Source organism: Leiobunum rupestre, chromosome 6, assembly GCF_980474605.1.
Source record: "Leiobunum rupestre chromosome 6, qqLeiRupe1.1.hap1, whole genome shotgun sequence".
Taxonomy (NCBI): domain Eukaryota; kingdom Metazoa; phylum Arthropoda; class Arachnida; order Opiliones; family Sclerosomatidae; genus Leiobunum; species Leiobunum rupestre.
In genome coordinates, this window is record NC_143389.1 from 20871269 (window position 1) to 20943357 (window position 72089).

Consider the following 72089-nt stretch of genomic DNA (forward strand, 5'->3'; position numbering starts at 1 on the left):
TTTTGTTCGTCCTTAGGGAGTATCATTCCATTATTTTAATTCATTCATTTTATAAAAAAACATTGTGAATTTATGATACATAACTTATTTAAATGGAGTTACCTTGGTCAATAGGCTTTCGAGGATTAGACAAAAACGCGAACTCGCATTTTTGTATAATCCTTAAAAGTTATTAAAAAATAAGAATTGGTATCACACAATACAAATATGATAAAAAATTAATTTCGGAACTTATATCAACCTTTTTTAAATGTTTTGTTTTTGAAGGACGATTTACCTGGTTTTGGAAATAAGGTAGCTATTTCTTATATCTTATATCGCGATATGAAAACCTAAAACTCCTAAAATTTACATTTTATAAGAATAGCATTGTGTAGGAAAAGACGAATTTTCAAAACGATCTAGCTACTTGACCGATAACTTGACGAAACACTTAATTCGTCTTGACCAAATAAAATATTATTTGTACAAATGTTATTACTATGATACAACACGAAATCAATGAATATTGTATATTATTCTTATAAAGATCTCATAAGAATAACATGTAAAGATTAATAATAGTTGTATTATATATTATACCATTTATATTTATTTCGCCTTGATTCAATAACAGAAATTAAAAAAAAGGTCGTGTATAAGTTGTAATTTGTTTATTTACAACTTAAACACCACTTTGAATTTTTTTTTAATTTTTGTGTTAAGAATAACTAAATTAAACCAATTACAACTTAAACACCACTTTGAATTTTTTTAATTTTTGTATTAAGAATAACTAAATTAAACCAATTACAACTTAAACACCACTTTGAATTTTTTTACATTTTTGTGTTAAGAATAACTAAATTAAACAAATTACAACTTAAACACCATTTTGAATTTTTTTAATTTTTGTGTTAAGAATAACTAAATTAAACAAATTACAACTTAAACACCACTCCTTCTGCGTTGAGTTTGCAAAGTTCTCTCCCCACTGGTTTAAGGGGTTTTCCCCCGAGTTCTTCGGTTTCCCCTTCCATAAAAACTTGTCGAGGTTAACGGTAATAGTTAGTGTAGGGAGCTGTTGGCTCGATCGCCTGGCATGCAGGGCTTGCCACCACCCTCCTACGCATTGTAACCCGGCCACCTTAATTAATGGCTTCAAAATTCGCTTGATGACTTAGGCCTAGGGGGGTACCTTGGGTATTAGCTTTAAAAACAAAAACAAAAAAAAAACCCCAATTTGAATTTTTTTTTAATTTTTGTATTAAGAATAACTAAATTAAACAAATTTCAACTTAGACACCACCTTTAATTTTTTTAAATTCCTGATATAATAGCCTAACGTCTTATGGACTTTCCTAAATGAAGAGTAACGAAATTAAACAAATTACAACCTAAACACAACACTAAATTTTTCTTAATTTCTGTTATACTAGCCAAACGACTTAAGTACTTTCCTATAAAATTGAAAAAAATAGTTATTTTCTTTATTAAGAAAAATAGGCAGGAATGGAATTAAGAATAACTAAATTAAACACATTACAACTTAAACACCACCTTTATTTTTTTTAAATTCCTGATATAATAGCCTAACGTCTTATGGACTTTCCTAAATGAAGAGTAACGAAATTAAACAAATTACAACCTAAACACAACACTAAATTTTTCTTAATTTCTGTTATAATAGCCAAACGACTTAAGGACTTACCTATAAAATTGAAAAAAATAGTTATTTTCTTTATTAAGAAAAATAGGCAGGAATGGAATTATTACCCCCCCCCCCCCCCGGAGAGGAGTGGTCTAAGTATAAGGAATAAGGGACATTAAAAATAATTCTAAAGTATCGCGAAGCCCATCATCTACCGCGAAGTGTTGCGGAATCGTTAACGACTGATATATTATTAGTTTGCCAACATATAATAGGAAATGTGTTAAGTGTTCTTCGATTGAAAACCAAAAATATTGACGTATAATTATTTTCACTACCGAAGTTGGAAGTGCTTTTGAAATATAAAATTAACAGATTATCGATTCCAGAAAACTATTATCGTACGCTTAAAAATTAGTGCTAAATTAGATTTTTGCCGTTATATTGAACAATCGATAACAATTATTATATTACTTATGTTAATTAGATTTCTGAGAAAACGAAACTTTTAACGCTGAAATCGAAATCTGATTGGGTCTGTTAAAACGTTTTTGACTAAAATATAAAATAAGTATCTGATTGTAAGTTAGACCTATCTGCGGGAAACTCAATATACAGCGAATTTCCGAGACGCGTTAGGCCCGAATTTTTCTGGATCATTTCTCCGGTTTTTGTTATTTTTAAAATTGAAATTTAATAATACCAACGAAAGAAAATCGGAATTATACTTCATTTTGGAAGCGGAATAGACTGAAAGTAGGTTATTTTTCCATTTCAGTATCCCTTTAAGTAATTGTAATAACGTACTGAAAAAGAGTTTTCAGTTTATACCATGAGATTAATTTCCCAGTCCAATTAGTTAAATTAATAAAGTTATAACAAAAACCTATATATGTATAAGAACGTTGAACAAGAGGCATCGCATGGGCCATGTTTTAATCGGTTTCGGAATAACTCCGCCCTAAAATTCGCTTGCAGCGCGCGCTTGAGCTAGAAACGGTTTTAACCTCTAGCGCGCTCCGCAAGTGGTTTTTTGGGCAAAGTTATTCTGTAACCGATTAAATCATGGCACTAGGCGCCAATTTGATCGTTCAACGTTCTTATACATATATACGTTCTTGGTTATACAATGGTAATAAATGGATTTAATGTTTAAATTTTTTTATTTGATTGAATGTAAAGACCAATTAAGCAAGCGCAAAATATTGAAAAAGGCATCCATTTAGTTTGAGTTGATGCAAAACTCTCTTAGCAGGCAAGTTCCTAAAATCCTATCGATTACATAGATGCTCCTTGTGATATTACTTCATAATAAATTTCAGATGTTGCACTAGCCCTAAAAAACACTCCGCGACGAAATAATATTATCTCCTTCTGGGTGAACTTGTTCTACTCGCCACAATATTATGTCTGCGATTAAATTCGTCCTGTCTCGATCGCATTGAAAACACTGTCTTAAAATTGGCTACTCATGTTCACGGGCACTAAATTGTAACCCATAAGGGCGGTGGCGCACAGGGATATGTTAGCTCTGATCAAATGGTCCTATCTCCACCTCCGACCTCCGTCAGGTTTGGGCTGGAAACTGAGCTTCTGCTCAGGCTAACGGAGAGGGTCAGTGCAAACTGACTGCCTCGGCGGATTGGGTAGCCTGCTGTCGGGTGGCGGCCTCCCTATGAGGACATGGTGGTCCTGTTTCCCGGCCTTTTGGGGCACACCGTTATATCCGGTGCCAGCTGTGCCGGGTTATGTGGACCGCTGTGTGCCCGTCGTTCCCCTTTAGGAGCTCTTTCCAAAGGGTATGAATCTTTACCTACGTAGGTAGGGTGTCGGCTGGAGTTGCTATAGCATCCACTCTTAATCCCACTTCTGTGTGCAAAGTGGAGATTGGTCCACCCATTGCTGCACCTTCTGCTAGGTTGAGTGGCTTGCGTCTAAGGTGCGACCATCGATAGTAGGTTACTACTACCTGTCCGGGCTTGGGGACTACTCATGTTCACGTGAGCATTTAGGAATACTCTGGTTTTCACTGTTAGTAAGCGAAGTAAAATATATTTTTCCCTGCTTACTTTTTGAGTAAACGTGATAAGGCTAAGATTTGTTATCTTAACCTTTAAGTGTGATTATTTATGAACCTTCAGATATTTTGCCCACCTCTGCTACGTAATCGAAATGGTTCCAGAAGCGGATTGTGAAGGAGAGCTCACTCGACTCCAGAAAAACGTTCTAAACCGAGTCAATCGTTTCCAAGCCTATATGTGAGTGCATTCTTCTTTAAGAAAAGATGTTTATCTCAAGCAACTAAAAATGATAAGAATTGTAGTTAGAGAAAGCCGTATTTTAATAAGAAGTAAAAACATTTTAGCATATAGTTGAACGAGTCAGTCATAAGAGGAAAATTATTCAGATATTTAAAAACTCTTAGCATAAAATCTCTTATTTTATTCCTTATAATAAGAAGTTGCAAAAGACTCGCTGGTTATTATAATACGAGTAATGACTATGTTTAGATGAATTTTCACGTGACTCTCCATCTCTTTAAAGCCCAAAAAGGCAACTCTTCCCTATTAAATAAATCCGGCTGGTATCTCATTGGTTCCGTAAAACATTGAAGCACCCCCAGGTCACAATTTTTCTACCCAGTGGCGGCTTACAGAAGGCTAGGTCTCCGGGGCGGCGGCAGTGTTTTGTGACACCCCCCGGGACCATGCAGAAGTTTTCACGGGTCCGTCTTCTTCAAGTTTAATCGTTCTGATTTGCACCCCCCCGCTAGGCCGCCACTGTTTCTACCCACTCTCGTCCGGGTAAAAATTAGACCATGACACCAGTGGATACTCTCAATAAAGCCGTTCATTCTAATTATTAATAAATAGCCATTATTCATCAATATAAATAATTTCATTTTTGCTATAAGTATGGTTTGAAACGTGAGTGTAATTAGATACGTCGAAGTAAACGGATACGCAGCACGCGATGCTGTTTACTTTATCTAAAGTTATTTTAATCAGGAAAAACCCTCACTGCGGGGAGTTATTTTCGGTTTGTTTTCCATTATTTATTGCAATAACCGTATAGTTGGCAAAATTAAAAGAAAAGTTGGCAGACAGTGGAAAAATATGTGATACCAAAAATGCCACTAGATTCTTATCCGATTTTTCTAAAGAACAATTTGATTCAGAATTAAAACTGAGACAACGGAAAAAAGGAGATAATCAACAATATTAAAGAAATGGGCTCTTTCTCGTTTTTACCACAGCCCACAAGCTTTCAACAAAAAGAACACTAGAGAAATGGTTGGCTCATATGAAAATTTATCCAGGTTTTGACCATAAAACTCTAGAAGCTCTGAAAATTAAGTTTCAGAATAAGAAGTAAAGCGAAAGAGTTGTTCTAGTTTTTTTTTGATGAAATGAGCCTAAGAGAAAAGCTGACTTACAATAATGAAAACGATAACATTGAAGGTTTCGTAGACTTCGGTCCAAATGGAAGGTCAAAACCGTACTCAAATCAGGCCCTAGTGTTCATGGTGACAGGGCCGTGCAGAGGTATCCTGCGGCCCGGGGACCAACTTACTCGCGGGCCCCTTCGATTTGCACCCCCCCCCCCTTTGAGCCCTGAAACTTTTTCCAAAGTTATCTTGATTTGCACCCCTGCCCCCCTTGAGCTTCTTCGATGGGCCCTACAGCTACGGGCTTCCTAGTGGGCCCTTTTCGCCCGGGCCCTGGGAATTTTGCACCCCCCTGCCCCCCCCCCCTCTGCACGGCCCTGCATGGTGAAAGGCATAAAACTGAAATTCAAACAACCAATTGGTTACTTCCTCACAAAAGATGCTTGTCCCAGACAGACTTTGACGATATTGCTTCATGATTGCGTAACTCACCTTAAAAGTATCGGCCTTATTGTCAGAGCTGTGGTCTGTGACCAGGGAACAGGCAATCAAAATTTGTTCAAAAGTATGTTGATATCAGTGGAAAAGCCATTCATTGAAATTGAAGAAGAAAATATTTTTTTTCCTTCGATCCTCCACATCTCTTGAAAAGTGTGAGGAACAATATCAAACGGTATCCCATAATAGTGGAAGGCAATCTATTTTTTTTGGGCAGTCCTAGAACATTTTTTCGAAATAGACCAAGAAATTGGTAAGTTTCGAAGCTCACATAAGCTGAAACGTAAGCATATCGAGTTACCAGCATTTTCTAACATGAAAGTCAGTTTAGCTGCCCAAATTTTCAGTCGAAGTGTTTCTAATTGCATTGAAATGGCCTGTTCACTCGGATTAGGAGAGTTAACAATTGAAAGCACATACACAGCAGAGTTCCTCTTGCACATGAACGACCTTTTTGATTGCTTCAATAGCAGGACATTAAACAATGAAACACGCTGTAAGAGAGCAATGACTGATCAATCCATCCACATACCAATGCTGAAAGAAAAATTGGAATGGTTTAATACATGGAAGCCTCAGAACTGTAGGTATTAAACCTTACCTTGTATTGAAGGGTGGAAACTTTCAATTCAGTCTTTGCTACTCCTATGGAATGATCTAAGGGATAACTTTGGTTTTAATTTCTTACTAACTGGAAGAATAAGTCAAGATTTTTTAGAAAACTACTTTGGTTCCATTCGCCAAAAAGGAGGCAATCGAGATCATCCAAATCCTCAACAATTCCGGGCAGCGTACAGAGCTGCATCAGTCAATTATCTCCTAAAACCATCAGATTCAAATTGCATGGACGATTTAGATGACTTTATTTCAAACATAAACTCGTTTAAAGTACAAGCTCCAGGACCCGATGAAGATTTGTCCAATTATGATAACCATTGGTTTTGCAAGATAAAGGACAATTCACTGACGAAGATTTAGAACTTTGCAAAGCCATTGAAAGTCCAAACCTTCTAAAAGAAAATGTTCTTAGTTATATTTCAGTATATTTAATTAACCGCTGCTATTCGAAACACCAATGTTCTACTTGCATTAGTCCGCTTAAAAAGGACAGTCCAATTCTTGATCCAACAAATATACTGGCATACTATAAGGCATACAAATCGGCAGACAACTCGTTTTTTGGTTATATTATCGTACCAACTGACAATTATTTGAAATTTGTAACTGAGGCGAATGAAGTATTTGACACCAGTTTTAAATTACAAATGACAAATATTAAAGGGCGTTTGGAAAGATTCATCACACGTAGACTTCAAAAGGAATGGTTTCAGATTCCTAAAGACTCTACATGTTCGACTATGTTTCAAAGTATGATATCTTTTTTCATAGAGTTTTGCATCCACAGCGCCCTTAAAAAGCAAGATCTTGATCATCAATATATTAAAACACAGAAATGATTAGACCGAAAACTGTTAAAAATTCAGCACTAGTTCACTGATACTGTGATACAGGACAATGATTAAATATTTATTTCCCTATCTGTCGGAAATATTCTACCTTAAATACCATACCATAAATATATGTTCCCATTGTTTAAGATGTCAAATTGTATTTATATTATTCAAAATATATCAATTTTTATTTATATTATTATTTAAATTATTACTTTTTGTAATTAACTTTGTTTTGGTATATTTTATTAAATTTTTTGTAAAATTAGTAAATTACCTTGTTAAAATTGAAGACTTGGTCAGCCAATAAAATATTCCACGAATTTCTTTTTATATAATTAAAAGTATAGTTGTTAATATTGAAATGAAACAAGTCGGCCCAGGCCGTAATATTAGTTCCACATCAGTGTATTCGAATGGGCAAAGCCATACACCCTTAGTAGACACAGGTAGGCAAACTAATGCAAAGCTTTTGAGGCTTTGTGATTTCTTATCGTTGGATATATAAATTGCCACCCTAAGTGAAAGGGTGGATGCCGCCCACCATCAGGAGACCCGGGTGGGCAAACTAATATAAAAACTGTTGAGCCCATGTGATTTCCTATAGTTAGATATACTATTTACCATCCTATGTTAAAAAGAGGCCACCGCCCACCCTCAGGATACATGGGTGGGCAAACCAATTCATAAGCTGTTGAGGTCATTTATTGACTTAACTTGCAAGGTAATTTGACAAAAAGCTATATTTTAAATTTCGATCTATTTGTGGTAGAGCTATAAACGGGTAGTCTTTACGTGAACTTGTAAGTTAATATACCTAAGTTTTGCGAATGGTATACGGCAAAGATTATCGTAATAAAAATTTACCTTCATAGATATAAAACTACATATGCCCGAATGCCCCTAGTTTTTGGATGAGTATGGGAGTCCAATAATTAATAATGGCGGTACGTAAGTGTGTGAAGGGAAATAGAGTCTTCAATGCTTTAACTTTTTAAGCGTACGCGTGTTCTTAATAATATAATACCTTCTCCCGATAGTGACTTCAATTTATAATTGTTTCTCTATGGTTCTATTGCTTTTATTACCCAAAAGGAAGTTCGTCAGTGTGGATTGAACTCGTAGTTTGTCTTGAACCTTTTGTTTGGTGTAACAAGTGATGAAGTTTTTTAATGTCTCTTGTTGATTTATTTAAATAAGAAAATAAGTATCTCATTGTGGGGCTTTTAGAGCATTTATAAGTACATATGGGGAAGAGGGCATTTAAAATTTTTGAGCTCGTTTATTCGAGTACTCACTTTCGAGCGAGGCATCTTAAGCGAGTGTGCCCACCTACCACTGATCACCACCCGAACATTTAAAATTTTCGAGCTCGTTTATTCGAGTACTCACTTTCGAGCGAGGCATCTTAAGCGAGTGTGCCCACCACCCACCACCCACCACCCGACGCGAAGTTTGAGGTTCACTTGACCTTAAATTCCGAAAACATAAGTAAAATAAGGCGTAAAAACGGACCATAATTTCGACAACTTAACTAGCCAACTCCTCCCGCGCCGCTAAAACTGACGAGAATACAGTAGAAGTTCCGAACAAATTTTGGGAAGCTTCCAGTGGCCGAGTTTCGCCAAATCTGCAAATTATTTTCGCAGCGCCATCTGCCGTGTCGTTGCTTTCCACACCAAACAAACAAACAAACACACAACACTTAACGACAATCCGTCCATAGCAATAGTCCCACTTCGATATATATATATATCTCGATGTGGAACTAAAAGGAGTGATTTTTCTTGAACTTACTTTTAATATTTCTTACGAAATCAACTGTTTTACTTAAGAATTAAAATAATTCAACATCACAGCTGAATTCAACTTTATCTACTAAGAGCAAAATTTATTGTTCTTTGATAAGCAATTTTACAGTGCCGTCGTGTGTCCGGGAATTGCAAACACCGTCGTCTGCTTCTTCAACGCCCTCATTGGGAAAAACATACCACGAAATTTTTACATTAAGGGGATAGGAAGAGGCAACGGGGTCTCGATCGAAAAACGGTTTGAAAGAATTTTTGGATTTCCTCCAAAATTCGTCTGTTGCTGACGTCACCCAGATGATATCACATTGATTTTCAATAGGACCTCATCTCATTGACATCACGATGTTCGTTAGCAAGAAGTTACCAACCTTAGCCCTTAGCAACCACAGCGCATCGAGGCAACCTTTTATAGCCTAAAATTTACTAACCTTGAGGAAGAGGCGCCTCTCTGTAGCGAAGTGACTTTACACTCTAATAATAGTGGCTCGAAATAGGTCTAGAAATAACGACTTTTTTCCCGCGCCAAGTGTCGTTTACTGCGTTTGCAAGTAGGAAGGAATGAGGTATAAAGAATCCTTTAAGTTTTTATTACATAAGCAGAATGCGCGCGCCTAATGGGAAAATTGCCTGTTTAACTAAGCCAGATTAAAAGAACCGTGCGGTGACGCTGATGTTCCGACGCTCAACACTAGTCACGACTCTACTCGGGTTACGTCTATCACATATCCGCGACAGTCTGCCCGTCACATGATAACCTAAAGAATCAGACATTTTGGTTTTACAAACTGGTGAATGGTGACTACTCTTTCTTTGTGATTCCGAAGCTAATGAAATAATTCTTGTTACTGAATTGTATTAAACAATTTCAAACAAGAAAAGTACCTATGATATGAATGGAAACAATTTTCGGGGGGGGGGGCATTTGCATGGGTTACCCCCAGTTAAAATTAAGGGCGGGACAATGACCCCCTGCCCCCCTGGTTCCTATGCCGCTGGTCCTGAGAATGATTTAAGTTTTATAGAACTGGGTTTGAGTTGTTCCATTAACTGAGGCTTTCTTGATGAATATCAGATATCAGGGTATAAGCTGAACTGGTATCTACTTCAAAATTTAATTCAGTACTATTTATCGTACACGGAAGTTTTATCAGAGGTGTGGAGTTGCCGGACTCGTTGATGTGAAATAAGTCATATTCGTATAATTTACTTCATGTATTTGTTGATGATTAGCTTGATCAATATGGTTTGTGTTTCTTCCTCTTCCACTAGTGTGGTGTTGGCGCCCTCTATGGTAATGTTGGCCTTGATTACTGGAAAAACCTCGGTTGTGATTATTTCTTTTTTCGACAAGCTTTAGCTATGCGCCCTTTAGTATTGCAAAAGTAGCAAGTGTCATTCTTGAAATGGCACTCCCATTCTGGATATTGATAGGAATTTTGCAACGAATACGAGGTAAAATTTCTCACGTTCGACTACTTCATGTGGTTCTGGTTCAAAATGTTTATTTAGCGTATCCGATAATTTTGTGTATGATGTATTTTCTGGTTGGGGAGTCTGGCGACTACAACGCCCCCGGGCGGAGAGAAAAAGAAACGACCATTACACTCCAAGGAGCGACACAACTCCCTTCCGCCCACGGCCGCTTCGTCTCCAGAGTCACCGTTCGTCACACGTTTAGTTTTAGTTTTATTTTCATGCTAAGCCTTGTACATTGTCAACGTGTTCTTCCGTTTTCGGTGGACTACCTCCTTTTGTTGATTTTTGTTTTTTAGTAATGAAATTACCGTACGATCTACGTCGCCATTTGTTAGGGTTGAGGTTCGTTTATGTTAAGATCACTTGATTAATACATAATATACTTTTAATAAGGCGACAAATTATACAGTTGTTGACTTCAGCAAGCCCAGAGAGGTAGTGGTCTCTTGCCACTCCTTAGCTACCTTTTTTCCCTGTTTCCTGTATATATCATGTGAATAATATATATTTAACATTTCTATATACATTAGGAACCTAACAAGCTTCAAGTGGAAGTTACCTTACCTACAACTGCATGGAGACGAACAAGCTTCCAGAAACTGATTTGAAGAAAGCGACCTCAAATCAGTCTTGTAGTGGCTGTCTTTAATGTCTCAGATTATAGGTATTGGCATACAGTACATTTCGTATAATTATATTTGGAAATTAAAAAACTTAACTACTAGATTGTCCAGCTGGCGCTACAGACTGGTGGATTGCAACCGATGATCCAGCTTCAAATACAAGGCTTGGATCCTCCGCTGAATCTACACTCTGAAAACTGGTCTATGATTCTTCGCTGACGCCTTTACAGTATATTAAGTAATAGTACGGGTAAAAGAGGGTTGCTCACCGGCAAAATTCGTCCCAACTTGCAATGTGGCCTAAAAATTCTATTCTGGTGTCTACTTTGAGGATCCGATGAGTCCGCAGCGATGCGGGATGGACAACACAGTTTTTGGGGGGGTAAGGGGGGCAGGAGGGGGCAGTTGCCCCCTACATTTGCTTTCACCGAATTGAGCCGTGTTTGGTATTGTTCCCGATGGTACATTTCACCCTGAGTCGAATGCGACCAACCACATGCCCGTAGGATGAACCATTTCCGAGTTATGGCCGATTGTATACTGAATCGCGTGGTTTTTTTCTCTAATACGAAAAAAAATCCCCAAATGTTAAATTTAGCAATCCGGTCAAGTTGGGTTTCGTTTACGTAGTATGTTTTAACGTTGAGTCGAATGAGATACGCCGCGGATCGCTGGGACTAATAGTTTCGGAGGTATGACCAAAGGTACATTAAACAAAGGTTTTTTTCCGGAACTTCACTAAATGTTGAAAAGGTATATCAACCATTTGGCCAGGACCAACCATACTTTCGGATCTCACGTATTATTTTGTGTCGAATCGAATGAGACCAATTCCGTAGGATGAATCGTTTCCGAGCTATAACAAAATATGTGCGAACCATAAATGGTGTTTTTTTCAAAAAGTTCGAAAATATCATTTCAGATATATTATTTATTATTATTATTATTCATTCATTCTACTGAAGTTGTATTGTCTAATGTAAATTTTCACTAAGTAAAAATGTGTTCGATTGTTCCTGTTTTTAAACATCTCTTCATCAGTTCTTGTAGGAAACACACAACAATGATGTTAAAAATTAATTTAAAAAAAAGAAAAAAACATTTTCAGAACCTGTTTGAGGATTAAATGTCAATTATCTAATGTAAATTCCGTCATCACTCGTTATCTATTCATTCCACGGCGCTGCGGTTGGTCTCATTCGATTCAGCACTTAGTAGTATGTAAGATGAATACATTGTGGTCGTCCGGGGAGAAATTTGTAGACACGGGTGGTAATTTAAATGAATATTTTCGAACTTTTGGAAAAAAACACCATTTATGGTTCGCACATATTTCGTTATAGCTCGGAAACGATCCATCCTACGGAATTGCGGTTGGTCTCATTCGATTCGACACAAAATAATACGTAAGATCCGAAAGTATGGTTGGTCCTGGCCAAATGGTTGATATACCTTTTCAACATTTAGTGAAATTCCGGAAAAAAACCTTTGTTTAGTCATACCTCCGAAACTATTAGTCCCAGCGATCCGCGGCGTATCTCATTCGACTCAACGTTAAAACATACTACAGAAACAAAACCCAACTTGACCGGATTGCTAAATTTAACATTTGGGGATTTTTTTTTCATATTAGAGAAAAAACCACGCGATTCAGTATAAAATCGGCCATAACTACGGGCATGTGGTTGGTCGCATTCGACTCAGGGTGAAATGTACCATCGGGAACAATACCAAACACGGCTAAATTCGGTGAAAGCAAATTTGGGGGCAACTGCCCCCTCCTGCCCCCCAAAAACTGTGTTGTCCACCCCGCATCGCTGCGGACTCATCGGATCCTCAAAGTACACATCAAAATAGAATTTTTAGGCCACATTGCAAGTTGGGACGAATTTTGCCGCTGGAGAGCTCTTTTTGGGCCTCTTTTACCCGTACTATAACATAGATTAATTAAAGTGACGAACTCGGAACTATCATGCTGGAAACTTACCATTGATTTCATGCTATACAAAATCACTTTATCTGCGATATTCAGGGTGCTCGTTGCTCCAAATAGATACTTGTCCCTTAAAAAGTAATGCAGAGTTAAGTTAAAATTGATTATTTAATAAATAGTGACTTATTTAAAGGGAAAGCTCTTCGTGATCATCAAAATAACTTAATCTAGTTTTCTCCCTTGAAACAAAATTTTTTAATATTTTAATTGTATGTCACCTAAGTATTTCTCGGGCTGTACAGAGGGAGGGAAGCGGCGAGAAAAAGATTCCACCTCATACTTCGGGCACAGAAACATCTCTGCACAGCCTTGACATATGATTCGCATTACGTGTTTTAATCACTAATTGAAATTAGTGAACTCCAAGGTGCTTTAAGGTAATATCAGTTATTCATCAAAGCTTCACCAATTTCAAAATTTCGCTCACCTGAAGATGTTGGATTGTCAATGTTTGAGCTGTAAAGGGTGGATTTTAAATGAACTACCAATTGTTGATGGTGGGCTCATACTTACATATTTACAGATGGTTATAATCTGGCCCCTAATGAGGTGCCAACGCCACCTGGAACTCCTGCATAGGAAACTTCCGAAATAATCCCCACAATCCTTTGTTCTAAAGGGGTCAGTATTGTGACAGCCGACGATGATACACCGCCTGTTCTCAATAAGGTACTTGTTACTGCCACAGCTTTATTCCTGGCAACAGTCTTGAGATTGTTCAATTTTCGGCTGTCGAACGGTTATGATGTCCAAACATATTAACGGCGACTGTAATTTTAGTACATTGATTATGTTGCTCGGTGTGAATCCGAAGCCTTTCATATTTTGGTTGCTCCAGCTGTGAAATAAAAGCTTCCATCTCCTCCACAGAATATGGAGGACCTACCTGACCTTTAAGTTTAAGCCGAATAACAAAAAGGCTTAATTAAATATTTAATAAACCGTTATGATAAATGTTTACAAAATTTGTTTTTGTTTTAACTACAAGAATCAAAACCAAAATGAATCCAAATTTATTTCACCAAAATGTCTTGTACAATATTGAAAGTTGACTGTACTTTTATGCAAATTTATAAAAACTGCTATTGACCGAATTTATATTTGTGGACTATTTTAATTTCAATATTTTTCATGATTATTAATTTTTAAATACTGAAAAGATTAATGATCGAAACTCAACCTTATATCAGGGCTATTAATTTATTCCGGGAGGGGGGGGGGCAGAATAACATGTAAAAGGCTGGTGTATATGACTGGAAGCTTTCAGGATATGGCACTACTTTAGGGCTATTACTCTTCTTTTTGTAAATAGATGGCGTTAAACAATTTATTTCAAAAATACACAGTAGATGGCATTGTCACATCCTGACGTCATACCAGGCCTTCAATTGGCCAAGCAAGAGGGGAAAGAAAAGGGAAATCGGTGAGCTATCGTCGAAAGGTTATGCGGGGTCATGCAGAATACGGTCGCCTATCGCTACGGTGTCATTATTTACTCTGACCGATGAAAATTTTGAGGAAAGGCGCTGTGGTTCAGAAAAATCTACAACATTAATTTGGTACCTACTTATTCATTTTATATATACTCTGCATGACGAATTTCGAGATCTCTGATAACGCAACTGATTATTCTGAAACTTCTCGCATGATCGTGTATTTCAATTTGTAATCGTGAATTATTTAACCTTCCGTTCGCATCTGAAGCTGTTGAGTTAGTTTTTAATCCTGCTTTGTTGGAATTATGGCAATGATGAACAGGAATATTCTAGGACTGAGAATCCAAACAACTGGTAAGGCTTATTTATAAAACTCGTAACATTAGCCTTAATTGTGTAGTGGCATCGGGAGCTTCCATAATAAGTGAAATGTCATTCGTTGTGGAAAGTGAAACCATAGAATGCCTAAGACACAGTCAACCAAATAGGATTTACTTTAAATTAAGTAGCAATCTAGCAAAGCTACGAAAAGAACTGGATTTTTAAGGGCCAGTGATTAACTGTCTAAAAACTAATAAAATACGTGAATTTTTTTAAATAAGACTTAAAGAAATTTGAAATTATACGAAGTTCCAATTACGCTGGTTTTTCTGCCTTTAATAATTTATGTCGCATGTTTTCGTCTCACGTTATAAATGTATTCCTAGTCACGGGCTTTTGCTCCTTTTTAGTTCCACATCCATATATATATATATAGAGTGGGACTATTGTTTTCGTTAGAATGTTGTTAAGTGTCGTCGTCGTCGTCCACATTTGCAACCTCTTTCATATCGTTTGTTTCTATTAATAGCCTATATTTAAATTTCACTCGTAAGAAATATAAAATGAACATCTGCTAGAACTAAAAGTATACAAATTCTCGGGAGTGTATCGTTTTCCCCGAAACAGATAGAAGTTTCTTTTAAAGTTCAATGCAATTGTTCAATTGTATACTAGGACCAGTATTGGGTTAATTTTAAAAAACAATTATCTTAAAAGGACGCAAAAATACCCACTTCAAATTAGCTAGTTTTTGTAGTTCTGTTATAATTTTTGTGGGTTCTGCTTCTTTAGGGGTTTTTTTTATAGATATCGCGCGAAGTCTTCCCAACTAGGTTTTTGATACCCACGTTCAACATTTAGGGAAATTAGTCGAAAATGGCTGCGAACCTAGAACAAATTTGTATCAAGCGAATACAAAAGGTTTCGGATACAGGAGCACATATGGAAAGTTTGGGTATTCGATTCACTCTCATACGGTAGGTCACACGCGTCCCAAATAAGATCTTCTATCTATCCAATGATATAAGGGTTGAAGATCTATGACGGCCGGTTCAATAGTTTAACGCAATTCCATAGAACAATTTGTGATATTTCTACATAAAGATAGTTAGGTTTCGGTCCTGTTGTCTATACATCATTTACCTTCTTATTAGGTCCGACTGTATCGATAAATTAATTTAAAAATTTTATATACGGGTGTTTATAAGACTGCACGTCATGGTTGAAGCTTTTACAAAGTTATTAATAATTAACGTGAATTATCATCGTCACCTTCGACTGGTTTTAGTACGAAATATGTTTGTAAACATGAACTGGGGTGTCGTATTCAGAGTGTAATTTGTTAATGGCAAAGAAGTGTTTTACCAAGTTTTTCGTACTTAGCATTAAACCCTGGCATGGCGGTTCTCTCAATCAGGTCAGACAGACGTACTTTGAGGCTCCGCGTTTGTATTATATTTGTAAAGCTTTCAGTTATAGAGTTTGTTACGGCTTCTTATTTAGACCCAATAGGGTTATCGACGCTTCAATTGCTAGTTGTTTGGGATTTTTGGAGCTTCTATTTCAAGTTATTTTACTTTATATTGTTGTCATTCTTGAGCTAAGCCTAGACGTTAGGCCCGACGAATTTATTTGCTTTTGGAAATTTTCCGTTTTAAAGGCACTATATCACGACCTATTTAAAAAAAAAACTTTCTTGAAGTTCCATTTTTTGAAATAGATGGCGCCAGGGTAGAAACGGACCTCCTGAAGTTTTGTTCGTATTTGACGGGTAATGTTTGCTATGTGGCGAAGATAGAAGAGTCCATTTTGGTTTTCCGGGTAGAACATCGAAAAAAGGATGTTCAATATGGAACCCGCAAATGGGCTTTTCTATTTCGAACCCCGGCGGGTGGCTAGTCTCTACTTGTGCCGATAGCTGTAGGCTGTATATTTCAATCCTATTTGTCAGGTCGAGAATTAATGGGCGAGATACGGAGGGGGGGGGGGGGGGGGTCGTGGCGAAAATTGAAAGGGTAGGGTCATACCATGAATTTTGACAGAGTTTTTGAAAGTTTGCTTGATTGAGTAGAACAGTGTAAGAAGCTTATAAATACTGTCCGCCGAAAAATGGAGAAAAGCGAAAAAAAGAGTTTTAGCGTTGGTCAACGGACAGAAACTAATTATCTTTCACAAATATGCAGTTTATAAAATATTTCTTTGATAAATGGTAAGTCCAAAACTTTTATTTACGAGGCAAATCAGTTCGTTGATTTCTTAAATTTCAATTCAATCCCTACTATAACTATATTAAAGTTTAAATTTGTTCACAATATTAAACTTTAATATGTTTTCAATATTAATGTTATAGTTCGTTCACAATATTAAAGTTTTAATTTGTTCACAATATTAAAGTTTTAATTTGTTCACAATATTAAAGTTTTAATTTGTTCGCAATATTAAAGTTTTAATTTGTTCACAATATTAAAGTTTTAATTTGTTCACAATATTAAAGATTTAATTTGCTCATGATATTCAAGTTTTAATTTGTTCACAATATTTAAGTTTTAATATGTGATCAGAGTTATAAATATTACGGGTGGCCCGTAGGGAAAGAGGAAGAGGCGGTTTTCTCGCCCTTACTAATTTATTAATATAATCTTGGATTAATAATAGAAGCTAACGCTTAGCTTCTATTATTAATCCAAGATATAATAGAGTAATATCGGTGTTACGTAACTTGGCGTAACTATAAAAAAACTGCAGTCAGAAAGGTGACCATAACCGAGAGCTACAGGGCCGTCGAGTAACTTTTGCCCCGGGCCCTAAATTTCGTATTGATTTTCCGTACAGATGGTAGCAGTATTGGCCCGTCGTTCTGTCAAAATATGTATTTTTCAAAAATAATACAATTTCAATGATTTTGCTTAGGTGGGATAGTTACCAATCAAGAATCAAGAATATTGCTAGCGGCCATTGATTATAACGAACATTCAAATAGACCGCAAGCCCGTTCGAAATCTGGCGAACTTCAATACAGAATGTTTTGGAGCAAAAAATCGAAATCATACAATATTGGAAAAATTGTATGAAGCAAAAACCTATTGTTATATTGATTCATTGACGGAGATGGTGTTTGACGCCAAAAAGAATTATATGGTTACTAAACACCTAATATTATAACACTTTTTTATATAAAAGTTAAATGCTATGTACTTTTTTTCATTTCAGGGTAATATTTCTGATTAAAAACTAATGGATGAGACCGATCGTTATATTTGTAAACATATAAGTTTACAAGAACAAATCCCGTTTTAGCCAAACATAAATCTAGATTTTAATTTGAGGCATGAAGTTGTAAAGTACAATGATTAAAGTATTTTACAGGCGTGACGATTGTGTTAACAATATTATTGACTGTTTCGGCCGGGCCACAGCTAGAACTAAAATCCCGTGAAGACTGAGTCATAAACCAAACCCTTCCCCCGTCCCAGCGCAGCCGCTAAATTGACTTAGGCAGAAAAATATTGGTTGTATAGGTGTGATATGTAGGTTGCAGGATTCACGGCACCGTTCCAGGGGAAAAAATGCATGATTTAATTAATTAACTTAATTGGAAATCGATGAAAATTGCGCGACTCGCTGCGTTTGCGCCATAGGAATAGCTGTGAGGAAATTGGAGGTCCTAGGTTGAACGGCTCGGACGTCTATAGAGAAACAGACGCAAGACAGACAGAAGACACTTAGGAATATAGTATAGATAGCAAAGATTAGGTATTTGCATTTGAAATTTACGCTAACACTAAACAACTTAAGCCAGCGTCGTAGCCAGGATTGGATTTCGGAGGGGGACGTGCCCCCCTCCCCTATGTATGGCAACATTGTTTTTTATGTCTCGAGTAGCGGCTCTGCTACACGTATTCCTACATTTGCACGGGATTAATTCTTCATCTAATATATTGACCATATCCAAAGGCATAATTTCCATTTTATCCATGGTTATAGACTTGCCTAAAAATATCAAAACGTGGCAGTGGCGTAGTCAGGGGGGAGCACATAGAAACGTATGGTCGTACGTACAAATATATATTTTTTTTCAATGACGTGCCCCCCCCCCCCCGAAACCAAATCCTGGCTACGCCACTGAAACGTGGGACAGATCTGATAATATTTCTAGAAAACCCGTCACGCGACTGCTAAGGGTTTTACTCAAAAATACCACGTTACCGATATGACCCTTTCGAAAAACATCGAATAAACCAAAGACTATATATACGCTTCGTTTACTAGGCAGGCGTGTTCCTAGGAAAAACCTGTTAACACCTCTGTAGCACTGTAAAAGCTGGGTTAATATTTGAACCCGCGGCGCCACTAGTAACACAGCTCAAGCTAGGGGAAAATTCTGACCAGCGTCGAGATGGAGCCACAATCGGTATGCAAGTTGAGCCATAGAACACGCCTGTCTAGTAAGCGAAGCGTATATATAGTCTTTGGTATGAACTCAAGTGGAAACATTTGGAATTTCCCAATCCCAGGCAATTCCCTTTTTACAGGCCCTCCGTAGTGAAAGGTTCGCACCCCTCACTACTTCCTGTCTTTTTTATTTCGTTGCCCCTAAGAGGGGGAAACGGAATTATAATTTCCCTCTGAAACGGGTGTTGGTGATAGGATTACCTCGATGTGTTCATAAAGGCGCGAGCTTGGTGGAGTATGCGCTTGAGGCTGTGTAATATTGTTTTTGGTTGTTATCCGTGGAAGTACGGTTATAGCTTACTTCACTTGAAACGGGTAGTTTTGTTTTTATAGTTTTAGTAGATTGATTAAATAAGTCATTTACGTTGTAATATTGTTTTTGGATTTGTCTTAATTTTTTATTCGTATTTCTATAACATTTTGATTTTTAATTTGTATTTTTATGAAATTCAATTTATATTTCTGATGAGCTTTCTTAGGATATTGAGGTTTCCTAGGGAATATTTTTGAATTGGTTTTTCAATGAAATATTTTATTATTGATAATTGTTGTTTTGAGGTATATTTTCTAATTTTTTTAAATTAAATTTTTATTTCTCGATTGGAGTACCATTTTATTCACTTACCAGGACCAGTTTCGGGGTCATGTAGCGAGTGTCTATAAAAGTTATTTGTATTGAACGCCTTTCTTCCAGTGGCTTCCCCTTTCGCTTTGTAAACAAGGGTTAAGTGTTATTTTTCAATAAAATTAATTATTATTTTACCAATGTAAGCCTTATTTACTCCATTGAAAACGCAATTCTATTTTTTAAATTTTTATAAAATAAAATCAACACGGAGGATTTGCCGCTTGTAAGAACCTTGGATTTCACCTATGTTTTATATACAGTAAACGAAATGTATTTATCAATCTCGCATTTGCGGAAGCATTCTTACCAGTTCATGTATTTCTGTTCTTACTCTATAGGTGATAAGCTAGTTTTAAAAATTCCTCGAAATGAATTTAGACGAGGGAAGAGACTTTAGTTGCTCTTTGTTCGGTCCAGGAACTAACAAAAGGATTATCTCTCTAGGGGTCCTTCTTCGCTCGGGTCCGCGCGACCGTCGAAAACTTTCATAGCCGAATTTTCGTTTCTACCCTCCAGCAGTTCATCCCCCTTTGGATGGAACACTTCTCGATATCTCGGTTCCTGTATCTTCAAGACATGCTGTCCCCTTTTCAAAACCGGCCGATCTCCCCCCCCCCCCTGCCTAACCTTGAAAGTAATTTTGAAAACTCCCGCAAAAATACGAGGTCGCCACTATGCAGAACGTAAATATGGAATCACTTTTTAGAAAACAAGTGAGGTCAATACCGATTTTTTTTCGGTGATATAGTGCCTTTAAAGCTCGAGATATTTTTCTTTTGACACGCGCCACGGTGTTCGATGTCGATTCCGAGAATAAACAGGCTCCGCTCTCGTCTTAAGAATTCAAATTCTGAGGTGGCTAATGATGATTTGGAAATTTAAAAGACATCCACTGGAACGAGTAACCCATCGAAGAGGGTACAGGATAGTCCGCCTGTTCTGGATGAAAATAGATTAATTGAAAAATTCGCTTCACTACTTGACTTAAAATTTGACTCTAAACTTGCTTCATTTAAGAAAGAATTGCAGGACGATTTGGAGGTAAAGGTGACGGGGCTAAAATGCGCCCTAACGTCATATTGTGATAAATTGATAACCGAGAAAATTAAGAGGTATCGGAAAATTTTCGGGCTGTAGCTGATGACTGGCAAGATACTAATGAGCGTATAGTCAAATTGGAAAAATTGTTGGAGAAACAGCGTGCGGAAGTTCGTGTTGTACATACTGAAGATGTTAGAACCAGGTCTATAGAGTCTGTTACGCGTCGAGTTGTACAAGAGGTTCAGGACAAAGAAAACCGTGCAAAAATATTATGGTTTTTGGTTGCGCGTCTCAAAATTTGGATGATCCAGAGTTGGCGGCCAGATGGATAGAGCAATCTTTGGATATGGAACCGGCTTCTATTAAAGTTTCGGCGTGTTCCCGATTTGGGGGTTCGGAAAAGAGACCTGGCGCTGTAAAGTTAGAACTCCAGGATATTGAAATGAAACTCGTCGTATTGGGAAAATCGAAAATGCTGAAATCGAAAAAAGGATCCGAATCCATTTACCTACGTCCAGATCTGACTCGTAGGGAACAGTGGGCTCGAAAGGTGTTTTTTAAGAAGAATAACATGCCCAGAGTCGAGGAGTCCACTCCTCGAAAACAGAAACAACAATGAATTCAACAGTTGCGGGGTCGGGGGACGGGGAGACATCACAGAGGTCGTCGCAAAAGCAAAAAGAAAGAAACCTTGAAGATTGGATATTTAAATATACAAAATGGACGTAATAACGGGGTGTGGAATGAACTCCAATGCCAAATGAGGCGAGAAGACTTGTCGTTATTTTTTGTGGTGGAGACATGTTTGAGAGACACGGAAACCCCTGATCTTTTCCAGGATTTCAATTGGATTGGTAAAAATAGATGTCAAGGAGATAAAAAAGGAGGTGGGATTGGTGTTGTTACCAAAACGATAGTACAATGTACCTTACTGAAATCGTGTATGGAACATATGTGGGTGGAGGTAGGTACGTCAACTTGTAAATTTATCGTGGGAGTCGTATATATGGCCACGGCGAGAGAGCATTATACTTGGAACAAGGAAATTCGAACTTGTATGTCTAGAGATTTGCATGCCCTTAACCCGGATGGCAATATACCAATTCTTATTTTTGGAGATTTTAACGCTCACATATGCGAATTGGATGGCTACGAGGATCTGAACGGGAAGCAACTTCGAGCTTGGTCTACTGATCATACCCGCATCAAGATTCAAAATTTGAAGGTTATTTGTAGTGGTAAAGTAACTTGGTCAGCGCTAGGTCGTACAAGATGTATTGATTACGCATTATGCAACACCTCGATGAAACCATATTTTTCATCACTGTCGATTGACGAGGACGGCCTTCTTGGGCTTGGAAGTGACCATAACGCTCTTATCTCTACTCTTTCGGTTCACCCTCCGCGTGACCACCCACCTCCTATGGTACAGTGTCAAAAACGTTGGCGGACAAACTCACCCGAGCTATTGGCCAATTACAGTGAGTCTGTTGAAGTTTTATTACGTAACACTGAACACTTGTCGTACGAGATCTTTCTGGATTCTGTAAATTCAGCTGCATCTACCAATTTGGGAAAGTCAAGTATTGATACAAAGAAACGTCTCCAAAAGAAATGGTTTGATCAAGAAGTAAAGAATAGTATAAGAGAGAGGAAAGAAGCGAATAGGGTATATAGGAAATTTGCAAAAGAAAAGGCCGCTTTCGGGGAAGACGTCGTCCAATACCACTGGGGTCATTCCATGTCAAATGTCCCGTTTTTGAAAACAATGCCCCACGGCACCATGCGCGATTTCGACGAAAATTTACACGTTAGTAATTGAGATAAGTTTGGTGGGAAATCCAAATTCTTAGCCCTAAACTCATCGTAGTTTTAAAATATGATTTTTTAAAATTTTTTGGGAAAGGGTTCATTTTCAAAACGACGAAAGTACCGGTATTTTCGTTCAAATAATTCTAAAAGTATTAAAGGTAGCCCCATCAAACTTTTTACACTATAAATATGGGTAGTAGACAGTAACTTGGATAAATATTATACAATTTGTTTAATTATATTTTAAATTATAAATTGTTGAAAACGACGACTTTTACTCGAATGTCGCCAACTGAGGTAAACTAAAAAGGTTTCTGTCGCGAAGGTATTAAATATGAAATAAATATTCGAGTTTATAATAAGTAACATGGACCCAATAAACACGAAAATTGCGTTGAAAAAATTCTAGTAAATTTAGTTTCTGAAATATAGCTACTTGAACCGATCCATTTTTTGAAAAACTGCAAAACATGGTAGTGCTTTAGGGGAAATTACGGTATAAAGGACAAAAATATACAGAAAAAAATAACACCGTTAGAAAGCTGAGATTTCAAGCTACGAAATGCATAAATAAAAAAGATGTATATGAGAGACCTTCAACCCAAAAAATAACTCTTAAAAATATGCTATTTTATCTTAAAAACAAATGTTATTTTGCATTTTATAACACAGAACAAAAAACTTTAGAGCAAAATATTTTAATTTTGGTTTGGGTTTTGGGTGTTCTATTATTACTATTAATAAATCCTTAAATAATTAAGGAACTAAACAAGAAATAAAAATTTTATCTGCGAAATTTTGATCGAAACAATGAAAAAAAAAATTATTTCCCAACGTCTTTCAGGAGCAAAATTTTCTTGTGATCTAATTTTCTAAGAACAATTAGAACATACGTTTTACCATCAGAACGTACTTCAGGTTTAACTACTGATATTATATTTTGAAACGGCACCCAACATACGTCTTCTCTTCTTGGCCAAGAAAGCTTAAGATCTTTTCTACGAAAGAAACTAACAGATACGTCTTTTTCTTCTTCGCAGCAATTTACAATGTTCCCAATGTACCAATCTTCGTCATATGTACATTCAATAAATGTTCCTGGCACGCATTCTTCTCAAGTTAAAACGTCCGCACGGTTCGTTTGGAACAGGACAACTCTTGTCGCAAATTCATCCTCAGATATCCGTTTGATCTCAAGTTCATTTTCATTTACCGGAAGAAACGCATGGTGCGATCGAGTACCTGGAATGGTTTTTACTCCGATATATCTTTCGTTGAGGCAAAATTTTTCCACTTGTTTATCAACGTCTATTTTAGAGACGTAACCAAATTGAACATTGGTCACATTTTGAACGCATCAGGCATACATCTCTTCTGGTTTTTGTATTTGGTTTGTTTTGGTCGACTGTAAACTGGCCTTAGCCACAAGTCTTTTCACTGTCCCACCTATTCCATCACATGGACTCTTGCCATGAGAGGTGGCGATAAAGGGCCATTCAGCTTTCATTTGAAAATCATTTTCATGGGAGCACAAATTAGCAAGGCTCTTAAAGTTCTTGTACTGGCTTCCATCGCTGAAGTAGATAAGTTGGTTAGTCGTTTGGGGAAGATTTGCTTTAATTTGTTCAATCATTTTACACAAAAAGGCGGGGACAGTGTTGGCGTTATGCGAGAGAAAATCTGAAATTACGCCGAGAATGGGTTTTTGTTTACAGTCGACCAAAACAAACCAATTACAAAAACCAGAAGATAAGTATGCCTGGTGTGTTCAAAATGTGACCCATGTTCAATTTGGTAACGTCTCTAAAAAAGACGTTGATAAACAAGTGGAAAATTTTTGCCTCAACGAAAGATACATCGGAGTAAAACAAATCCCGGTACTCGATCGCACCATGCGTTTCTTCCGATAAATGCAAATGAACTTGAGATCAAACGGATATCTGAGGATGAATTTGCGACAAGAGTTGTCCTGTTCCAAACGAACCGTGCGGACGTTTTAACTTGAGAAGAATGCGTGCCAGGAACATTTATTGCATGTACATATGACGAAGATTGGTACATTGGGAACATTGTAAATTGCTGCGAAGAAGAAAAAGACGTATCTGTTAGTTTCTTTCGTAGAAAAGATCTTAAGCTTTCTTGGCCAAGAAGAGAAGAAGTATGTTGGGTGCCGTTTCAAAATATAATATCAGTAGTTAAACCTGAAGTACGTTCTGATGGTAAAACGTATGTTCTAATTGTTCTTAGAAAATTAGATCACAAGAAAATTTTGCTCCTGAAAGACGTTGGAAAATAATTTTTTTTCATTGTTTCGATCAAAATTTCGCAGATAAAATTTTTATTTCTTGTTTAGTTCCTTAATTATTTAAGGATTTATTAAAAGTAATAATAGAACACCCAAAACCCAAACCAAAATTAAAATATTTTGCTCTAAAGTTTTTTGTTCTGTGTTATAAAATGTAAAATAACATTTGTTTTTAAGATAAAATAGCATATTTTTAAGAGTTATTTTTTGGGTTGAAGGTCTCTCATATACATCTTTTTTTATTTATGCATTTCGTAGCTTGAAATCTCAGCTTTCTAACGGTGTTATTTTTTTCTGTATATTTTTGTCCTTTATACCGTAATTTCCCCTAAAGCACTACCATGTTTTGCAGTTTTTCAAAAAATGGATCGGTTCAAGTAGCTATATTTCAGAAACTAAATTTACTAGAATTTTTTCAACGCAATTTTCGTGTTTATTGGGTCCATGTTACTTAATATAAACTTCAATATTTATTTCATATTTAATACCTTCGCGACAGAAACCTTTTTAGTTTACCTCAGTTGGCGACATTCGAGTAAAAGTCGTCGTTTTCAACAATTTATAATTAAAAATCTAATTAAACAAATTGTATAATATTTATGCTAGTTACTCTCTACTACCCATATTTATAGTGTAAAAAGTTTGATGGGGTTACCTTTAATACTTTTAGAATTATTTGAACGAAAATACCGGGACTTTCGGCGTTTTGAAAATGAACACTTTAAACATAATATTTTAAAAAAATTATATTTTAAAAACAACGATGAATTTAGGGCTAAGAATTTGGATTTCCCACCAAAAGTATCTTAATTACCAACGTGTAAATTTTCGTCGAAATCGCGCATGGTGCCGTGGGGCATTTTTTTCAAAAACGGAACATTTGACATGGAATGACCCACTGGGAAGTCTATTTGGAGAAGAAGAGAAAAACTAGTGTGCTTGTCGCGATGAAAACCAAATCCGTAAACGCGGCTATGGAGAAAGATATCAAAGAAGCCGGCGGGGTTGCTAGTAAAAAATTCTGGAATCTTTTCCGCGGTAACAAGAAATTGGAGTCTCCTATAGCTATATACGATGTTAATCGGCAAAAATTGTCTACTCCTAGTGCTATTGAAGCTAGAATTCGCGAATTTGTTTCCGAGGAAGAGAAAGCGCTTTTGGAAAAGCATCGTTTCATCTCCGTTCCTACAGCTACGCCTTCTACATCTGCTAAATCTTCACTTTTGATGGAAAAGTTTACAATCGAAGAATTAAACGTGGCCATTAAGCGGCTTCCTCTTGGAAAAGCGGCAGGTCCCGATGAAGTCACGAATGAACTACTCCGCGCTCTATCTCCGGACTCACGTCTATACCTTCTTGGTCTTTACAATGAAGTGTTAGCGTCAAATGTCGTTCCGGAAAGCTGGTCCCTGACAGCTATCCGTCTGATCTTCAAGGGCGGAGGAAGGGACTCGGCTGAACTCGAATCATATCGGTCGATAGCGCTATCCCAATGCATATCAAAATTGTATATGGCCATTTTAAAAACGAGACTCGATCGGTTTGTAGAAAATAATGGTATCCTGGGTGAACTTCAAAATGGTTTTCGTCGGGATCGTCGGGGAGCTGATAATTTATTCGTTGTCACCCAACTAATTGAGATAGCGTGAAAAGAAAATAGGCCTCTTTATATCGCTTTTCTGGATTTAAAAAGGGCCTACGACTCTGTTAACCGTGACTCACTCTGGTCAACTCTACACGAAATAGGTGTTCCACACGATTTCGTCGCTCACCTCTCGGCTTTGTACGGTGATGTCAAATATAAATACCACCTTGGAAATGTTTCTACAGAATATATACGCTGTAGTGTTGGACTTAAACAAGGGTGCCCTTTGTCGCCGCTTCTATTCGCACTCTTTTTGGTACCCCTAAGTAAAAGATTGATCGCATCAGACATAGGATTTCGTTTACGTTCTTCTTCTTCGAAGGAAGTTATTGTACCAGGTCTCTTTTTCGCTGATGATTTGTTTACCTTGGCTGAATCCTTAACTAGCTTAGGGAGACTTTTGCACATGTGTGGAGAATTTGCAACCGAAAGAGGGCTATCTTTTAATTCTTCAAAATGCAAAATCACGCAGTTCGGTGTGATAGAAGCTACCCCGCCCGTACTGACAGACCTATTTATACAAGGGCAAAGTCTTGATTTTACCGACTCCATTGAGTACCTTGGCATTACATTGAACTCCGGTTCTGACTATCTACGTATGCAGGAGGAAAAAATTCGAAATAAAGCTCAGAGATTGATGGGAGCTATAAAACATAAAGGGGTCCACTCTTATAATACTTACGAAGTAACTCGAACCCTATGGAAGATGGTTGGCGTTCCGGCTTTAACCTATGCCAATGAGGTAATTTGTTTGTCGGATAAAACAACGAGGTGTCTTGAGCATACTCAGTTCATGGTAGGAAAAGCGGCGATTGGTGGAAATTTTCTGACTTCTCGGGCGGCAATTTAAGGTGAAATGGCCTGGTCTACTTTCAAAGACAGAGAAGCGAAGAATAAATTACGCTACCTTGGACGTTTAATGTTTATGGATGATTCTCGAGTTGCTAATATGGTATTTGATCACCTACGTCATGTGAGTTACAGATCCAGGTGGGAATATCGGACGGCTTCTTTGGATCGTCGATATGGCCGTAACTATTCGAGAGACGTCGTTGATAATCTTCGTCAATGGTACCAAGTTGTAGATCGTGCAGTTGGGGAGTCAGCAACCCGTTTGTGGAAAGCCGATTTGGAGAAACATCAGAGCTTGGCGCTGTACAATTGTAAAGAAAAGCCAGGGCTGGAACCCTTTTACAATAATGATAGAGGGAGCCATTTGTTTTTTTCTTGCCCGAGGAGGGTCGCTACCAACGGCACTGCGAGTCTCTCAGGTGTTTGGAGGGGACCCAACATGTCCGCTCTGTGGGAACGCGTCTGAAGACATTGAACACGTTATATTCAACTGTGAGAAAATCTTATCTGGTCCACCACACGATGCTGGCCTCGCGAAATGCTTGGGTTTTGTACAGCCGTATAATTGGGCAATAATAGCCGAAACAAAGTCGCGTCTCTTGGATTGGGCTAAACCCAGATTATTTCCTGCGACGACGTAGTGATCTCTCTTCGTCACCTTGATCTTCTGCTGTTGATTCACTTGTTGTTATTTCTTTTATTATATATATATTTTTTTTACTATGTTACCAACCTTTTTAGTTTTTTTATTTTATTCTATAGCGATTTGTGCTTGCGAATTTTTGTATAAAAGTTCCTCCCTGCTGTAAAAGGGACCCTATGTATGGAGAGCAAATAAATAATAATAATAATAATAATAATAATAATAATAATAATATTATTATTATATAACAACACTTTTAGCACGAGGGAAAATCTTCAAAATTAACTTTCAAGCGACTTCACCTGCCGCTTGGCAAGTTTACCATAATTTTATAAACGTTGTACAAAGGCTACGTAAATGGTAATCAATCGGAAGAAAGATAGTTATAAACCATCGCCTGAAAATTAATTCATAAATGTGATCGGTTTATAAAGGGCTGCTTTCAAACGAAAAAGTATTGTTAAAAAAAGAGACAATTCGCTTTTCAGCCCCTATCTTGGCGAAAATCTGGCTTCTTTATCAAGCGGTGGAGTAGATGATGCTGTAATAAATTGCGACCAAGCAAAGGGGAAGTTGATGCGCTATAAATGGATAAATGCAAAGGGAATAGGCTAAAGGTTGGATCGTTTTCAAACCCTTAATTTCACTAACAGAAGACCCACCAAATTAAATAAAGACGTGGTTTCCAATAACTATTAAACTGTTCAACACAAGGTTGTAAATAAAACCAAAATACCAGGTTTCTTTAAACACTGGGTTACATTACTTTTAAAAACTGTATTTACTGTTCTTATTTAACTTACATTCATTTGACTTAAAAAATTAAAGTACCAAAATTATATGCCCAGATTAAAATAAAAATATTTTCTATAGACTTAAAGGGATTACACTTCTTTAGAGATTTTCTTTGTGCCTGGTAAATTAAATATTACAAAAGTCTCGCCAGAATTGAAGTTTTCGTTTGTTTCGATTATGTACAAATATTTTGACGAAGAAGACTTTTTTATTTTAGGTTGGGAATAATTAAGAGTGAATAGTAGCAAAGTTAAAAAAACCGACGGATTAAAGAAGCACTTGGTTTAAATCATGGTTTAGACCTTGGTTTAAACCAGCTTACCAGGCCCCTCTCTACCATTGGGCTAGGTAGGGCTAAGCCGGGCGCGGCGTCTCCCCGGAGGGTCACCGTCTGGCCCTTAATTTTTTTATATTTTAATTCCAAAGTATTCAATAATATATAAAAGGGCACCTAATATAATTAGCCCAGGGGCGCCTGAAAGCTAAAGACAGCCCTGCAGCTTACCCTGGTTCAACAGAATAGTACGCACACTGAAAAACCCGAAGATTTTTTATTTCATCAGAAAATTTGAAACTCTTCAACTTCAGTAGCTCAAGCGAGGTCAGACGTTGACACGGCTATTGTATCAACTGCTCTTAACTGTAAGAGAAAGAGTAACACTGTGGTAATAGTTGCGAATGATCCCGGTGTAATGGTACTTATCATTTATCAAGCCGCGAATACGATAATTTTTATTTTAAGACCAGGGAGAACGTCCCAACTTGACAAAGTTACGGACGTTAACGAATTAAGGATAAAACTAGGAAGTTTGACCGATATGTTATCATTAATTCAGAAAGTTGAAAAATCCAAATTGGGGCCAGTGTTTTACCAAATTCTGTCAGCTCTTGAAAATATTAAAAAAAAATTAAGCGGCTGTAAGTCAACAAATTGCGGCAGGGCATGCTCTTGTTGCAAATACGGAATGGTATACTGCAATGTGCAGCTAGTGGAATGGGATTTCATATTTGAACAATTAGGCCTATGAAGAAGTATTTGACAATGAAATTGGATATATTTTTGATGATATATAAGCGGATCATTTACTGTAAAGGATACAAACACTGTACTTCAAAAATTGGTCAAACTTAAAAAAGGATTGTTTAATATTTTTTTGTCACGAAAATTCCTAACATTTGAGCGGGGTGATTACATACTATACTATATTTTGTAAAACGTTAAAACAGAAAGGTTGTTTGGAATCACCACTTAGGTTGATTGATAACAGCACACCAGCTCAAAAGCACGTTAAACTAATTATTTATATTGTTTTATAAATAAATTATCTAAATAAATTTGTTTGTAGCGAAAAAGCTTCCAACTATTGAACCGAAAGTCATGGAACTTTAATTTATCCTTTTTTTGCACCTAAGCAACCTACCGTTCGCCAAAAATCGTCTAAAAACCCCGAACTTTCCAAGATGGCGGCCATTTTTAGTGCGATTCCTGTAACCGAAACCCTGCTTACTTATTCACCTATGATCAGCACCACCATTAGTTCCAAAAACCGTTTGAATTTGCTTGTTAGTAATTTTATTTAGGTTCGCCGCCATTTTCGGCTAATTTTCCTTGGCTAATTGCTCTTTTCTTTGGAACCGTGGTGGTTCTTTATTTTGATCGAAAAGGTTGGTTTGAGATCATTTCATGCCCTTTTTTTTTAGTTGTCAGTCTTTTAATTACTAATACAACTAAAAATGTCAAGTGTCTCATTCCTTCCTTGTTTTTACATTAAAACAATGTAAACCGTCGGGGCTGCTTATTTATTTATAATGTCGAGGGTATTTAGGCCTCTTGACTTGCAGTTCTTTTGGGACTATCTCTTCAACTGAAATACTAGTGAAATAACGATCCCCTGCGCCTTCCTCCTCCCGCTTGAAAATCTGTTTTTCAAGGGTTAGCTATCATTCCTCTTGTGTATTTTCTACTCTTGTAAAAGTCACGTGTTTATTGTCTCGTATCACGTGATTTTATTAATATTTTTAAACTTAAGATTGTATTTGCCTAGAAGATTAATCGCCTAAGTTATCTTTCTCGTAATTCTCTCAAAACATTGATTTTCTTTAACATTGCAACATTGGAGATTTTGAAGATTTGATCTGTTAATTTGCAGCGCCTCTTCTCGTGAATAGCACTCCCAATATTTTAATGAATTGTGCCACTCCGCCTGTCACGTCTCTTCCACTTGAAATGTTCTCGCCGTGTTTCAAAGCTCTAAATTTCAACAGACCAAGGAGCGCCGGGTTGCCTCGGCAGCTCTCGCCAAATGTAAGGCAATCACGGAATTCATTGAGGTACTTGAATCTCTCACCAGCCAAAGGATTGGATAGGTATGTTACTTAAATTATTCTTTTTCACTAATGGCAACTGTTTGAACGACAACTAATATTTGTTGAGATTTAGGAGAGTCAACAGCTGTATTCATGCGAGTTTAAAAGTTTCAAACGCGGAAGATTTAAAAGGATTACATACCTATTTTTAGCAAGAGCCTACATAATTAGTTTGTAGTCTTTTAAAATGTTTCGACTTTAGAACAAGAGAAGGATGGGAAATTTTGGAAATCAATGTCCATCGCCGAATGCTAATTTCTATCTCCAAAATAAATAGTTTTCCGTTAATTAATTAAAATTACCATATTTCCTGTACAACATAGGGGGGCCAGGATACTTATCTCCTAAGAAATGTTATTGGTACTTCTAATATTCCTGAACTAAGTATTGAAATGCTCGAAACTGTAGGTTTATCCCGAGCCGCATGCACAACGACTTTGAACTGAGCAGCCACAACCTGTTCGGAGAAGCTCCGGCGTCCCTTTTGGCGAGGAACCCAGAGGACGCGCTTCGCAGGTCACCCATGGCTAAAGATGTACTGGCGTTCAACAAGGTCATCTGCTTCTCATCGCCGAAGCGCGCGGAAGAAAACCAGAGTATGATTAATTGGAACCAACTACAATTAACACAGTAACAAAAAATATATATTTTTAAAGGTCAAATTCATCTTTCGAGTCATTCGCCAAGAGAATCAAAATTTCGAAGATTGCCAAATTCTGCTGACAACGTATTAGACGCTCCGGGAATTGCCAATAATTTTTGTAAGTTGTGTTTAATGACAAATTCGCCTTATCAACTTATCAATAATTGTGTACATTTTTAAATTATATACAGGAATGTATTTAGGTTAACTAAGAATATTCGCTTCGTGAACCCAAAACCACACAACTAGTTTTTAATTTTCGGGAAAAAAATTATTGTTATCGGAAAAAAGATTTCGGTCATTTTCCGAATTCTAACCCTACTTTTTGTCTTCCGGTTAGGGCGAAAATAGTTCGGTACGATCGCTGGCTCTAGTTCCATGTAGGCAGATAATGTATTTCGATGCACATTGTCCAAACGTGTGATATTTTCGGTTGTCCTGAATACAATCGTGATATTACCCTCTATACGAATGTTTAGTTTTTAGAGGGTCTCAGTTTTCTAACTATTATAAAAAGGTAATAAATTAATGATTCCTTGTAGTTTTGAATGCCATCGATTGGGGAGCCAGTGGTTATTTAGCTGCGGCTTTGGAAAATCGAGTTTACATTTGGAACCCGGAAACGCAAAAGACGGATCTGCTCTTAGAATGTGAAGTCGACAACGAAATGTCAGGAGTCTTATGGAACAAAGAAGGAACGCTCTTGGTGGTCACAATGCGCAATGGCCTGGTCAAGGTGAAAGCGCCATCTGTTAACACTTCTGTACTACGATTAACCTTTTAATGACATATTAATACACTTCGAATGTATAATGCTTTATTGCCACAGTACTGTGAATTTAAGGGTCTAGATGACTTTTATTTAAATTTAATTCTTTTTCTCCCGTATCATTTTGTTTAATTTGCGATCTTTAATTTTTTTACACCACTGCTAAGGCGCTCTTTAGTTTCCTGTTACCTCAGAAAGTGTCTACCAGGTCTGATTTAGGAACTGGAACATAACGTTGTTTTAGGCATGCCTAGAGAAATAAAATGATCAAAATATGGAGAACACTAAAGCTGTCGATATTTATTTTGCAGCTATGGGGTAAGGACAAGAAATACAAGGGCCTAGTGACTAAGCACGCGGAGTACGTCACTTCGACGTCTTGGAACAAGAACATTTTGTCCAGGTGGGTCGATGTTTTACCTTTTTTAGAGTTTTGGATAATGGGACCACTTAAATATTTAGTGTTAAACAACCAATTTAAAATCCATGTGGTTCTTGGAAATTATTTAATAATTTAGTGCTAAACCACCAATTTAAAATCCATAGTGCTGGACGTCACGCTTATAATAAAAACTAGTGGTAAAAACTGGCCGCTTTTAAATGAACGGCTTTCTGATAGCCGGTTGGTGTTGTAATTCGATAATTTCCATAAAAAATATTTCAAGAGCCGCATTCGGTTGGAAGGGAACTTTGGTAATTTTGAAGCTTTTCCATTACTATTTCTACACCAACCGTTCTACATCGTAAACTATACGTAGAGTTTCGGTTAAAAGTCATATAATGACTTAGCCGGACCATGGAAAACGTTTTTTTGTATTTCTAAAAAAATAAAGAAATTTACTTTACTTTATTTGCGACGTTTGTTAGTACATTTTGCTCCTGTTTAATAGTAAGGGCCACTCGCTGTGAATTGGAAAGGAACGTGCGATTGGTTTGAATTGTAGATGGTATATACATGCTTCAAATTGGTTGGTTCAATGCAGCGAAACTCTTCATGAATAATTGTTGACCAGCGTGGCATAAAGGGCTTGCCAACCCCCTCCTACGCACTGGAACCTGCCCTAGCTGATGATAATAATAATTATTATTATTGGTTATAGTATTAAGTAACATTAGAACAAAATTAAGTAGGTCTGATGATGCGCCTGAATAGACGCGAAACTAGTCGTTAATTTTATCATGTTTTTAAATAAAAATTTTATTACGTAATTGAAGTTGTACTTAATTTTGTTCTATTGATTATACGTAAGTAGCCTTATTAAACAAACTCCGAATATTTAAGTAACATTTAAACCTTACCCTCAAAAATCATAACTCTCTGGGGATTAGTTTGGTAAGGTTCAAAATGTCTTCAATAGTAACCGAAGTAAGTAAAATATCTAGAGTAAGGTTTTATATATATAAATGGTCATTTGTTCGAAACATGTACTTTCGTAGGTTCCCAGTTGAATTTCCAAAACATATTTTCGTAGAAAAATGTGGGGAAAATTAGTTTTTAAAATCAAATTTTAAATTCTTAAATTTAGAATTATCCATATGCAGAGTAATTTTTTCACTTCACATTTTCATGCTGTTAATATTGAGGTGTGATTTTGCGGTTTGTTAGGATTATAATAATAATAATAATAATCAGCTAGGCTAATACTCAAGGCACCACCTTAGGCCCAAGTCATCTAGCGACTTATTTTGCCTTTAAACCGGTGGCCGGGTTACAATGCGTAGGAGGGTGGTAGCAACTATGCCTACCACTGTCTGTATGGTTGATCCTTTTGTCGACCAACGGCGAATTTGTTCATTTTCTAGTCATTTGGTTTAGTATAGTCTAAAAATATATTTCGTTAATCCCGAGTGCTACTATAGCGCACAATTATTTTATTTTGTCACCTGCTCGTTGTTTCATTTTCTGAGTTTTCCCCACCATCGTAACCCTGTCCGAAGGTTACTAGAGATTTTCACTAAAGACCCTGTCCTAGATGAAACTCTCTCTGAAAAGTTATTAGAAAGTGCTGAGAAGTGCTAAAAGATCAGAGCCGTATCTAGCGGTTCTGGCGCCCTTGGAAAATTGAAAAGCTGGCGCCATCTCAATGATCTCAGTGGTGTAACAAAAGGGTCGGAATTTTGACCCCTGAGGACCTTGACCAGCACGCCCCGATTTAAACCACAGTCACACTAGATGTCAGTTTGAATGTCAGTTTCAACAGTGGCTCCTTTGCATAAATCATAATTCACTAATTTAATAAAAGCCGACATTTTGCGACATACTTCTAAAATAATGGGCTCTGTTTCAGTTTGGCACAGTTCGTCAACTAATCCAATTCATCAAAATTGAACGAAGCAATTAAAGATAACGTCGTAACGTTGCCTACGTTATTATAAAGGCCCGTGCACGCTCCCTAGGAAGTGGGGTATTTTCAATATCGCGACTACTTGTTTCTATGATTTGATTTACGAGAGATGGCGCTGCAAATTGGACCTATTGAGGGGTTTTATATAAAATTCGCTATTCATTTATGCACGGGGGCCATTTAAGCAGGCTAGGAATCCAAGTAAGTTCAATAAAAGTTTAAAACTATAAATATAAATATAATTATTAAAATGAAGGAAGAAATAAAACTACAATGCAATAAAATTAAGAAAGTTTTTATTTTATTTTAAGAGATATTTTGTGTTAACATAGTTAATAGTGATAAGGCACATTGAGTCATATAGTAACAACGTTATAAACATACATTTTATTTATTTCAATTAGATTAATTTAAAAATTAATGACTTCGTTAACTAGCTTACTTAAATGAAAATCTTTGACGATCCCCAAACTTTATGAACCTTTCTTGATAAAGGTACATAGTTCATTTTTTTAATTTGTAATGTATCGGTTACGTCTCTTGCATGATTATAGAGTAAGGGTCTTAAATACTTCTCAAGTAATAATTTCGGTAAATTGACATTGCCACAGTCACAAATGAGGGGTTTGGTAAAATGAGGAAGAATTATTTGAACTGCCGTAGCTAGTACGCGTTCCTCACGCAGATTGTGCAAGAATGGTTGCACACATTCTGTAACAGCAACTAATATTAAGACCAATAATCTACCACCATTATCTTGGTTTTTATTAATTTGTATAATGGCGCGTTTAAAACTGGTTGAATCAACTTGTCGATACAGTCCTAACATCTTGTTCTGCGACTCTGACAATATAGTCTCCAATTAGTGCAATAGTTACATTTTGGACGGTTTGTGGACAGTTTTCTGAAAGAAAAAAAGGGTTAGACATCATTTGTTATAGATGGAAAACTACGTATAGTTCACCATTTCCTTTGAAAGTTTCAATGGTATCTAAAATCCTCAACAAATAAGACGATAATTGTTTTTTCAAATCTTGGGATTCAAGCCAAACTGATAATTGTATATCTTCTTTGGAATTGGAAAGAAGGTTTTTTCCAAAGCCTTTTCCGATGATGTTGCAACTTCAATATCATTTCCTCGGCTCGCATTGGAATATGTCGAAGCTTTAATAATTCCAATTTTTAAGGCGTGCTCCAACCCCAAAGTACAGGATCGTACGTCCATTACATCATTAAAATCTCCAGAATTCCGAAGCTGACTATAACCTTCTTCAACGGCATCGGTAGACAATTTTCTAGTTAGAACGTATTTAAAGCCATATTTCAATAGATATTTTACAAGGCCAATTGTTAAGTTTGTGGTAGCTTTTATAGCTTCAAAGGTTTCATCTGTGAGCCTTTCATGTTTTAAGAGTGCGTTGCTCTGGATCATTTCGATAAAAGGTAGAAATTCTTCCGTAAGCCATACCAATCTTTCATCATCAACGCTTTCAAAAGGAATCTTTGTTTCGTTTCTAGTATAATAGCCATTTGTTGGTTACAAATGTCATAAATCTCAAACCATTTGCGAATGGTTTCCGTAAAGAATATGGTTGCTTTTAGATGTTCTTTTTCTGCATCGCTCAAAATATGCTCCTGTGATTTCAAACAGCATTTTTAAGGCAGCAGTGACTTGCTGGGAAAAACTTGCACTACTCTAAGGACATTCATCTTCTCAAAATTCTTGGAAAAAGGATTTTGCGGGTGAGACACCTTGCTAGCTTCACTATTTTTCCTTTTAGCATATTCTAAATACGATTTAAAAATTTAGATGTAATTAGAAGCCCAATAATCTTTACTCGAAAAGGAAACTGTGATCGTATGTTCTTAATGATGCCACTTTGGTCAAAAGCTATAAACATTGTTCTTTCTGGGTCAAGCGGATGCTGTACTTCATGCTTTAAAATTCCTTTTCCAAAAATTTGGATGTTGCCGTGTTTGTTTTAGCATTATCAGAGACCCATCGCAAAACCCTAAAGCCACTTTCTTCTACTGCATTTATTACTTCTAAAACAAGTTTGTGTAGCTTCTCTCCAGTTAAATTTTCAGTAAAGAAGTAAGCAACTGGTAGTTTAAAATAAGTTGCAAGTCCTTGGAAGACGAAACAGAGTAAATGTGTTGCCAGTTTCGATCATATATTAATTTAGCTCTTATAGACATTTCATCAAACATTTAACTACCCATATTTTTTGTCATTTTTAACTTTCAATCATTCTGCCGCTAATCTTTCTTTGACTAGTTTTGTTATTCCATCTTCTCCACTGGAATGGCCGATAAATCGTTTTAATGTTGTACGGTGTGGTAAATGCAGAACTTAAAGATCTCTCATGTAGCTATAAGCTGCTGGCGACTTTTTAAAGACTAAACAAATTCTTAGGGTTGGCTTTTGATAGCGGACAGCCTTTTTTCCATATGCTAGAACTTGTTCAACTAAAAATTTAGCTATGATCTCATATGTTGTCTTTGCAGCCTCCATAATTTTAGATACTTGTTTTAATTCTTCCCGGTTGCTTAGTTCTTTGAGCTTTTTGGTAGTGGTAGTCAAGTTAGATATGGTTTTTCTCATCTTCTCAATTTTCTTCTGCAATTTATAAACAATTCTACCAAGTTCCCCAGTTGAATTTTTAGTGGTCCTTTTTCTAACATAAACTGAAGCCTGTGTTGATACATCTCTAGTTTGAGCAACTTCACTTTGAGTATATTCTTCATGTTGATTCATTCTCTTTTTATCAGTTTGTTGGTCTTCATTAAGAACATACTTGGAAGTCACTACATTAGGAATGTGTTTCGAAGGGACTTCATTTGGAACTGATGACACTTGATTATTTTAAATCAATTTTCTTAGAGGTGTACTTTTTGTAGGAACTGTAATCTTTGTTTTGGTCGATGTAAATAAACGTTTCCTGTCATCATTACGAAGTGCTCTTTTTAATCTCTTCAACCTATCTAGAGCAACATCTGATTTGACTATTGGGGATAACAATATTCCATTTCCCATGGGTTTACATTGGAGATGAACTTCCCTAGCAGGAGAATCAACCCTATCACAGATTTAATTAATCACAGTTTGCTTTTCCTTGTTTATACTGTTATGTGGAATAGGTGATAAAAGTTTTCTAACGGTTGACTCAAGTTGATAATCTTAACTTTGTTTACGGATAACGCTGGGGGAATGATAATAACCAATATCTAAATTTTTAACTTGTTGAGGTATTGCCACACTTTCAGATCTAGATGTATCACAATTTATCACAATTAGGGTAACATTATTTCTAACATGGGGTACAATGTTGGGATTCAAACGTTTTCTTGTACATGATACGCTAAAATCACTTTCCTTAAAGTGCTTACTGCATACCTTGGCTTCTCCTTGCGAATCGATTAACGCAATTGATTGATTAACGTCTTCCTGACCAGTGACCAAATACGGCTTCTATCCATTTCCTTCTCATGTTTGTTTCCGTGGGAAACAAATTAAAACTGACATGTACCCCATTTTCTTGTTGATGAATATTAATTTTTCTTATCTCCTTTTCACTTTCATTACAAGTGGGCACTGAACAAACGACCATTGTATATAACTTTCATTTAAATGCTTTAATTAGTTATTACCAAAATTTAACACAAAAAATTAAAAACTGCTCTTGAACTGTATATTGTTAGTCCTACTGTTTTTTAAACCAAATATCAGCAGTTTAATTTAAAATCGCTAATATTAATGAAACACGTGCTTGCCTTTCTTTTCCATTTCATCTGGGAATTTATATTCTTGAAATAAGTAGAACAATTGTTAAATTACATCGTTCAAAAACTTAACGTTCGACGTTATAACGCAACGCCATATTTGTTCTGAACAGCAGAACGTTTGAAAACGTTGCCTAGCAACGAGGTCCAAGTACGAGAGAACCTAGCGGCCTTAATTGGCAACCTAAAATGCCAGAAAAAATTAAGAAATTTCGCATGCACGGGCCTTTAACGTAGGCAGCGGTCGTAACGTAGAATTAACGCCCATACGCTGATACGCGCGCGCACACCTCAATTTTAAACGTTTTAGAGTAAAGACAAACACGTGACGAATTAAAATTAAAGCGGACCTTCCTGTTTAGTAACTTAAAGCGAAGCTATTCTAGAGGCTAGCGACCTAATAATAATAATAATAATAATAATAATAATAATAATAATCAGCTAGGCTAATACCCAAGGCACCACCTTAGGCCTAAGTCATCATGCGACTTTTGAAGCCCTTAAATCAGGTGGCCGGGTTACAATGCGTAGGAGGGTGGTGGCAAGCCCTGCATGCCACGAGATCGAGCCAACAGCTCCCTACACTAACTATTACCGTTAACCTAGACAAGTTTTTATGGAAGGGGAAACCGAAGAACTCGGGGGAAAACCCCTTAAACCAGTGGGGAGAGAACTTGCAAACTCAACGCAGAAGGAGTTGTTCCGAGTTTTCACCCAGTGCCACAAGCTGGGATCGAACCCGGCTCCTCTTGCTGCGAGGCTAAAGTGCTATTGGATTACATCTAAACTTCTTGCAATCTTTAAAAAAATATTTAAAGGAAGCTTAAAGTTAGTCGAATAAGAGGTCGCCAGCCTCTAGATTAGCATGGCTGCAAGTTCCACAATGGAATTGACTGTATTTCGTCACGTGTTGGTCTGTACTTTAAAAATTTAAGTGGGTTATTTCTAGAAAGAAATGTGGTAGTGTCGCAGTGGATTTAAATTTTGTGCTTGCCAGGAGTTTTCTGCTGTCCTTATTTACCTTATCTAATATAGAACAGCCTTGGTCTATAGAAATTCTATACGCCTAGACCATCTAACATGAAATGAAGTAAAGACGGACCTCTGAAACGTGTAGAGTACAAAGCCCACCTAACATTTTAGGCATAAATTTGTTCAGCTCGGCGCCAAATTTGAAATATATATTCCTATTTCTAACCATAAATTAATATTCAGTGTCTGCGTTTTTATCGGTTTGAGTGTTAAATGGCGCCCCATCTCTTCACGCGCCCTTGGCGGAGGCCAACGCCGTCAATGTCTAGTTACGGCACTGATTAGATTTAAACATCACAGGTCTTAAGTATAAAATATTGGTGCGTGCACTACGAAAAAAATTAGTATTCTCCAACAGATTGGTCGTCGTTAGTGTCTCCTTCTCCAACGTAAATTACCTAAGATTGGAGAATTGTTTAATGACTAGAACAGCACACGGGCTCGAAAGCGCGTTGAACTTGATATTTTTATTAAGCATTCTATTAAAAAATAAAACAAATAAACAATTTAGTTAACGCATTCACGATGATTAATATCTAAGAGTGGCTAAAACGGTTTATAAAATTTATTACGACGTAAATAGCCATTTTCTAATACTGTTAAATCACTGCAAAAAATGTTTCGTATTTATGACGCAAACGCAATTATTTACATTGAACATTAACTCTTTAACATTGTCTTGAATCAAATTGATAGTGGAGATGCCCTGGGTAATGTGCACCACACTGACGTCATGAAAGGCTCGAGCAGCACGATAAAATTGAAACCAACCAATGAAATTATATCAGGCTTAGCCTGGTCGCCGAATGGAAAGTACCTCGCCATTGGAATCAGTGACGGATCCTTGGAACTCTGGGAAGGTTTGCAGCACCGCCTGTTGATAATTCCCGATTTCCACGTCGCTGCTATTAAGGTTAGTAAATTCCATCAATTTGACATCCCGTACGTGGAAGAACTGTTTTTTGCAGCGTTGGCGCAGGCTTAATTTTGAAAAGGTAGGCTTAATAAGTGTTGACCCTCTATTTTTTTTAATCCCTTAAAATATTTTGGTGCACACGCAAAACATGGAGGTCCACCCTTAGTATTTCTTATTTAATATAATTTTAAAGAACGCAACAAGGTTTTAAATAAATGCGTTTTTTTCTCAGCCCCTTTTTATGCAGTTACAAATACGAGCAGAACGAGAAATATTCTAGAACAACTAAGAACGAATTTCAATACAAGATTTTATTCATACTTGAGGATAATGTGGGATGAGATGATCCACGGGCATCACAGTTTGAGGGAACATACAATTTTTAAGGCGGAAAGAACTTACTGTTCGAGCACAAGCGCTTAAAATCGTGGCAACTAGTCATTCTTCTTAAATCAACGTATTCTTGTCTATTTCTTTGTGGAATTCAAATTTCTAACTATATGAAGTTTATCAGTGTACCTGCTCGTGTTCGGGTAATAAAATATTTTATTTTAGAGATTTACTTAACTAATGTTGAATTTGAGTCTTGTAGGAATTTCGGGCCCCTTTTTTAATTTTGCCACGTTCCACCCTTTGCCCCGATGTTCTGTAGTAGGTCAGTTAGTAAGGGCTGTATTTATTTTAACTCTAGCTTTATTATCGCAAGTACTCAATTTGGCAGTTGAAAAAATTTAATGAGCAGTAAATAAGTAAATAAAAACCGCAGTAGGCTATATACCAGAAAATAAAGGGAATTTAGGCAGTTTGACGCAGAGCAGTTAATAAAAAAGAATACGTAATTAAAAAAAAATAATGGTCTGTAAAAAGTTTTTATTCGACAATCAATCCTTTTTTTATACCTTTCGGTCAACCTCTTTTTTACGTTTTTGACCAATTGCAATTTATTTGACTCAACAGAAAGAAATGCATATCCTCTAATAACCGCAATCCCGAAAACATGTTTACAAAGAAAATAGTTTAAGAAATATGAACAAGAACAAGTAGACAGTTTCCAATTGCTGTCATTTAAATCGAACATAATGGTAACTAGATAAAATTTTTGTAGGGATTTGAAGCATCAAAAATATTTAACTATATTAGGTATTCCTGAAGCAGGGAAATAAATATCAGCACCAACAGTTGAAAGAACTTCAATATCCTTCCTTTTCATCTTTACCCACTGATAAGCTTTTGTTGATACCTCACGAGTATAGTTTAGGACTTTTGCAAATGGTTTTACATTTACACTCTCTGGATTACATTTAACAGACTTAATTTCTTTCCACGGTTTCCGTTCGATCCAAATACTGACAGAAACTTAATTAAATTTTAATGTACACACTTAAAAGGCAAAATTTCATACGTAATGGTAGTAGTGACCGAAGTGTACCCTCGTCCCTAATTACACGATTCGTAGCTACCAGAGCGTTTTTGGTTGATGGATATCCCAAGACTTTTCCTTCGCACCAGCCAATACTAGTCTATCCAAGTCAGTAAAAAATATCAAGGAATTTTGATATTATCGCCATTAACAATAATACAGCTAGATGTGTTCGTTACATTTGGGCTGGCCAATTTTGTGCCACCCCCCCCCCCCCCCTCCGAAATAGTGCCCATATAAGTGGCAACAATTAAAATTTATATAATACACTTGCTATTGGCAAATTACCTCGTAGAATACGATAAAATCAACCTTGAATGCGCTTTTGGTATTAAATTTAAATTTCTGTTCTTAACGAAGAGTGCGCCTCAAAGTAAATACTTTCAGATTAACGTTATTTTCTTTTGGAAAGCGGTTTAAATGTGAAACTTATTTTCTTGAAACTAAAGCTACGTTCACACGTAAGCAGTAGAAAACTGTTTGAATCATTTTAAAACAATTGGGTTTGGTTCAAAAAAACTATTCAAAACGTTTTGAATCGATTTGATCGGTTTCAAGGCAAAGGGTGAACGCGGCTTTAGTCAAGCGTAGGAGGAATTTAATGCAACGCTATTTTTACAGCTTTAACGTCGTAGAATTTTTAGGACTTTAAGCAAGCAATTCAATCAGACAGAATACCACAAGGCAAAGGTGCCTAACCTAATTTAAAAAGTTGCCTGATAGATATCACTGCTATATAAAGGACTGCCTAATTTTTATTTTAAGCAGCGTTACGTGCAATATAAAGACTTAGAAAGTAGACTCTTATGAATTTTAATGGGAGTTCCGCGTATGACGTTCATTCGTGTGTCTAATAGGTATTAAAATATTACGCTAATACCACTGTTATTTAATTATCTAGGGAATAGCGTGGTGCCCTTGGAATAGTCGAATATTGGTGACTGGTGGAGGAATGAAAGACCAGAAAATCCGGATCTGGACGATGGAGAGGTACCCCGTCTCTTCCGTCGAGGACATCTGCAGCCACGCGGAAGATACTCACTCGCAGATTTGCGACATCGCCTGGCCAGCGAACCGCAAGGAAATCATCACCTGCCACGGATCGCCAGACTTCAAAATTGCTTTTTGGAAATACCCGTCTCTGGCCCTACTCGGACAGATAGCAGGTTTTCTGCCTCTTAAATATCTTAAATTTGTTGTATTTATTATTTTTCCCAATTTAACTTTTGGTTGTATTACGAAACACGTGTGCTTTAGGTTATTGCTTAACCTTATATATTGTGTTTTACTAAAATCATAAATTCACTTGGTAAAAGAGCGAATAGAATCTGAGCAACAACTAGAAGAAAGCATTGGGTTCTGGTGATAGCCTTTTCCACTAAGTATTTTTTAAACAAAGCCTACTAATATAAATAGTAAATATAAAGTTCTAACCGTGGAATTTATAATTAAAAAATAACTAAGTTAGTCATACAAATCAACAATATTTAGGAGATCCTAAAAAATACGAGAGGTCACGTGTTTGTTAAATTTATTGTACGGTTATAGATAAAGAGTGCGTGATATTTTTTTAATTTAAAGACCGCGTGCAAAATTACGCCAGTAATTTTATATTTAAGAAATGAACAGCCCGTGCCAGCAAAAAAAACACTTTTATACATGTTTTAACTATATTATTATTATCGAACGAGCTAAGCTATATGAATTATTTACCTGATGTGTTCTACTGTCGAAGTTTTAGAACCCCTTAGATATTGCTTGTTAGGTTCTCAATTGCCTCGATTCGCTCTTAATCAGTGATAAGTTAATGTTCATTTAAGAAATATACTGTGTTTCGTAGTTAGTTTTAATTTTTACTACACCTCATTTGAATATGGCATGGTTTTAATAACGAAACAAGATTTTAAAATTTTAAGAAAGTTTATTTTGGTAGGGTTATATTGAAACTCAAAGGATTAATACGTTTATTGAATCCGTATCTAGTAAGTGGCGGAGGTATAGGTGGCTACAGGAGTACATGCCCTGATCACTATAATATAAGTGGTACAATCTACGCATTTGTATCGTACCTGAAATGTACTCATAAAATTTCATAAAACACATTCGAAATGCATCAAATCAGACAAAAAATTGAAAATAGCAATTTAATCGATTTTAGTTATCGTCTGGTAATTTATGTAATGCTTAAACCATTTTAAGTTTTGTTTTATAACAAATACTTTCTTTCCCCATCCCCGCTACTAAAATCTTATAAGTTTTATTTGACAACGCCTAAAACAATAGCCGAAAGTTGTCATTTCTAGGAATTCATATTGGTTGATTTTGCATTTAGTTTCATTCCATACGACGTCGGCAAAGCTTCTAGCGCTCTAAGATAATAGTCATCCACCGTTGTTTAGCCAACATTACGATCCTAAATGTGTCTTTTTATTCAGGCCACTTGGAGCGAGTATTGTCTTTGACTCTATCCCACTGCGGCCAAATGCTGGTGAGCGCCTCGGCCGATGAGACTATTCGAATATGGAAATGCTTTCCTACTCCAAGCAAAGACGACCGCAAACAGAAAAATATCCTTGGCATTAGCATTCGCTAAACATTTAATCGTAGGCCATAAAATTTGTATAAATTTTAAATTATTGATTTTTTTACAAGATGTTTTTAATATTAACTGTATATAAAAAGAATAAATAAAATTTGTTTTAAGATAAAATGGTTTTCCCCTTCCCAATCATAGGTGTTTTTTATCTAGTCAAATTCACCTGAAGGTCAATAGCGATGCGTAACTAATCTTACCGTGCCATGGTGTTTATTGATGAAAACAGTGCCCCAAAAATGCGGTCACACTTGAAAATACCCTGAGCTCCCGCTACAAGTCTCCTAAATATTGTTATCTTAACAGGGTTGACAGAATGAGCGGTCTTTATCAGTGTGTACTGGGGACTACGACTTCGAAATATTCGATATTTGAATAGTTTACCATATTAATCGCGCATTTGAAACTAACAATTTTTCGAAACCCGCTATTTAAAACTACTTTCCTATGCATTCGGATGAGCTACACACAATTACCAGGTAAAATTGATTTAAAATGAAGGGTCATAAACAAAACATACCCAAAAAATGCGGAAAAACTAACATTTTCGTCAAAAGCTCTATTGCAGTGAGGATGAGACAAAGGGAATTCTAAGAGAATGATACGGATGAAGCCTAATGAATTTCTACGATTACGATACGCATGAAGCCTAACGGGATTCGACGAGTGCGAGACGCAGTTTTGGGCATCTTAGCTTCACGGAGTGCCTTTGAAGAAATAATTACCTTAGCTAGATTTATTTCGCAGAGCAATTGTATTGCTACAAATTTAAGGGGATTAGCCTTCACAAGTTGAAAGTTTCAAAACAATAACACGTATCTTTAATTATTAGTTCGAACAATTTAAAGAAAAAATGTCATCCTTCAAGAAATAAACTTTTTAATCAAACATTTACTGAAAACCATTAAATTTGATAGATAGCAGTAAAAAATATTCCGAAAAGGTTTCAGAAAAAAATATCTGAAATCCCTTCAATCGGTAAAAACCATGGAATTGAGCGTATTTTTAAAGAAGTTAGCGCTTTCGATAGCGACATATATTCTTCAATATAAGATTCGATCTATGATGATAATTCTGTGATTCAAGTGACTTCGCAATAGTGTGTAAATTGTGTTCCAGTAGTGGTTTAACTAAAATCATTTTGAAACAGTTTTGGAGCTCTCCGATTTTATGAACATCATTTTTGGAATAATTCGAAAGCACGCATTTACCACGTGCCCTTTTTTTGTGAATAGGCTTCAGCCTGGGGCCCCGGGAACTTGCTGAAAGGTAGAAAGGTCAAGGGCCATAATTAAAGCTCGGTTCTACTAGCCCGGGTGTCACATAACGCACCACGGCCGGGGGCCCATTTTTACGTAATCGTATTTAAGCGATATTTAATGTCTTTACGAAACTCACGGTAAATTTAAGGTAAAGTGCTAACTCTCTGACGCGCACCTTCCCGTACGTCATTCTCCGCGGGGAACTTTACCTTCACATAAAAATTAAAAGGTCTTTTACCATAGATAACCATCTTGACCTGAAACTTGAAACACGTGTCTTCGCAGGCTAAAGAAAGCAAAGAGTAGGGCCACCTCAAAAGTAGATTGGGGCACTAACTGCTCCCCCAAAAATTCCCTTGTCCCGTTAGAGAAAGATACTGCCCCCTTCCTGAAATTTTTCTGCCTTCTTCCAATGGAAGTTAATTTTCTGCCAATCTTAAGATGTGTATACCACATCCAGTGGCGTGAACAAAGGTGTCGTTTCAATGTTCAAACACTCCCCTGGGGAGTAGCTTTGACTACAAAATTTTCACCTCCTTCTCGAACTCCCTCTTAAAGGGAATATAACCTCAGGTATTTGGTGTGGAACACCAACGTTTGCAGCTCTGGCCGCTCTTGCCTTTGGCTTTAGAAATGTTTGGCGCTACTGTACAGGGTAATTTGAAAAATTGAAGGGGTCTTCCATAAAGATCGCTTTGACATTCAGGAAGTTCACTCCCACCTTGACGAATTTCTGGGTACGGCACTGGCCGCATCATTGTTTATTCTACGTCTAACGATGTAAATTGCAATAATTACTCATAGTTATTTATACTCAATGTTATTGCCTAATCATCGACTATTGAAAAGCTATTTACCGGAAGGTTATGACGCGAAAACCACAGCTTTCAAACGTCGAGATAGTTTTACAACCCGCAAAAGGTTCAGTTTCTATTAAAGTTCTGTAATTTCTTTGATTTTGCTGATTTAATAGTTACACCGGCAATATTTTTAGATCCAAATAAGTATGAATAAAATTTGCTAATTATACGGTTTACGTGTTTTTTTACGCTCCGTGCTTTTGCGATTTTTTCAAGTTGTTCGGGTATCCCAGTCCGAGTGTTTATAATATTCCGATCCTGAAGGTTCCCTCTACCTGGTTTTGGTCTCGGTTCTGCGATCGGTCCGATATTTTCGGTTTTGCGACCATTTTTCGGTGCCGTCAAAGGTCGTTTTTTTCGGTTTTTAGGCCCGTTTTATTTAAAAGTTTTTAATTCCGCGCGCGTGAATAATTTTACTTACAAATCTCATGAAATGTCGCAGTCCATTGTACCTTACCTTCGCTCGCATCGTCAATCGAAAAGAGGCTTAAAGATATATAATACGGAATCTATAGTATCAGATGATTGTACTCCACCCAACGATCTTGAAATAATAACTGAGGAAACGACCACTAAAAGGTTTAACGATAATCTTCCTCATCGTTCTCCGTCCGAGGTAAATACCTTAATCACGGCTCCATCTCTAGACAAGAACGTAGACAGCTGTAAGAATTGCACTCGATGTGAATATTTCGAAACTCGCTTTATAACGCTTGAAACGACGGTTGATTGCCTACTTTCTCAACGTGAGAGTGATTCGTCGAAACTAAACGAACACTAAGACCTCCTCGATATCCTCTCTGGAGATTTTGTTTATCAAGGCCAAGAAATTTTGGATATCCAAAAAGAGTTCCAAGAAATAAAATTTAAGTTACATAATGAATTCTCATTAAAACACTCCAACTGCTCAACCATCGAGTCGTCGATGAGGAAAACGGACGAATCGGTTGCGTCTCTTACCGCTAACCTAAAGAGACTTGAAAATTGTTACTCAACTCCTCCGTTTGTTCCTTCCGATTTGGATTCTCGGATTGAGGAGTCACTTAAAGAGAGGGACGAGATTCAGAGTCGCCAATTCAACGCTATTCTACGCAATCTTCCCGAATCCTCACCAGATAATGATGCCTCTAACGTTCGTGGACTACTTTCTGACATTGGTTTTGTTCACTCTGAACTGGCGACTGTTTTGTTTGAGCGACTTGAACAGCCACGATCTACTCCTCGTCTCGTAAAATTAATTTTTTCATCGCTAAACCTTAAATATAAATTCCTGTCTGGCATGAAGTCTCTACGAAATTCTGATCCAAACCATTCACTCTCGTTTTCAATTGACCGCACTAAACTTCAGCAAGCTAAGCATTCCAAGCGTCTGGGAGGCAGAGTTTGTGGATGGCCGTGTGAGAACGACTACCAAACTCCCAACGGGTGGTCGGAATACTTCCGCCATGGGCGTCCCCACCCCTGTCCCCACGTGTCCCCCCGTTGGCGTGGCCATTACACTTATCTCACCCTGATTAATCAGTTATTGTGTGCTGGTGTCTAAGGCCTTGGGTCGACACCGATTTGTGTATCTCAAAAAAAAGAAAATACGCTCTCCGTCATCTTCGTTAATTCTACGCTCTCCGTCCACATCATCAGTTCTACGCTCTCCGTCAACTGTCCTACCTTCGCTAATTGTATCGTCTCTAAACTCGTTATAACTAGGTCCTCTCCCAGCCCATAATATACCTTCACCGCCAAATTCAGCAACAATACCTTTGTCAGGATTTCAAATTCATAGACCTCATCCTCGTTGCCCATTTAAATATTTGTTCTTTATGATCAAAGGTAATTGCACTGGAACAATTATTACTTATACATGATATTGACATTATGGAATCACCGAATCCTGGATGGATGATTATGTCCCTGATTTTGTGGTGGAGATTACTGGCCACACTCTAATTCGTCATGATCGAAAGAATCGTTCTCGTGGAGGAATTACTTTCTACTTCAAACAGCATCTTTCCTTAACTCCAACATTGGAACCTGCAAACTAACTCTGAAATTTACGTACCAAATTTTCATTAGTACTGTGTACATTCCACCTGATGCGCCAATTTCCCAAATTGAGGAATTGCGTTTAGTTATTGATTATTTTTTGAATGAGAAAGCGAGCGAATTTATTGTACTTGGTGATTTCAATATAAATCTTCTGAAATTGAAAACCGGCAAAACTAAAAAACTCAAAGCAACCACTTCGGGCCTACAGCAGCTCATTAATAAATCAACACGTATTACCCTCGAAACTGCCACTCTTATCGAGCATATCTACGTTAGCAATACAAACAAATTATCATATAGTGATGTAATTAGTATTGGATTGTTGGATCATGACTTAATTCTTTGTGACCGCAAAGCCATAAAACCTCCTCGTGACACGAAAATTCTTATAACCCGCTCTTTTCGCAAGTTTGTTCCTGAAGCCTTCACATCAAGTCTTAACCAAGTACTCAGTACTCGTCCTACTACTTCTTCAGTTGACGAACTATGGTCATTCGTATGTGAGAACCTAATAGCTCTTCTTAATGTGCATGCCCCGTATATTTTACGTCGTTGTACATTAAACACGCCTCCGTGGTTCACAACCGCTCTTCGTAAACTTAACTTATTATCGCGATCATCACAGATCTAGAAGATGTGGTAACAATGCCAAATTACACAATGACCAATACAAATATTTCCGTAATTTAGTAAACAATCAACTTAAGTGGTCTAAAGCGTCACATATTCGATCTGAAATACAACAGTGTGCTGGGAACTCTCGTTTGCTATGGAAAACCTTTAAGCGTCATACTAAATGTCTTAGAAAACCAAGTACTCGGTTGGCTGTCGGTCAAGAAATTATAGACGATCCATACGAAATAGCCTGTGAACTTAATAACAACTTTGTCTACCTCCTACAGTTGTATATCTGTTTATCGAGGGCATGTTAGTCTGGATCCGTTATCATACTGGCCATTATCATAGCCCAATAGAATATTTTTACCTAGCGGTTACCCCTGGCAACCACTGTTTCTATAACCTTGTCTTTATTATTTTTAAATGCGCCCTTCAGGACCGCTATTTTAATCTATCATCGATAAATTTCAACGCTCAAAATTTTAGTTTTTTCCGTGTCTGGTTCTTAAACAGGATTAAGTCACTAGTACTCGCTAGGTACCGTTCGGCTAGAGCGTCGGCCACTCTAGCCAACGACGTTGTAAATTTCTTGTCGTATTGGGATGTTCCTAAAATGGAACATCACCCCTTTTCTTAATCTTATGTTATCAGTAGCACTTAACACGTACTTTTGTTTTACTGTAATCGCTTTGTTTTTTAATGTAACCTTGTAACTTTTTCTCATACTTTTTGACGCCAATAAAGGCCATTTGTAAAACAAAAAACAAAACAAAAAACCTCCTACACCTGCCACAGTTGAGCCTTTTGGTTTGCAAGAAGTTTCGCTTCAAGAGGTTTTTACTCAATTAAAGTTCTTATCTGCAAATAAGGCAACAGGTCCCGATGGTATACCATCGAAAATTTTTAAAGGATCCGCAATTATTTTGGCGGAGCCATTAACTAAGTTAATAAATTTGAGCTTCACCAATGGGCACTTTCCATCTGATTGGAAGATCGCGCGCATCTCTCCGGTATATAAAGGCATAGGTGACAAAGATGATCCTTAGATGTATCGTCAAATTGCCGTTTTACAATCGGTCACTTAAGTTCCGGAACGGTTAGCGCAAGGAAAAATGCTCCAATATTTAACGAATCAAAACATTTTATATGCCTTACAATCTGGGTTCCGTCCTCGACATAACACCGTAACGTGTATTTTCAATCTACTTGAGGAAGTAGTTGATGTTCTTTCTTGGGGATATTATGTTGGGGTTGTGCTCCTAGATGTTGCGAAAGCGTTCGATTCCATTGATCCCAAGATTTTGTTGCATCATCTTGAGAAAATTGGCTTTGCTCGTGACACTCTCGCTTGGTTTGAGTCGTATCTGACCAGACGTACCCAATTTGTCATGATAGGAGGCGTCTCTTCCGAGCACAGTAATTCACACATTGGTGTCCCTCAAGGAAGTGTCCTGGGTCCATTGCTGTTTTCTCTGTATGTCAACGAGATTGCCAAATCGCTTAAATATAGTACGGCCCATCTTTTCGCTGATGACGCTGCTTCAGTTTGTAAATCGCTATCTCCTGTAACCTTAATTGAGTTAATGGATGCGGACGTTCAGAACATCGAACGGGGGTATGAAGAACTACACTTGTCCCTCCAAAAAAGCAAATCCACATTGATGGTTTTTGGAACAGCTAATAAATAATCAGTGTTTCAACATGTAAAAGAGCTGCCTTTAAGCGGTGTAACTCGAGTTACCTCGGTTAAGTACCTTGGTGTGCACATTGACGAAGAACTAACATTTGGCCCGCATACTGAATATTTATCAAAAAAACTGAACCAGCGACTGTGGTGTATTCGCTCACTTAAGCTTGCACTCGATGTCAAGCTCTTGAATACTCTTTATAAAGCCCTAGTGCAGCCTTTGTTTGATTACGGCAACATATTTTATCATGCCGCCTCCGAAAGCCGTTTGAAGCCGCTTCAGATTTTACAAAATAGGGCTGCGAAAACGATCATTGGCGCTAAACATCGCTCTTCGGCCACTGAGGCTCGTTCGACAGTTCAGTCGATGACAAATAAACAACGCTATGTCTTTCACCTTCTAATATGCATATATAAAATTTACTATCATCAAGTACCAGAATATGTGACACAACGTTTCACGCAAACTTCTTCTGTGCACAATTATAACACCACCATAGTGTGACTACATTTTACCTTGAAAACCTTCCTCATAAATTTCGCAAAGTCAGTCCCAGATACAGGGGAATTTCATTGTGGAATGCTTTTCCTTCAAAATTCTTATCTTGCAACCCTACGCTCTCAATTTTTAAGTCAAATATTAAAGATTTTGTTCTAACATTTTAATCCAATTTTACTTCAATTTAATTCAAATTTGTAAATGTTTGTATCGTGAACTCAGCTGGAAATCAGTAATCGTTACTGAGCTGAATACCCCAAATGAAGCCTTATTATTATTATTATTATTATGATTATTATTATTATTATTGAAAGGAAACAGCGCTATGCAATTCTAAGAACGAGGAAATCAAATATAAATTTATACCAAAGATACGCAAGAATAGCACCGACATAAACAAAAGCGTCCCGTTTACATCTTGTTCAGAAACTATGTTAAAACTTTCAGTCATGTGAAAAAAAGACACAGCAGGACGCAGATTTGAGGCCAATATATTTTCTAAGCACCAAATAATCTTCGATCACTCATATCACGAAGATAGGCAGATACTACTCTTCTGGTTTCCCCCATTAGCCTATTCGATCTAACTCAGGGGGTGGAAAGGGGGTGGAATCGCGCTTGCGCAGATAATACAACTGTTTCCAAACGGGCGCTATGATAGACTTTTCATAAGGTTATTCCTATGGTAGTTTGTAGTGTGTCATTTTAAATTGAAATTAGTAAAATTAAGAAATGGTTTCGTGTAGTGGCGTCGGTTGTAAAAGTAGGTTTGGTATTCCAAATATTAGATTCCATCGATTTCCGTCCGCCAGACAAACTATGGGCAAAAATATTGAATAGAAAAACTTCGCTCCCACTGTCAACTCGCGAGTGTGCAGCGAACATTTTGTTTCGGGATTTCCAGGCTGGGAACCCAGTGACCCTGATTGGATTCCTACTTTAAATTTACCCAAAAGTATCAATGTATCTGAAGCTAAACTGCAATTAGCGCATAAAAGCAAGACCAGGAACGAAATTAGAAGCCAAATTAAGGTAAACAAAAGTTATATGGCTCTTATTAGTTCATAAACTACTTAAAATATCTTAAGCATTGGTGTTTTTTAACTAAATTATTGGTGTAAATTTTACTTCTTTAGGATGAAGAATATAAACAATTCACGAATAAGTTAGTGCACGAAAGACGGCTTGGTGTGTCTTTGGGATTCCATGATTACGTCAGTACCAGCATAAGTATGAAAGAAATTAGCGAAAAAGAGGAAGAAACACCTGTAAACATCCCCAGTAAAACTTTGATAACAGAAGAAAATCAAATTGAAATCCCCAGTGACAATGACTTCCCAGTGAATACCGAAGATAAAAAAAACCATAGTTAGTCAAGGGTCTCAAACAGACTACTATGATTTAGAAATGGAAAATAGAAATTTGCAAGAACAGATATTGGGGGTCAAAGAATGCTTAAAACAACGAACCTGGAGCGCAGACAAGTTGAAAGATAATAATGAGATGACAAAGTTATATACTGGTTTGCCAACTTATGCCGTATTCCTATGGCTTTTCAGGTATGTAATTGTACTGAATTTATGTATTAGGTTCGTTATTATAATGGGATTTATTAGTTTTTTACAGGAGAAAGCTGAGAAAATGAAATTCAAAAGAGGAAAGAAGAAGCACCCTATTGGGCAAAGGAAAAGGTCTTTTAAGCTTCCTTTAATTGACCAATTCTTAGCGGTGATGATGAGACTTAAGGTGGGCTTGTTCTCTCAGGATATCGCAGATCGTTTTAATATCTCACCCTCCACATTTTCAGACATGTTTCAGACGTGGATTAAATTAATGGAATTAGAGTTAAAAGAAATGTTTCCGTTTCCCTCAAAAGCTTTAGTCGATAAATATATGCCCCAAGGTTATTTAAAGTATCCTAACACGAGGATAATTATAGATTGTTCAGAGTTATTTATAGAATGGTCAACCTCTTTAACAGCTCAGAACCTTACATTCTCTAATTACAAACAACACAACACCATTAAATTTCTTGTAGGCATCACACCTGGGGGTGTAATTTCTTTTGTATCTGAGGGATGGGGAGGGAGAGTATCGGATAAAACTATAACTAATGAATCAAATTTAATTTTGTTACTGGATGAAAATGATAATGTAGTTGCCGATAAGGGCTTCTTAATAGAAGATTTACTGAAAGCAAAAAAGTGTACTTTAAATTTACCCCCATTTCTGAAAGGAAAGGCACAATTTTCTGAAAAAGAAATAATTGAAACTCGAAGAATTGCTGAGTTAAGAATACATGTAGAGCGAGCTATTGGTAGAGTTAAAAAATTTCACATTTTTGATGGCGTTATGCCACTAACAATAACGAAAATGGCAAGCAGTATTTTCGCAGTTTGCAGTTATATAACAAATATACAGGGTCTTTTTTTTTGCTCGGAAAAGTGTTTTTTTTCAAAAACTATTTATAGTACCGATTTCAAATTTGGAAGGTCAATTCTCTATACCGGGGGACATCAGTTTGAGAAATTTGAGCGTTTTCGGTAATGTTTTTCACCAATTTTGAAAAATTATTTTTCGACCACTAGGTGCGAGATAAAAAATTTCTATTATAAAGTTGTAGGCCGTCATCGAAAACCCTTAAAAATTGTTCACTCGACGAAAAACAACTTATTTATCAGTGAAAATTCGAGCTTGAAAAATTTACAAGTTGGTGAAGCCAAATTACGATTGTTTGAAACGATAATTGAAAAGGGAACAAGTCTAATACAAACATAGTAGAGTTTTCACACTTGAAAAAATGTACACGTTTGGTTTTTAAATGCAGATATTTTATTCACATAAATTTTTACAAAACATTTTCAATAATATCACCATTGGCTGCAACACAGGTTTGTGCGCGGACAATTAAGTTCTCAAACGCTTTCTCTACCATTTCTGGTGTGACGTCTCGGCAAGCACTGATTATTCGTCTAATGAGTTCCTCCCTAGTTTCAATGGGCGTGGCGTATACCTTTGCTTTAACGAATCCCCAGAGAAAATAATCCAGCGGTGTTAGGTCAGGTGACCTTGCTGGCCAATGCACTGGACCATTTCTCCCTATCCACCTTTCAGGAAACTCGTTGTTGAGGTGCTCAGTTACTTGCCGGGAAAAATGCGGAGTGGCGCCATCTTGCTGAAACCACAACTGACGTCTTTCAGCCAATGGAAGGTCGTCGATTGCGTCACTCAGTTCGTTCTGTAGAAAATGTAAATACCTTTGGCCGTTGAGGTTCGTCGGCAGGAAAAAGGGACCAATCAAACGGTTTCCAACAAGTCCAACCCAAACATTGACCCGTTCAAATTGAACCTGGTGATGATATTCAAAACCCCAATGTGGGTTGATGTCAGACCAAAGATGGCTGTTTTGATGATTAAAGGGCCCATCTCTAGAAAATGACGCTTCGTCGGAGAACAAAACATGGCGCAAAAATTGTCTATCTTCTTGGACAGCATTTAGTAACCAGTTGCTAAATTCATAAAGTCTTTGATGGTCTCCGTCAATTAGTCCTTGGTGGAGCGTAGCTCTGTATGGGTGATAGCGATTCTTACGAAGAATTTTCCACACACGATTTGCAGAACAACCCAAACCAGCAGCGGCGTAAGCGCAACTGTGACGAGGATATGCCACAAAGTACGCGAGTACATTGTTCTCGAAGTCTAAATCCGGTTGACCCAATCCGCGAAACCTAGGTTGCAAGTTACCAAATTGATTGAAATCGTGAATTGCTCGTCTTACTGTATTTACAGATGGTGCTCCATTTGGATGTCTTTCTGCGAAGATTTCAGTCACTCTTCTAAGGTTTTGCGCTGCTTCTCCATAGTAAATGGCAACTATCTCGGTACGCTCAGCTACTGAATAACGAGGCATTGTTCGAAATATTATCAAACACTGATAATAATCTCCCAAAGTTTTCCTTTAAATACCCAATGCATGTTTAGGATTGACCTATAGCCTCGTGTTTTTTAAATCCGGTCGTTTTTTTAACCAAAGTTTCAACTGGATTAGGTAATTCGGTTTCAATTATCGTTTCAAACAATCGTAATTTGGCTTCACCAACTTGTAAATTTTTCAAGCTCGAATTTTCACTGATAAATAAATTGTTTTTCGTCGAGTGAACAATTTTTAAGGGTTTTCGATGACGGCCTACAACTTTATAATAGAAATTTTTTATCTCGCACCTAGTGGTCGAAAAATAATTTTTCAAAATTGGTGAAAAACATTACCGAAAACGCTCAAATTTCTCAAACTGGTGTCCCCCGGTATAGAGAATTGACCTTCCAAATTTGAAATCGGTACTATAAATAGTTTTTGAAAAAAAACACTTTTCCGAGCAAAAAAAAAAGACCCTGTATATGAACCACTTTTGTAAAAACTATTTTAATATACTTATTAAAACCACTTTTTGTAAAAACTAGTTTATTAAAACCATTTTCTTTGAAAGCACGTTAAGGAACAATTTTTAGGAACTATCATTGACCTAATCAGGTCTTAGGACTTCCATTATTTGTCCATCCACTAAAAATGGAGCTATATATTTAGTGAAAAAATGTTTAAGTTTAGGCAAAAGCGTTGTACTCCAAAAATGGTCGTCAAAATTAATTCTTTCTCTAAATAATCCATCTTCTTTCGCTTCGGTGTATATCACAAAATCTGCCCAAGTCAGCTTTTTTACCGCCATCTCCTCCTGTACCTGGGAATAATAATGGGATTTTCTATCTAGTTCAATTAATCCAAAATTATTTCTTTTTAAACAAAAGCTAGGAAAGTTATCAATAATGGTCGATATTTCCATTTTCCTAATGTCCGTTCCTTTAATTGACGCTAAACATTTTATCTCCAAAATCCCCGGAGTAATTTCCATTGGATCTGAAATTATCCCATCTCCACTGGCTCCGATAAAAGAGTACTCTGTCATCAGTGACAATCCACTAGGTTCTACTTTGAGATTAAATAGCTCTTCATATTTGGCTCTAGCAACAGGTTCCAAATTTCTCCCACGCAGGATAGCGGGAGGTAATCTGGCATAGTTATCCAGTTTTGAGGGGTGCAATATTGAATCCACAATTGACGTTGGAAATTTATTTTCCCTGCAACCTAAAATTAGTCCAAACATTGAACTCGTTGCTCGTCCTACTCTCAATGTTTTCCATAAAGTGTTGGAAGATTGATCACTCGTTTTTTTTTTCTATGAAGTCCACTAATTCTTGAGAAATTTTCTGCTTTTCAACGAAGTCCTCTAACGTAGACTCACTCACAATTTCGAACGTCACAGCTGTAATCAGAATTGTTAATACCTATTAATGTATATATAAATATAGTTTCTTTACTTACCCGGATGAAAGATAAGATTTGTTGCTTGTGTAATCAAACTGTACGACTCATTGCTGGAGGTTGATATTTCAACCTCGTTACTATGACTAAGGAGCGTTTCATTAACAGTTTCGGTGTCACCATCAAGGTCCCAGAATTGTTTCGCTCCAGTTTGAGGATAAATTTCAATTAGAGCGCTAACGAAACCTTTAATTCTTTCGGGATCTTAATCCCTATGATCAGGGTGCCTGGGATCAAAAATTTTCCATTCATCCTTTTCAGTTGGAGTGTCCGGAGATTCCTTTGTCATGGAATAAAGTTTGGGTCGGTTTAATGTTATTTCACTGAGTGGCTTTGGCTCAATATTTCTCAATTTTGGTGCTTTCCAACCACAAATTGTTGAAGTACAGGAAATTTGAATGTCTCCAGGTGTCATGTCTGCATACCTTTCCAAAAAAAGGAGCAAAGCACCAACGTGACTACACCTACCAGATTTCCTAAATTGAGTAGATAATTTAATATTGCATAAAATGTTATTATTAAACAACGCTCTGATTTTTGTCTTTTTCTCGAAGTACTTTTTCTATCGCCTCAATGTAATCCTTTTTTCGCCATTTACTCTTACAATTAATGGATAAATTGCAGCAAAATACTTTTAATTTCTTAATATTTAACTTGATAAGATTTCCCCTATCCATTTCTACCTCCATCTTGACTCGACTATTTTTTTAAGAACCAATCATCGAACTGCGTGTGCGCCAAAGTTAGATCGAATAGGCTTATTTCGTTTTTATTTACGTCTTTGCTTAGTATACAGGGTGTTACCGATGGTATGTCGGAAATTACAAGACGTTTTCTATGGGTCACAATGAGTACAAAATGGCTCAGGCCACTGGGTTAAAAATAGCTGCCTGTCTTAGACAATCCGACGGGAAATATTTCGAAGGTAAGGATTAGTGTTGTTACTTTTCCGACCAAATAAAATGTGGAAAAATTTCGAGAAAATATTTGCAAATCAGAAAAATAAAAAATTGAAACCAAAATTATTTTAAAGGATTTTTAACTTTTTATCAATATAAAATGTCTAATATCAGTGAACATACTACAAAACATTAATAGTGTTACATTTTTAATCAGTTTAAACTAGTCTAGAGGTTTAGTTTTACTTTCATATTCGAAAAATTGATGCGAAAATGCCGCTTTATTTAAATTTGCAAAACAATATATTAGACTTATCATGGAATGATTAAAATACGAAAAAATTTCCGACTTACAACAATAGTTAGGATATATATTTCTTTGATTGTAATATTGACGCGATGATTGCAGAAATCTAATAAGGAAATGAAAACAATTTGGTCAAGGAAAAAAATAAAAGTACTCTTTGTCGTCAATTTTAAAGGTTTTCGGCCAGATTTTGATGGCTCGTATCTTCGACCGGAGGCGATTTTGGGCTCAAGTGAATTGGACCATGCTTACTCGTGGTGACTCTTACATCATCACATCTTGTAATTTGCGACAAACCTTATCGTAATACCTTGTAAACATCCACAAACCAGTTTACATTGCCATAATATTTCATTATAATAAGTTTGATTTATTTGAAAAATATTGCTTTATTGATAAAAGTTTGGAACGTGTACAAAAATATTTAAAAAAAAATTATAAAAAATATCACTTGTTTTTTAAAGTTAAGTTTACGTTTTGACTAGTTCTGCTAATTGCAAATATCGGATATGTGCTCTTTGGAGAAACCAAGAAATGGTAAATGTTTTTTCGACATCGGCCATTGAAACTGGAATTGACAAAATCTTTTTGCTAGTTTAGCAAGACGAGGAAACCTCGATTCGTTTACCCTCTAGTAATAAAGGGGTCCTGCTCCCACATGTTTAAAAGTGGATTCCTAAAGGTATCTGTCTAATTACTGCGTTTTAAAGGGAGCCGTCGATCAGCACTATAATATACAAAACCGCAGAACAATTTAAAAGATTAACACTTAAATCTTCGAAGTTGCTATTAGTGCTATAATTAAATTAGTCTTCTGCCGTTGGGATTTAGACGTTTAGATGTTTTTTTTTAAATCCTTACTGATTAAAAATGAATATCTCAGAAATCTTATATAACATTTCCCCGATTTAAATTTAAATTTAATTAAGTACTTCGATGTCCGAGCATTACGAGAAAACAACTAAAATCTGGGAAATGGTCGGTGCATTCGAAAACTTATATTCCGTCGACGGTCGGTGATGAGGTTAGCTGGAAACAAGCACTCAAAGCTAAAGTCCTGGCAGACTTCTGCACAAAGGTTTCAAGGGAGGATCCCTACTCCCTACCTTACAAACTGGCTACTAAGAAGGTTAATTACAAAAATGCAATTAATGGCATCAAAAAGCCTGATGGTTCTTTAGCCATAGGTATTGAAGAGACGTGGTCTACTCTGTTGGATACTCTCTTTAAAGAGGACGATGCGGAGGTTCACATGACAATAAGGGAGTCATTGCACGAGGAATTCATGAGTCAGAACGATGATCTGTTTACGAGTGATGAGATTTTGGAGACCATTAACTCTTTTAAGGGCAAGGTGAGGATGGTATTAACATCGAGGTATTCAAGATAGTTTTCTTAGCTGGTCCAGTTGTGTTTGTCAGGCTTTTCAACGCTTGCCTTAGCATGGGATATTTCTCTAAGCTTGGGAAGGTTTCTAAGCTAGTCTTTCTGTACAAAGAAGGCAGAGACAGGCAGGACGCAAAGGCCTACAGTCCAATTTTGTTGGTTCCGGTGGTAGGGAAGGTGCTGGATAAACTGTGGTCAAGAAGCTTATACTATTTCTTACATCAGCAACAAATTAATAAATGAGAAACATGGGTTTAGAAATAGTCGGTCAACAACTCACTGTCTTACCAATATGGTAAACAGAATCGGGGAGAAAAAGACAAATAACTGTCTTTCGATATAGAGGGCGCTTTTGACAATGTGTGGATTCCGGGAATTTAACACGGTTTAAGGAACTTTAAATGTCCGAAAAATACATACGAGACGTACGTTAACTATCTGATGGATAGGGGGGGCACTGGTGAGGGCAGGCAGTACCTGCATATGTACGAAAAAGGACAGTGGTTAGTTTTTGTTACTAACATTTATCGAACCAAATAACATTTATTGACCCTGCAAATAATTTAGAAATTACAATGAGAAAGCAGTGGGATCCTGAGAGATCAAAAAATGTTGCATCCATTCGTATGCTCTATTTAAAGCGCTTTAAGAAACACGTTGGGTTATCCATGGCTCAAAAATAGTGATACTCTTTCGCCATAATAATTTCCAAAAAAAATTATTATATTTTATAAACTCTTAACATAACAGAATCTCATTTAAATCGGGGAGCAACAATTTATTTAAAAAGGTTTCTTAAACCTTTTTCTTAGGATGAATCTTCAACTTTTTACCTAATTTCCGATCTTTCACTTTCCATAAGACCGAGTCACACAAAAATTGATAAAACAAATCAAACTAATTAAAATTCTGCACGATATATATTTAAGCCTTTAATTACATGAGATACATGTTCTTAGAGATCAATGCGCATGGGCCTCTCGGTCACAATGTTTAAAAAATATACACAGATGCTTTAAGCATACTAAACTGCAAATTTATAGTAAGTTAAATAGACAGGTAACGAAGCTAATAATGCAAACTCCAATATGAATACAGATTATCAAATAGAAGCATTTAATATTTAAAGCTTCAACGGGTGTTTCGAGATTTGGTTCAAATAACTTCATACACTGCAAAGGAATATACGAATGTACATCAACAAGATGATTTTGCATTCCAGATTCAAAGTGCATTACGGACCTGTAAAACAAATTGCTTTATTTGTGATTATAAAAGGAAATTAAATTTCAATTGCATAGCGTTATTTCAGTAAAACAATACACAATGAAAAATATTTATATTACTATTAGTAGAAATATGTCACGCTATCTTTTTCAGTTCCAGGTGCAGTTGTCTTCTGAAGCCAGTTTTACCTTGCAACAAATCACACCGAAAAGTTAAACTTAGGACGCCCAAGTAACCTTATCAATAATTTCATTTTCAATTTTTTCAATTATAATATTATAAAACTTCAGAAATATTCTTAAGGGGCTAAACTCGGGACTGCTGGATTTATAGAAACATAAAAAGTCCAATTTCAAACTAATAATTAAGAGACGTTAACGTGTCATCACCCGAAGGTAATTCAAACCCATTTTCGAAACAAACGGGGATTTTGAGCGGCTTTCATCAAAATGATAAATTGCGTGTAAAGGTTCATTATCCAAAGAGGGAAAAAGCTAAACCCTAAAAATGTTACTCGTACTAATAGTTTTTAGAGCTTAAAATAAACTCGGACCAAATAGATGTTGAATCTTTTTACGGAACCACCCCACTCCTCTTTTTGTACCCCCCACCTGATTAAAATTAGTAGTAACAACTCAATTAAAATTATGAAATTAAATAAATCCTAACCAATAATAAATCTAAAACCTAAATACCCATTGTAAGCTCAACTTAAAATTATAAACCATATTTCTTGGAAAATAAATATAGACCCAAAGGGCCAAAATCTAACAATGTAAAAGGGAGAAGAACACCAGATATTGGTATGACACCGCCAAAATTTTCCAGCGAGCCCTGGTATTTCCACTTATTGAAAGACTATTGTAAATGCAGGTGGTCATCACTCGTTCATCGCCAATATCCTGCTCTCCTCCTTTCCCTAAACAGAAAACGTTAGATTCTATTTGGACAACGATTCCACCAGTATCTCAAACTAAACTTTAAAACTTCAACCAAAAAATAAAAACTTTTAAACTCTTTAAACTGTGTGTGATTAATTTTTAATTTTTCACAACTGCCCAGTTATTTTTGCAGTCGGTAACTGAAGCAGTGTTAGCTCTCCCAAAACAAAATAAAACCTTAAATAGAGAGAACTCCAAAAATACTAGTGGGTTTTCTACAATAGATCTTTGAGTCTAAAACGAAATAAATTGTAAATAAAATAGACAATCTCCAACAGATGAGTGGTTTCGCCCTATTTGAGGCTCTTCAGTACAGTGCAGTGAATCTTTGCGCGCAAAAAAGAAACTAAGCCTAACCGTTAAATATTTCCAAAAGCGGATATTAAAATAAACCAGAAATTAAGTTTAAATTAACTTCGCATCAAAATGAGCCAATTTGGAAGAGTGTAAAATGAAGGTAGAAATAATTGAAAGCCCTAACAAAGAGTCACATAATCCAAAAAGCGTACGAGAAATAGAGGCTGTAAATTTCACTTTGTAAAGTGCTTTTGGCCGTCTTTACAAATAATAAGCCTCTGGCATGGTTTCATTTACAATTCGTTAAAATACTGCTTTTCGCGAAAACAAATTTGTCAATACATTTCTCAGAAAGAGAGCCTAGAGAGAAGAATGTAATTGGCTCGATTCTTCTTCGTTACTAACATTTTTTCCGAAAATATATTTCACTTTTCCATTAAAATAACTAGGGCGTCACAAAACCCCAACGGGTATTTTTAACAAAAACCTGATCGGAGCGAGCTAGCGACAATATAAATAATTCAAATATTGAACACACATTTAAAGAAATTAAGGTAATAACTTTTATTTTAATGACATACATATCATAGTAGTTTCAGCATCCCCAGTTCTTTTTTTTTTTGGAAGCTAGTCCGGTCTTATTATTGACTATCAAAAGTCGTTCTAAATTTGGAGGGCGAAAGGTAATTGCACAATATATTTTAATATTTTCATTATAAAATTTCCGTTTGCCATTATAAAATTTCCATCAGAAAATTACGTTTGTCATTATAAAATTTCGTCTGCCTTCCGTTTCTAATATATGCTTAGACGTTCCCTTTGCAATGCTGGTGCTTACAACCACCAAATGAACCCGCTTTCCTACTCACAAGGAGACTACCCGAGGTGGTTATCTCCGATTTTGTTCAAACTCGGGTGGTAAGTAGACCTTCATGTAACTTGAAAATCCCTAAAAGGGTGGACAGGAATGGGCTTTCGTTTTGCCATGGCAACCAAAAATATTTTTGACAACTTTAATTTGATTTTCTCTATGGAAATTAACATGGTAAAATCGAAGATTTTGAGGGTCCCCCTTACAATATTTTTTCAGAATATGAAAAATTTCATCAACTAGAAACATAATTCACATCATGGCTCAATCTGGTACATTTGGACCAATATACGTCAATTTGGGTAAATATGAGTAAATATACATATATTGGGTAATTACGAGTAAATATACCTAAATTTACCCAATTTACCAATATTTCTCTCTCTCTCTCTCTCTCTCTCTCTCTCTCTCTCTCTCTCTCTCTCTCTCTCTCTCTCTCTCTCTCTCTCTCTCTCTCTCTCTCTCTCTCTCTCTCTCTCTCTCTCTCTCTCTCTCTCTCTCTCTCTCTCTCTCTCTCTCTCTCTCTCTCTCTCTCTCTCTCTCTCTCTCTCTCTCTCTCTCTCTCTCTCTCTCTCTCTCTCTCTCTCTCTCTCTCTCTCTCTCTCTCTCTCTCTCTCTCTCTCTCTCTCTCTCTCTCTCTCTCTCTCTCTCTCTCTCTCTCTCTCTCTCTCTCTCTCTCTCTCTCTCTCTCTCTCTCTCTCTCTCTCTCTCTCTCTCTCTCTCTCTCTCTCTCTCTCTCTCTCTCTCTCTCTCTCTCTCTCTCTCTCTCTCTCTCTCTCTCTCTCTCTCTCTCTCTCTCTCTCTCTCTCTCTCTCTCTCTCTCTCTCTCTCTCTCTCTCTCTCTCTCTCTCTCTCTCTCTCTCTCTCTCTCTCTCTCTCTCTCTCTCTCTCTCTCTCTCTCTCTCTCTCTCTCTCTCTCTCTCTCTCTCTCTCTCTCTCTCTCTCTCTCTCTCTCTCTCTCTCTCTCTCTCTCTCTCTCTCTCTCTCTCTCTCTCTCTCTCTCTCTCTCTCTCTCTCTCTCTCTCTCTCTCTCTCTCTCTCTCTCTCTCTCTCTCTCTCTCTCTCTCTCTCTCTCTCTCTCTCTCTCTCTCTCTCTCTCTCTCTCTCTCTCTCTCTCTCTCTCTCTCTCTCTCTCTCTCTCTCTCTCTCTCTCTCTCTCTCTCTCTCTCTCTCTCTCTCTCTCTCTCTCTCTCTCTCTCTCTCTCTCTCTCTCTCTCTCTCTCTCTCTCTCTCTCTCTCTCTCTCTCTCTCTCTCTCTCTCTCTCTCTCTCTCTCTCTCTCTCTCTCTCTCTCTCTCTCTCTCTCTCTCTCTCTCTCTCTCTCTCTCTCTCTCTCTCTCTCTCTCTCTCTCTCTCTCTCTCTCTCTCTCTCTCTCTCTCTCTCTCTCTCTCTCTCTCTCTCTCTCTCTCTCTCTCTCTCTCTCTCTCTCTCTCTCTCTCTCTCTCTCTCTCTCTCTCTCTCTCTCTCTCTCTCTCTCTCTCTCTCTCTCTCTCTCTCTCTCTCTCTCTCTCTCTCTCTCTCTCTCTCTCTCTCTCTCTCTCTCTCTCTCTCTCTCTCTCTCTCTCTCTCTCTCTCTCTCTCTCTCTCTCTCTCTCTCTCTCTCTCTCTCTCTCTCTCTCTCTCTCTCTCTCTCTCTCTCTCTCTCTCTCTCTCTCTCTCTCTCTCTCTCTCTCTCTCTCTCTCTCTCTCTCTCTCTCTCTCTCTCTCTCTCTCTCTCTCTCTCTCTCTCTCTCTCTCTCTCTCTCTCTCTCTCTCTCTCTCTCTCTCTCTCTCTCTCTCTCTCTCTCTCTCTCTCTCTCTCTCTCTCTCTCTCTCTCTCTCTCTCTCTCTCTCTCTCTCTCTCTCTCTCTCTCTCTCTCTCTCTCTCTCTCTCTCTCTCTCTCTCTCTCTCTCTCTCTCTCTCTCTCTCTCTCTCTCTCTCTCTCTCTCTCTCTCTCTCTCTCTCTCTCTCTCTCTCTCTCTCTCTCTCTCTCTCTCTCTCTCTCTCTCTCTCTCTCTCTCTCTCTCTCTCTCTCTCTCTCTCTCTCTCTCTCTCTCTCTCTCTCTCTCTCTCTCTCTCTCTCTCTCTCTCTCTCTCTCTCTCTCTCTCTCTCTCTCTCTCTCTCTCTCTCTCTCTCTCTCTCTCTCTCTCTCTCTCTCTCTCTCTCTCTCTCTCTCTCTCTCTCTCTCTCTCTCTCTCTCTCTCTCTCTCTCTCTCTCTCTCTCTCTCTCTCTCTCTCTCTCTCTCTCTCTCTCTCTCTCTCGCGCGAGCAACCCGTGGCTCATACCATTCCTCTTTCTCTTGCGCCACCCTCCTTTGAAACTTACTCACGGATGGACGGACAAAACTTTCCCATAGAACTCGATGCTAAGAGAGCTACGGTCGTTCCGCTCAAAAAACACTTTTTCTTTAAATAACGTTCAATGTTATTAAATTAAGTTTTGTGAGACAATTTAAAACTAAACAGTAGTTAATGGATCACAAAAAAGAATACTAACCAAATTTCAAGTGAAATGTGGATAAATAAAGAATTTTTCAATGATTAACGTTAACCTCAGCCAGTTTATGAGTATGTTGAGACGTTACGCGCGCGTCATGGTCTAGGGTTTTGCTGGCATGAGGAGGGCGCTTATTCTTCAATCGTAACGGAAGATGTGAGTTTTAGTGAGCCAAGGACAAACCGAGAAGAGGTTTAGGGTAAAGGGACTTCATATTAAGAGCATGAGCTCATTTGTGAGCCTTCGTCTCAACATTTCCTTTTCCCAATTAATAAAATAATAAATTATTATAAAAGTCACGTGAAAAATAAACAAGGCATTTGTTTAATAGCATACGCTTTCGAGAAGCATTAGAAGGACGGTGGTTCGACACCACCAGGGTGACCAGGCTAAAGAACTTTATACTACAAAGTAATTCAAATTAAATATATTATAAAATAATACCAAAAATAGTCATTTTCCATACAGGGTGGAAGCCTCAGCCGTGGTCCAGTCTCGGTACTTCTCCTAGTACACCAAAGTGCTGCGGATCGAACACTTCTACAGGCGCTGGTAGGCCAAAAATAGACCAATGGGAGAATAGGATGCATCAGCCGTGGTACAGCCTAGGTACTTTTCCTAGTCTAAAAATAGACCAATGGTGATTGGATAAAGATGCGCTTCTATTTATGCCATTGGTCTATTTTTGGAATACCAACGCCTGTAGAAGTGTTCGACCCGCAGTACTCGGGTGTACTAGGAGAAGTAGCGAGGCTAGACCACGGCTGAGGCTTCTACCCTGTATACAAATTGGTTGATAGTTGGTTATTTATTTTTCAAATATCATATGAAAGATTTGTAAAAATAAGGCTATTTACATTTTGTATATGAAATCCTTGACGATATTGTCTAAACCTTTTCTCATTAGAAATGCTCCGGGTGTTGACATATATATAACAGTTTGACCAAATGATTTCCCGAAATTCATCTCGATACAACCACCGGCAAATTCGAAAAGCGTCAAAGCGTAACCATCTTTCGGCAACACAACGGCTCCTTTATTCGTTAATATTTCTACAACTGCGGAAGCATCTTTATATCTACGCAATTGACTTAAGACTTGAGGATATTCAACCTTAATTACATTCTAGAAGATAAATAACCATATTCACTATTAGTCAGGTTTAAAACAGAAAAATATTAAGCAAAGCATGCGAGCCATTGTCAAGGAGTTTAGAAACCATTAAAAACTTTCGAGGTAATTCGTTCTCGTACGAGAAAATTAAACAGAACGCGTGCTTTGGGATTTTGGCTCCACCTACATTATTTTGGAAACTTTCACCATGGGAACAGTCCTCGCTTCCGGTGGCTAAAGGGGGCCTTGGAATCCGCTATGCCACCAAGTGAGCTCTCCCCGCTTTTTTGTCTTCGTTCTCGAGCGTCTCCGATCTCCTTCGCGAAATTCTCCCAGATTCCTTCACCGATTCGGAAGACCAAGTATTTCTTGACACCCTCCGCCAGTGGGAACTCCTTAGCGTTGAAAGTATACCTTCGCCAGATCTTTGGAAATACCAACGCGCTTGGGAAGGCCCTGTGATCGACAAAACTTTATCACTTTTAGCTGCTCGGGCTTCAACTGACCGGGATAAAGCCCGGCTCATATCGGAGAGAGAAGGGTTACCCCTGGGGGATTGAGATAATGAATCTGATATCTTATCTCAATCCCCCAGAGGTAACAACAAGATTTTCTCTCTCTCTGCTTTCCCCCTTTAATCCCCCAATCGCCCAATGGTAACAACAAGATTTTCTCTCTGCTTCCCTCCGAGTTATCACAATCCCCCAGCGGTAACAACAAGATTTTGTCTCTCTGCTTTCCCCCAATCCCCCAATGGTAATCGCAAGATTTTCTCTCTGCTTCCCTCCGAGTTATCACAATCCCCCAACGGTAACAGCAAGATTTTCTCTCTCCGCTTCCTCTCCGCATTCGCCGAAATATAATCGCCAAGATTTTTCCTCGTGCAGATTTCTGGAGGATGGAATTTGCCTCTCTCTACTCTTAACCATAATTTCCACTATCGCTTCCGAACCCCTTAATTTCTAATCTTTAGGCAATAAAAACAAGAAATATACATTTCCAATTTTATTTTACTTTTAATTACATGATTGCGTAAAACAGGTTCTAATATTAGACCGACAATATAAATAACGCGTTTAAATCGTATTTTATCATATCACTCCCCACCCCCCTTTGTTCACCCCGTTAACCATAATTTTTAATCTCTAGGCAATGGGAGTTTAACATTACATTAAAGCTAAAAGGTCCAGTTTGGGGTACATTTGGTCCGAAATGGGGTACATAGGGCCGAAAATGGTGACTTTGGTCGTTTTCAGGGTACATTTGGTCCATTTTGGTCCATTTTTGGGTACATCAGAATTGCAGTTGGAAAAACGAAGAGCCGTAATTTTTTCACCCATCCCCCGGATCGCTAGAATTTATCGCTACAATTCCGAAACTCTATAATTTCTTTATCGCTTCAGAACCCCTTAATTTCTAATCTATAGGCAATAAAAACAAGTTATTTAAATATCCTTTTAAATCGTAATTTACCTATATAATTAATTAATTCGACATTTAAAGGGATGAAACGAACTACCTTCAGTAACTTGTATAAATAATTTAATTAAAAGTTCTAACTCACGTATTTGTAGTGTTTAACAGCAGTACCATTTATCACAAGAGGGACAGTCACAATCGTCTTCTTCGGGTACAGGTGAGATGCATTTGTCAGAGACCGTAGTTACTTTTGGCGTCGGGGGAATGTCCCATTCTAGCGAAAGGGTCTTTTTTTCCGATGGTGAATTATCCCTCGACGGACAGTGTGGAAAGAATCTGGCATGTTCCCATTCTGGTACGTCTCCTGATTTCCAGTGATCTAAGATTCCATGGCACTTGTAACATCGTACTTCATCGCCCCGTTGAATATAGTAGAATCCAGCCTTCGCTAGTTGCTCCTTAGTGACGTGCGGATTTTTCCAGTGACGAAACGTTTCAAGTCGATACGCTTCGATGTCCATAGCTTATCTAGACCAAATACATTCTATAGTTTCAAATGATACATTCTATAAGCCTACATTTACCCCTAAGTCTACTAAACCTAATTTTATCAATATGGTTAAATTTCTACGCTAAAATTCTCAATATAAACGCTTTTTTCAATATGCAAATTGTTTTAAATATGTCTAAAAATATAGTCTGTTACAAAGAAAAAATAGTTACTTACTTTACGGGTAGAAATCCTTTGTCGAGCTGTAGAAAAGACTGAGCGATCCGTCAGCAGGTCTTTACTCGTCAATGTGCCGAAGAGAAATGACGCGTGGAAGATTAATTTATTCCTATCTTGTTAAGAATAATTCATCACGTGATCTAAACTTCAAATAACCCTCAAATTCAATTGGCTGTCTCTCTCTCTGAGAGTTTAAACTGCCTCTAATGATTGACGGCACATATTAACCCACTTGAGTATTTGGAAAAAACCCTTTGCTACTCGAAGGAGAGTTTTGGAAATACCACGTTGACGATATCAAAATCGAGCTCTCACTTGAAAATGTTTACGGAAAACAATCCTCTTGGAAAATTGAGTTACGAGAAGATGGCTAAAAAATGGCTAAGTGTTATGTTTTTTTCAATAATGAGTCTTATTTTTTACATTTTAAAGTATTTATTAAGAGTGAAAAATCCCATGACTACACTGACGGCATATCTTAAGTACCAGTGGAAAAAAATCCATTGCTCAAAGTTCAGTTATCTTATTAAACGTGCGCGTGCACAGAAAAATGAACGAGTCACGTGAGAATCGGTACGTCACTGAAAATAGGGGAATTGACATTACTAGAATTCTTTTATCAATATATTTAATTAAGGAATATTTCAAAGTTTAGATGGCGCCATGGTTCTCAAAGCAGTGATATTAAAAGATCTCAACGGGTGGAATTGGAGAAACGCTAAAAATATTCTCGACATATTCATTCTCCCCGAGTATAAATAAATAAATAAATAAATAAATACATTCTTGGCGTAGTAGTAGGATTTTAAGAAAAAAATTAAATACGGAAAATCAATTATTTTATTTTAAAGGTTTTGTGATTTCCCACCAAACAATTTCAACATCTTCAATGTAGGCTATCTCATCAGGGGCATCTCAAAAATAATGTTTTTTCTTCAATATTGAACATTGCTTGTATTCCCCGTATCGGTTAATCTGAATACTACGAGAAAGAAAGAAAAAGAGATATATACTGAGCATTTTAGGTCAAACTAATAAAAGATATTATTTTAAAATAAAGTTACCAATCTTAGCCCTTAGCAACCACAGCGTATCGAGGCTAGCTTTTATAAACTAAAATTTACTAACCTTGATCTAAGCCTATACGCTAGGCCTAATTTTATCATTTTAAACGCATACTAATGATAAAGTTCATTACCAATGAATTGCTAAACTAGTATTTCATTTCATAATAATATACCAGTTGGAATTAAAAGGTATTGCCTATTTTTGAAAATTAATTAAGATTTTATGAAAAAGAAAAAAAGTCAATTCCAATTCCAATGAAAATAATTTTATTTTATTAAAACTGCAATCTGTAAATCGTTATTTACATTTTTTTGTGTTTGTTTTTTCTAGGGGAAGTCTTCTGCTCCCCCTTGACGTAGATGGTACATTCAAAAGTTGGGCTGCCGAGATTTCGGCGACCGGAGCCTGAATAGGTGGGGTTACGAAGGCTGGAATCTCGACGACTAGACCCTGGACAGGTATGACTTCTGCGTCTTGAATCTCAATGACTTGAGCCAGGGTGGGTGGTGCTGAGGGGTGGACGACTGGTGCTGGATCCTGGTCTTGTAGTGCAGCGGCCTGGGCGAGTGGTGCTGGGCCGTCTCCCCAGAACAGATTGAAAATTTCTTCGACCTCCTTCTCCTCTTCATCGGTTACACCCACAGTACGCTCTTCTATCTATCAATAGTATTAATTTCACTGAAAACACTTATCGAGTTTGGAATTTGTTTAATTTAAACTCCCACTTAATGTAAAAATCAGTTTAAAAATATTAATTAGAGAGCGGTAACAGATTAAATTATAGATTTAATATTTTAGAACTGGACCTACCTTAACGTATTTATGAGTTTGAGGGCCCATTCTTTTATAAATCCTGGGAATACTAACATGAGCAGCCAAATGAACATCTATATGTTTTTTTACATGGTTTGACTCCGTGGATCTGCGGTACCAATTCTTATATTTCTTAACAACGATTTCCAGCATGCGAAAAGAAATTTTATCATTGCGTACTTTAAACCTCAACACCTGTTTGGTTACAGACATATCGACTTCGTTTTCCATGGTCGAGACTTCTTCTTTTTCGAGCTTAGACGACAGAGAGAGAGAGAGAGAGAGGTAGAAACTTCTTTTAACTTAATTAATCGAAGAGAGAGAGAGAATTGATAATTTTTATATGGGTTTATAGGCTTTTATACCAAAACTTGGTGTACTTGAGATGGAAGGATTTCCCAAGTTGTTAAATATGAAGGGGAGATGTTTTTGTGATTGTTTTTATTTATAAAATTGGTATTGAGATGATTGGAAACTTTTTTTAAATATATTTCTCAAGTTACGAAATGTGTTTATGAATTAGTATAAAAACCGATACTGCTATCCAAATTTATTCATTCTTCTAGTCTCTCTAGAAACGTAGAAACAAAACTTCAATAGTTTTCAAGAAACAAACTTGGTAAATATACTTGTCTATCTCTTTTTTTTCTTGTAGTATAATTTATGGTAGAATTAAAAATTAATACCATGAATTTAAATTTGTTTTAATTTATGTAGAATTTTTTTTCTTTAGTTATCTGTTTCCTACTATTCGACAAGTAGTGCGAATTGTTTACTACTATGGCTGAAACCTTTACTGTAAATCGTACATTTAAAAACGGTATGTAATCAGACATATCTAGTGATTTTTTGTTTTTATATATATATATATATATATATATATATATATATATATGTTTGAAGTATCTAGGACTTTTTTATCTCCTTCAAGACTGAAAGTGACAATATCAATTTTCAACAAAGAACCTCAGTTGTACATCTCTAACGGACTCCAAAGTACTATCCTCTCCTTAAAAACGTGGAAGGTCCTCTCGATGAAGTGGCCATTGGTCATTGCTAGTCTATGTTCTTCAACTACGAAAAAAATTGCTCTTCCGGTTCCCGACGTAGAACCATATTCAGACTGTACTTTTGATCACAATTTTGAAGTTTCTTCTTTGGGGGGTCAATTCTCGTGGACAATTCTACCCTTTACCCAAAAATATTTTGAGGATGATACTAACTTATCCTATAGCCTTTCTATTAGTAGTTCTCAGGTGTTAGCCTTGAATAACTTTAAAGATTGTATAGATGAACAATTAAATCTACTAATTAATAATATATTAGTTATAAACACAATGTTTTATGTATTGATCGAAAATCTCAAAAAATTTCATTGTATTTATAAAAAAATGAAAAATCAAGGTGAACCTTGTGATTTTTTAAATCTATATACTACCTTTCGTATCTCCCAGGATTATTTGAATCGTGTAAAAAAAGATTTTTTGGTTGAATTTACAGGGTATTCCCCCTTCGATATAATCGAATT

General features: G+C 37.0%; 2 protein-coding genes and 1 long non-coding RNA gene across 4 annotated transcripts in view; all 3 read left to right on the top strand.

Moving 5' to 3' along the window:
* LOC149940271 (cytochrome P450 4c3-like) overlaps positions 1–150 on the top strand; it is a 14249-nt gene extending 14099 nt beyond the window's left edge. The window contains exon 12 of the mRNA XM_090177610.1: positions 1–150. This exon is cut by the window's left edge and continues 1391 nt beyond it. The gene's annotated coding sequence lies outside the window, so the exon portion shown is untranslated.
* A 14380-nt stretch (positions 151–14530) lies between these two features.
* LOC149940272 (cell division cycle protein 20 homolog) lies at positions 14531–44785 on the top strand. Of its 2 annotated transcripts, XR_016481185.1 has the most exons (10): positions 14531–14660; positions 30951–31167; positions 31576–31763; positions 31824–31928; positions 32353–32546; positions 32891–32982; positions 40436–40652; positions 42977–43241; positions 44009–44118; positions 44511–44641. XR_016481185.1 is itself a non-coding variant. In XM_090177771.1 (9 exons), exons 1-9 carry the CDS (start codon positions 14612–14614, stop codon positions 44666–44668), a joined length of 1485 nt encoding a protein of 494 aa, XP_090033897.1. In that variant the 5' UTR covers positions 14531–14611; the 3' UTR covers positions 44669–44785. The 2 variants fall into 2 exon arrangements, 1 of the variants encoding a protein (XP_090033897.1); XM_090177771.1 differs by lacking the exon at positions 44009–44118 and having other exon boundaries at positions 44511–44785.
* On the top strand, positions 16679–17994 carry LOC149940273 (uncharacterized). The gene is made up of 3 exons (XR_016481382.1): positions 16679–16836; positions 17538–17765; positions 17838–17994. It is a non-coding gene; the product is annotated as an uncharacterized LOC149940273 (long non-coding RNA).
* Positions 44786–72089: the final 27304 nt, after the last annotated feature.

Excerpts from the sequence above, each read along its gene's own strand:
- LOC149940272 (XM_090177771.1), top strand. The coding sequence starts at position 14,612 with ATGGCAATGATGAACAGGAATATTCTAGGACTGAGAATCCAAACAACT. Across the intron at positions 31,929-32,352 it reads GGGAATTGCCAATAATTTTT|TTTTGAATGCCATCGATTGG; the intron begins GTAAGTTGTGTT and ends GATTCCTTGTAG. Across the intron at positions 32,547-32,890 it reads TGCGCAATGGCCTGGTCAAG|CTATGGGGTAAGGACAAGAA; the intron begins GTGAAAGCGCCA and ends TTTATTTTGCAG.